The 71392-nt window shown below is 38.9% G+C and overlaps 5 protein-coding genes across 15 annotated transcripts; 4 read left to right on the top strand and 1 right to left on the bottom strand.

Moving 5' to 3' along the window:
* The first annotated feature begins 1302 nt into the window (after positions 1–1302).
* LOC145807324 (uncharacterized) lies at positions 1303–2703 on the top strand. Its single transcript, XM_082905305.1, has 3 exons — positions 1303–1757; positions 1922–2111; positions 2176–2703. Exons 1-3 carry the CDS (start codon positions 1303–1305, stop codon positions 2701–2703), a joined length of 1173 nt encoding a protein of 390 aa, XP_082761431.1.
* Positions 2704–24272: 21569 nt separating this feature from the next.
* LOC145807323 (uncharacterized) lies at positions 24273–26877 on the top strand. The gene is made up of 5 exons (XM_082905304.1): positions 24273–24889; positions 24972–25774; positions 25856–26173; positions 26276–26683; positions 26866–26877. Exons 1-5 carry the CDS (start codon positions 24355–24357, stop codon positions 26875–26877), a joined length of 2076 nt encoding a protein of 691 aa, XP_082761430.1. The 5' UTR covers positions 24273–24354.
* Positions 26878–36331: 9454 nt separating this feature from the next.
* Positions 36332–38503, top strand: LOC114315406 (scarecrow-like protein 18). Its single transcript, XM_082905303.1, has 2 exons — positions 36332–36462; positions 36554–38503. Exons 1-2 carry the CDS (start codon positions 36388–36390, stop codon positions 38246–38248), a joined length of 1770 nt encoding a protein of 589 aa, XP_082761429.1. The 5' UTR covers positions 36332–36387; the 3' UTR covers positions 38249–38503.
* Positions 38504–40026: 1523 nt separating this feature from the next.
* Positions 40027–54087, top strand: SWN (SET domain-containing protein). 11 transcript variants are annotated; one of them, XM_028262006.2, is made up of 18 exons: positions 40072–40318; positions 41311–41412; positions 42060–42337; positions 43892–44053; positions 47517–47601; positions 47760–47915; positions 48007–48054; positions 48136–48207; positions 49006–49123; positions 49267–49756; positions 50155–50308; positions 50957–51177; positions 51419–51550; positions 51843–51930; positions 52026–52073; positions 52160–52288; positions 53484–53561; positions 53633–54087. In XM_028262006.2, the coding sequence occupies exons 1-18, from the start codon at positions 40280–40282 to the stop codon at positions 53822–53824; spliced, it is 2592 nt and encodes an 863-aa protein (XP_028117807.2). In that variant the 5' UTR covers positions 40072–40279; the 3' UTR covers positions 53825–54087. The 11 variants fall into 11 exon arrangements, with proteins under 11 accessions (XP_028117808.2, XP_028117807.2, XP_082760429.1 ...); XM_082904303.1 differs by having other exon boundaries at positions 40077–40161; XM_028262009.2 differs by having other exon boundaries at positions 40168–40400.
* A 3744-nt stretch (positions 54088–57831) lies between these two features.
* On the bottom strand, positions 57832–63043 carry LOC114315405 (uncharacterized). Its single transcript, XM_082904308.1, has 2 exons — positions 62345–63043; positions 57832–58579 (listed from the first exon to the last, which is right to left on the bottom strand). Exons 1-2 carry the CDS (start codon positions 62772–62774, stop codon positions 58038–58040), a joined length of 972 nt encoding a protein of 323 aa, XP_082760434.1. The 5' UTR covers positions 62775–63043; the 3' UTR covers positions 57832–58037.
* Between the last annotated feature and the right edge of the window lie 8349 nt (positions 63044–71392).

Raw genomic sequence — 71392 nt, 5'->3', positions numbered from 1 at the left:
TGAGAACGAGCACTTACGTAAGGGATTGGCCTTGGAGTTAGCCAAATCCCAACAGGTCGCACATCATGACCAGGGTCGATCCCTAGAAAAAAGAAGGATAATCGATGACATCGACTTCGGAAACATGATAGTGGTAATGATTTCGACTCGCCATCTCATTAACCCAGAAAGAAGGGGCGAGTTGGTGTATCGAGCTCATCCAAAGGAAGTCCGTATGTATGGCACAGGCGAGGGAAAGGAAGTGATGGTTCAGATGAAGAAGATAGGCACAACCTTTTCGTACGACGTATTACAAGAGCTGTGTTACCTAAAAAGTTCAAAGCACCGACATTCACCCTATATGACGGAAAATCAGACCCCACAGATCACATTCGTCACTACAAACAAGCAATGACGTTGCATGCTAATGATGAAGCTCTCATGTGCCGAATGTTTCCAAGTAGCTTAGGATCGTTGGTAGTCAGATGGTACTATAAACTGAAGCCGACGTCCATAAGAAGCTTTCATCAGCTCTAAAATTCCCCAGGGCAAGATTCATCACTAACGAAGTTCAGTCAAAGCAAGCCGACTCTCTTTGGGCGATGCAGATTAAACCAGAAAAACCCTCCGTGAGTATTCGGCGCGCTATTAGGAGTGTTTCAACTTGGTGGACGATGCTTGCAATGATTCCATGGCCATACCGCCTTTAAGATGGGGTTACATCCCGATAGTCCTCTCAGCAGTTTGTTGACCAGACGACCTCTCAAAACAGTTTGGGCATTAATGAAAAAAGCTGAGGATTACTATAAGGTGGAAGACGATGCCCTGCGGGTCAAGATTGGACAAAAAGTCGCTAAATCAGTTTCGTCTGGCCTGGTTCAGCCGATAAGCCCCGTGCCACCAAGGAGCCCTGAACCTAGGACTTAGGCTAAACGAGACAACTGGTGTGACCTCGCCGATCAAAAGGGTAATGTTCGCACCATTTGAACGAACAGTATCAAATGGATAGCCGGCGCAGCAGACGTTCAGACAAGAAGTATATAGAATTGGCGGAGCCGATTAGTAAGATCCTACCCAAAGTTCAGCATCTTGCATTCTTTAAGTGGGCGTCCAAGATGATGGGGCCCCCCTAGTACTAGGAGAAGGGATAGGCCTTGCGAATATCACAAGGACTATGGTCACGACATTGACAGCTGTTATACACTGAAAGACCACCTGAAGGAATTAGTGCAAGACGGTTGGCTGGCACAACATATCTGAAAGAACAATCCACCGAAAACGGTAACTCTACGGCCGGATTCACCTCTACTCAGTGTAATTCACATGATATACAGCCTACCGTCGTCAGCCCAAGTACATACAATTCAGTTGCAACCTAGCCTATCCAAGCCGATTACCCCAGCCAAACGGCTCCATGAAACTGGCAAGATCAGCTTCGACGACACCGATCTAGATGGAGTAACTCTCCCTCATGTTGATCCCCTCGTCATCAAACTACGCGTGAACCGACTCACAGTCAAACGTGTTATCATCGATCAAGGAAGCACCTCAGAAATAATGTATTATAAGACATTCATTAAACTCGGCTTCATTGATTCAGATCTGTTACCAGCCAATTACCCATTGTTCGGCTTCAACGTCAATCCCGAGTATCCCTTGGATAGGATCATATTACCAGTATGGGCGGGTACCAAATCAGTCGACGTGGAATTTCTGGTTGTTAAACTCCCGTCGCCATACAATCTTATCATGGAAGGACCTGGTTGCACGCTATGCAAGTTGTGCTAAGCACCTACCATCATCTACTCCGCTTTCCAACTGAATATGGCATTGAGCAAATTCGGGGCTCTCAGAAATTGGCACAGGCATGCCATTTTATTGTTGTTGCAAAAAGGCCAAAGAAACTGGAAGTGAATTCGATTGAAGTACCAAATTGAGAAAGTCTCGAGGACATTAGGAAAATCCCCAGCGAGAAAGCAACTGAAGACTTTGATTGGATCGAAATCAATGGGAGCCCTGACAAATTCTTCATGATCGGCACTTCCCTGAATGAAGTTGACAGACGTGAGTTGGTTTCCTTCTTACTCGGCAATCTCGACGTGTTTGCAAGGACACCATATGAAATGCTGGGGGTAAATCCAGACGTGGCCCAGCATCGTTTAAACGTTGATCCAAAATTCAAACCAATCATTTCAGAAAAGTCGGCATTCAGTCGCGGAGCATGCATCGGTCGCTGTTGATGAAGTTGACAGGTTGCTTGATGCTGGGGCAATTCATGAAGTAACTTATCCCACGTGGTTGTCTAATACCGTGGTTATAAAAAATAAGAATGGATCTTGGCGCATCTGTGTGGATTTCACGGATTTGAACAAAGCTTGTCCTAAGGATTGTTTTTCTCTTTCCAGAATCGACCAACTTGTAGACGCAACGGCATATCATCAACGCATGAGCTTCTTGGATGCCTACAGGGGTTATCTCCAAATTTCCATACATCCGGAGGATCAGAAAAAGACCGCATTCCTTACCCCAAGGGGAACCTATTGCTACGAGGTCATGCCCTTCGGGCTGAAGAATGTGGGGGCAACCTACCAGAGGCTAGTTACCACTATGTTTACAGAACAACTCGGCCGCACCATGGAAGTATACATCGATGACATGGTGGTGAAATCCAAGGAAAAGCATGCCCATCTAGTAAATTTATCAGAGACCTTTGGCGTCATCTGAAAGTACAAGATGAAACTGAACGCCTCAAAATGTGCATTCGACATCGGATTTGGCAAGTTTCTAAGCTATATTGTCAACCATCACAGAATAGAGGCCAACCCGAGGCAGATCACAGAAATTCTAGAACTCGGCTCCCTCTAGTCGGTCAAAGAAGTTCAAAAGTTGATGGGAATGGCCGCTGCCCTCAATAGGTTTATCTACCGTTCCTCAGATCGCTGTTGACCATTTTTTCATACACTTCGGCTCGATAAAGCATTCCAATGAACCCTCGAGTGCAAGGCCGCGCTGGACAGCTTGAAAATTTATCTCCGTTCAGCGCCACTCTTGGCAACCCCATCGCCAGGCGATCCGCTCATCTTATATCCAGCAATATCCGACCGGGCGGTTAACGCCGTGTTACTAAAGGAAGAACTCGGAGAGCAGCAACCAATTTGCTATGTAAGCAAGGCAATGGTCGATGCCTAAACATGATACTTACCACTGGAAAAGCTCATCCTTGCTCTCGTAGTGGCTGCAAGAAAGTTGATGCATTATTTTCAGGCTCATACCATAGGGGTATTAACGGACTATCTTCTCTGATTAATGCTCTGTAGTGCGGAAGCATCAGGGCGAGTCTCTAAATGGGCTTTGGAACTCGGCTAGTATGATATCTAGTTCTTGCCCAAAACGGCCACTAAGGGGCAGGTGCTCGCCGACTTTGTAGCCGAGTTCACGAGATGCCATGCTGACTTCAAGTCCGATCAAGCCCACCTTTAACCTAAACCCGACTAGCAAATATATGTTGGAGACATTTGGAAAATGTGTATTGACAGATCATCCAACCAACCTGGCAGTGGGGTACGCATAGTAATCATGAGCCCCGAATGGGCAATAATCAAGCAGGCAATCAAACTGGGCTTCGATGCATCAAATAACGAGGCCGAATATGAAGCATTGCTAACTGGCCTTCGTAATGCACTTCATCTTGGCGCACGGCGGTTACATGTTTTCTGTGACTCAAAGTTAGTCATCAACTAGTTGAAAGGGGAATATGCGGCTAAAAATGATCGTATGGCAGCCTACATGAAAATGGAAAATTCCTTGCTCACAGAATTCGACCACCATGAATTGAATCAGATAACCCGGGATCAGAACACGGATGCGGATGCCCTTGCTTGCCTAGCTTCCGCTATTAAATCAGAAGTCAAACGAATAATCGAAGTAGGGTTTATTCCAGAGCCGAGCATCATCTCTTCTGAACCAGTTCGGATTAACATCATTGAGCCAAGACCGAGTTGGATGGACCCTATCGCCGTATTTCTTTCCTCAGAACAACTCCTAACTGATAAGAAAGAAGCCCACAAATTACGGAATAAATCCCTGTGTTATTATCTGGATCACCAGGGAAATCTTTACAAAAAATATCTCTCTGGGCTGTATCTTGAATGTGTTCATCCAGACAAGGTTAAGGAATTCTTGGCCGAAATACATGAAGGTACTTACGGTGCCTACTCTGGAGGACACTCATTGGCCCACCGAGCCATAACACAGGGGTATTATTGGCCGACCATGTGTACTAATGCTGAGAACTACGTGAAGAAATGCGAACAATGCCAAAAGTTTTCCCATTAACTCATCTGTCTGCAGAAGAATTAAATTCCATTACTAGTCCTTGGCCGTTTGCTTAATGGAGACTTGACATCGTCGGACCATTACTGCGGGCTCCGGGAAACAAACGATTCCTGATCTTTGTAACAGACTATTTTACACAGTGGGTCGAAGCAGAGGCATTAACACATATTCGAGATGTCGATGTTAAACGCTTTGTATGGAAAAACATTATAACTCAATTCGGCATACTGAGAGCACTTGTATCCGACAACGGTACCCAATTCGATTGTGGCGTCTATCGGGAGTTATGTAATACATAAGGTATCTGGCCTTACTTTTCTTCGTCGGCGTACCCGCAAAGCAACGGTCAGGCTGAGGCTTCCAAAAAAGTGATCCTAGACGGCATCAAGAAACGATTGGAGAAGGCCAAGGGCAAATGGGTTGAAGAGTTGCCCAGCGTACTGTGAGATCATCACACCACTCTGAGGCAGTCTACTAGAGAAACGCCATTCGCTTTGTGCTTTGGGACACAGGCTATTATCCCTCTTGAAATCGGCTTGCCCACACTAAAATCCAAGGTTTTTGACACGGTGCGTAATGACATGATGTTAGCCTTAGATCTGACTTTGATTGAAGAGCGCCGAGATCGTGCTCTTGCGTGCATGGCGCGATATCAGCAGCAGCTCGCCAAGTCGTATAACTAGCGTGTGCAATTGCGTCGTTATACACCTGGAGAACTGGTCCTCAAGAAAGTGCATCATACTACTAAGAATCCGGCAGACAGTAAACTGGACCCCAACTGGGATGGTCCTTACCAGATTGATTCGATTGCCGGAGTGGGGGCGTATCAACTTTTAGACATGGTTGGCAGAAGTTCACCACGCCCCTAGAATTCAACCCACTTGCGTAAATTTTATCATCAAGCCAACTTGTACGACATGCCAGTTCGTTTTTGATTTTTGCTGCTATGCTAACATGTACGCATCTACATATTTCGCAATGCAATATGCCTTTTTTATAGCCGTCTCGTCAAAAATGGTTAAATAATAAATAAGACTCCAGATTCGGAGCGCCTTTTGTGTATGTTCACGTTTGGACCGAATAAGCCTCCGAATTCGGAGCGCCTTTCATGGATATCACGATTGGCCGCAAGACTCCGAATTCAGAGCGCCCTTTGTGCATGTTTACGTTTGGGGCGAATAAGCCTCCGAATTCAGAGCGCCTTTTGTGGATATCACGATTGGGCATAAAACTCCAGATTCGGAGTGCCCTTCGTGCATGTTCACGTTTGGGCCAAATATCTGAATTCGAAGTGCCCTTCGTGGATATCACGGTTGACCACAAGACTTCGGATTTAGAGCGCCCTTCATGCATGTTCACATTTGGACCGAATAAGCCTCCGAATTCGGAGCGCCCTTCGTGGATATCACGATTGGCCACAAGACTCCAGATTCGGAGCACCCTTCGTGCATGTTCACGTTTGGGCTGAATAAGCCTCTGAATTCGGAGCGCCCTTCGTGGATATTACGATTGGCCGTAAATAAGACTCCGGATTCGGAGCGCCCTTCGTGCATGTTCACAGCTGAAAGGGTTTTTCAAATAAATACATTGCCTAAACAGAGCAGTCAATTTACGAGAGCTAATAAACACACGGTTTAAAAGATACAAGCTAAGGACAATAGAATAGCATTGGAACACAAAAATGCACTGATTGATAAGACACAAGAACAATGAATATTTATTTCAACTAATGTGACCTCCTCCTGCCAGTACATGAGTCCTACTAGAATGTAAAGTACAATATTTAGGCTTTCTTCGGTTCAGCGCCTTCCTCTTCGTCGTCTGTCTTCTCAGTATTAAAAGCCTCGAAGGGAAACTTGTACTCTTTGTATAACAGAGATGCCGAGTCGATGCCCGCTGCTCGTAAAGCCCTAACCTATCCGTGCTTGAAACTGCAGTTCTCGCATCGACAAACGTCTTCTGCCAATTTTTCCTTAGTCTTTTCAATGCCGATTTTCGGCTATCAAAAAAGCCTTCTTCATAGGACCAAATTTTGATAGCTTCTTTGGCGAACATGTTTGTCGTTTCCTTATGGCCATAGCATGATCCAACAAGCGCTGGTTGACTCTGTCCGTGACAACCAGATTTGTGGCACACGTCGACTGTGTCTCAACTGCCTTGGCCTTTTTTACCTCACTCTCTGCCTTCTCTGCGCGGCGTTCCAAATCCCGAATGCGCTCGTCCTTTTGCTTGAGCTCTCTTTACGCCGCGTGCAGGCGCATGTCGACTTCATACGCACTGTAAAGTCCTCGAATCACCCTATGTGTACCTTCCCCGAAAACCTTGTAATCACCTCGGCCGACAAGCGACTGCTACACCTCTGGCGGGAATATTTGCCGCATGAATTCCACCGCCACGTTAGGATCATGGGCTATTAAGTCCATTTCAGTCATTGGTTTGTTCCCAATAAAGACCGAAAAGCTCAGCGGGCACGGCGGTTTGCTCGGCTCACTTCGTGCAGTGGCATGCCCACTCGCGATCTTCGAGCCCCCTCGTTGCTACACCCCATTTCTGGAGGGACTTTGCTACTTCAACTCTTCTGGGAGACCTACTCTAACGTTGGGTGACCGACGCCTCTCTCTCCCCTCTACTATCACGTTTCCTATTCTCTAAGCTTTGCCCCTAGTAGCACGATGCATTCCAGCATTTAGCTCCACTAAGCTCCTTCTTTCTTTTTTATTGTTGAAAAATAATCTCTGAGACATCTATGGGCCCGCTCACGACCACCATCCACACTCAAGTTTCTGTTCGTTCTCAAATTATCAACTACTCCTTCATCATTTGTACCAGATCTGTTCCACGATGCGTGGGACCCTTAAATACTAGATACCTCATTCATTAATTACGGATGCACCATTTCCGATGTGCCCCATAGCTAACCCTGCGTTTGTAGTCAGCTTTGGAATGACATGTCCAAATGGGGTAAGGGTAGATATACGAATCTATTCGGCAACTTATGATATAGCCAAATCACGATACACTGCCCCACTTGGCCAGATGAGCTTGGCGTTGGGCAATATGTTTTATTCGGCTCTGGAACGACATGTCCAAATAGGGCAAAGGCAGATATACGAATCTATTCAGTAACTTATGATATAGCCGAATCACGATACGCTACCCCACTTGGCCAGATGAACTTGGCGTTGGGCATATGTTTTATTTAGCTCTAGAACGACATGTCCAAATGGGGCAAGGGCAGATGTATGAATCTATTCGACAACTTATGATATAGCCGAACCATGATATACTACCCTACTTGGCCTGACGAGCCTAGCGTTGGGCTATATGTTTTATTTGGCTTTGGAACGATATGTCCAAATGGGGCAAGGGTAGATTTAGTGTCGAATTACGCTACATTGTCCTATTTAGCCACTAATTTAAATTAGCAAATACAAAATAAAGACAAAAGGGCAATTTTCATTAATAAACTGAATACAAACAATCGTCACTTTATACATGAAAATTGCCTTACGAATGAATTGTAAACAAAATGAGCAAAAACCTACTAAAACTACATACAGAAGATACCTAACATAAAGCAAAATTACACTAACATTATTTATTCTTCAGAGTCAGACTCCAACGGCTCAACCTCCAGTTGCACAGATGCAATCAGTTGCTCCAATGTCACATTAGCGACCGCCAGGGCTTTAAGCCAACCGTGTTTGAAGCCTCGGTTCTCAAACTTCAATACCTCCTTCACGTACTTCTCCATGGCTGCATTCTCTCCGGCATCGAACGCCTTGGAAATCTCTGAGTCGGCGAGTTCTTTCGCCTTCTTTGATTCTTTCAAATCGGCCTCTAGCTTTGAGATCGCCTCTTTGGCCAACTTGAGCGCATCATCACTCATATTCACCCTCTTCTCGGCGGCCACCAAGAGTAAATCAACGCGTCTGGCCTTTTCTTCTTCAGCGTTGGCCCTTGCTCGCTCATCTTCCATATTTTTAGCCTCAGACTCGGCTCTAAAGATGCCACTGCCAACTCGGCTAGCGCCTCTTTAGTTTTCCCCTTTTCAATTTCAATCTCGGCTTTAAGTATGCCAATTTGCTCGACGACGTCATAGTGACGGCGGCCGATTTCTGCGATTCTACCCACCGCCTGAAACAAAACATGGGCAAGTTAGTCGGCATACAAAAGAAACGAAGTATGGAGTTTGCCAACTACGTACCAATATCGCCGACTGCGCAGCTAATGAAATTGAAACCATGTCCTGTTCTGTACGGAACGCAGCCTTGTCCATCGGCAAAGAAATCGACGAAGCCACGCTTATGGCCACGACGGGATCTTTCATAGCCGACGCATCGGCAGAAACCGACGCATTCTTCATTCTAGGTTGGTTGATAAACGGCGTTGCCAAGTCTTGAGACTCTTCTATTTGAGGCTATTTATCGGTTAACTCTTTGGAAAACTCGACCTCTATCTCAGTGGGGCGTTTCTCCCCCATTTGTTTGACGCCTAAATCACCCGATTGTTGTTCAATGACCGAGTCGACCACAACAGTTTCTCGCTTCACTTCCTCAACAGGAACAGATGGTGGGGTACTGATCTAGCAGTTTCGACCCTCTTTCGGGCTGCCATCTTTTCGGCATTTTTCCTTCTAGCCATCTGTGTGAGCAATTCTCTAGCCATGTTCTCAGTATTTGTGCCGGGTAGGTCTCCTCGATCGGTGAAAATGTTGTCTTCTAAAGAAGATGTTTCAATTCGGCCTGAGGTAGATGTGAGGTTGAAGCCAACTTCTTCAAATGCCAAATTAAAAGCTATGTCAACTTCCTCTCCTAAGTGACCCTCAAACCCGTCTGAGTTCGACTGGCTCAGCTGCTCAGCGACCTAATCGCCGACTTCACCGCCTGGGTATGTATAGCGACCCCGGTCTTTTCCCATTTGATTATTGTATCCGGACTTAGGTTCCGTAGATTCTGTCATTGTATAATTGTTGTTGTTGTCCTTTATTTTCTCTTTTGGAATTATAGGATGTGTTGGGCAGGTTTGTTTCAGGTTGGTTGGGTTTAGAAACCAAGTGTTGCTGTCCAGGTTTTTGGTGTTTCGCTCGAGCGAGGAGTTGGTCGCTCGAGCGAGATGTCGTTTTGGTTCTTCGCTCGAGCTGGAGTTTGGTCGCTCGAGCGAGAGTTGGCGTCCTGTATGGACCTGTAGCTTTGCATTCTTGGCTCGAGCGAGCTTTTCTTCGCTCGAGCGAGTTAGTTCATCTTTCGCTCGAGCTATAGTTTCTTCGCTCGAGCGTGTGTCTGGGTTCAGACCTGAGGGTTTGAGTTCTTCGCTCGATCGAGTTTTCTTTCGCTCGAGCGAGCTTTTGGGTTGCTGGCTCGAGCAAGGCTTCCTTGGCTCGAGCGTAGTTTCTTGTGTCTGGTCGCTCGAGCGACCAAGTCTTCGCTCGAGCGAGCCTGTCCAGTTTATATACACAGCAGCGGGTTTTGATCAGTCTTTTTCATCTTCTTTGGATTCCAAACCCTAGGTCCGACTTCTCCTTCTCCCTACTCACCTTCTTTCTTAGATTTGATCCACTTAGGGTGTGTTTCTACCCTAGATCCTTCATTAAATAGATAGAGGGAGTCGAGGGCTTTCATTTAATCTGAACATTTGGCGAATTGGAGCACTTTGGTAATTGGGCACTCATCTTTGTCTTCACCATTTGTGTTGTTTTCTTCGAGGTAGGGATTTCCTACTCCATTTTATAGGTTTTGTTCTAAGTTTTGGTATTTTAACATGTTGGGGATACTTTGGTAAATTTTGGGAAAAACCCTAGTTGTATTATTGAATTAATTTGTATAAGTAATTCATGGAATTGGGAAAATAAGGTTAAATTCATGGAATTGGGGAATTCATTGATTAAATGGCGTAATTGGGTAATTGGTATCATTTGTCTATTGAATTGTTGACATAGTTATTTTCAGTTTAGAAATAACTGTTTTGGGCTATCGGTGGAGGATAGTCGTGATTGTTGTAGACATTGCATGTGGATTAGGAATAACTGAAACTAATCACATTGGTTAAGTCATTAATTTTGACTATGGCATTGATACAGAAAATACGTGTATTGATTGAGCATTGCATTTGCATACATTGTTTTGTGTGTGGGAGGAGATAGGGGATGTACTCCACGGTTTAGGGGAAGATAGGGGATGGACTCCATTAGCATCACTTTTATGTGTGCTTATTTATATAGAAGTGTTTTATTGATACAGCACTAAAATGTGTATCAATCTGGAAGTATGAAGTGTTTGATTTGAGCTTGAGTCTCATTTGTTTGTTGATATTGGAAGGATGTGAATATTATATATGTGATTCACTGTTGTAAGTTTGGCCAGGTTCTGAGCCATGTTGATAAAATTGGAAAGTAAAACGTATCTTAGACAATAGTGTCATGAGACTGTGAAATGAAGTAATTGATTATCTTGGTTAACCATCTGTTGAATGCTATTGCTTTATGCATTGCTTATAAGTGGTTTAGTATATTTCTACTGGGCTGTGGCTCACCCTTTATGGGAACATCATTTTCAGGTTCAGGTGATAAACTACCTCCAAGGACTTAGCTTGGGAGGGTTTGGCTTCTGGATTGGAGAAGACTACCTTAGGTTAATTGTCTTTAATTATTAGTACATGTAAACGTTCAAGCCTAGGGCTTTTCTTGTATTGAGTTAGAACTCATATTTTTTTTTGTATCCAAGTGTTGGCTTGGAAAGATGTAAGCCTGTAGGGCGTTTTATTCGATGTTACATGTAATGCTTTATTTAGAAATACTCTGATGAATGAATTAATAAATTGTCTTCTTTAAATAATGCATGTCAATGATATATAATGGGTTAATTTTGAGGGCGTTACAGTATGAATTTGAATAAAGTCTAGAAACACACTAAGAACAAATGAAATAAGTTGTGTACAAACTGAGCGTGTGTTCCAATGTATGTATCTATCATGTTATGTAGGTCACGCGCCTCAAGTTAAGTGAATTGCCTACTCTACTCGTCTATCTGGAGCCATCGATTATCTGTGAGTAATGAATTAGTAAAGCTATGTTAAAGTTAAATTATTTTCTGTATATGAAATGCTATGTTCACTCTATGAATGATTATCCACCTTTGACAAACATTTATGACATTAATGTTAAGATTCAAGTATGCTATCTATACCCAGACCGGAGGTTCCTTAATGGAACTAGCAAGCTATCTGTACCCGGCTGGAGGTTCCTTTACGAAACTGACAAGTTATCCGTACCCAGTCTGGAGGTTCCTTAATGGAACTGGCAAGTTATCTGTACCCGGTTGGAGGTTCCTTTATGGAACTGACAAGTTATCCATACCCGACCAGAGGTTCCTCTATGGAACTGACAAGTATGATCTATGATGTTCTGTATATGATCAGTTAATGCTAACGGATGAATTATGAATGATCAAACATGAATTTTGAATTTTGTATACGCATTGAATAAGAACACGAATATGAATTGGTTCTATGTACGAATTTAATTATGGGACGTCATTCATTTAACCCTTTACTCTGTTATTATTCACTGGGCTTCCGCTCACCATTTATATTACGTATGTAGGTGATCAGGCATGTAACCAGGCTCAGAGTTGAGGACCTAGAGTTTCAGTTTTTGTCAGCTAGCCTTCGTGCCTCCCAAGAAGGTTCCGGTTTGAGTCAAGCCTCGTGGATGTGTATTGGGGATGTAAAAGTTTTTGTTCCTTTTTATTTGCGAACAAGTTTTCTGTTGTGTATACATAAAGTGACTTAATTGTTGTATTTTGTTTTGATCACACGTATGGTTATGAAAGCTCAAAATTATTAGTCCCATGTAGTCTTCACAACTCGTTGAACTATGTATATTTCATGTATTTACTTCTGCAACCCCTATTTATATGCTATTATGTTAAGAAGCCTTCGGTAATCCAAGGATTACTGACCGGTTACGGCACTAAACCTATAGGGGTGGGTTCGGGTCGTGACAACTTATGAATGTATATCGCATGTATTATCTTTTGTAATTTAACTCTAATGAATAAAAGCTTCTTATTTTATTTATATCACCTTGTACTAGTATTTGGTGATGGGTTATTGTAATTTTTTTGGGGGCGTGACAACCTTAGAATGGTAGATAGAGGGAGCAAAGCTAAGAGTTCAACCGTGGAGACATATCAAAGCAATCCAGGAGTGGCACTTCATAGCATTAACACCAGCATTGTCAATGAAGGACAACCAGAGTAAAGCTAAGGGTGTTCTGGGCACATCTAACTAGAACACTCTCCCTGCCCTTAATCAATCATCTATGAATTTACTAGTTTGGAATTGTAGAGGTGCAGGTAACAGGAAGTTTTGTAGGAATATAAGGGAGTTAGTCCAAATCAACAACCCTGATATGCTTATCTTTATGGAAACCAAGGTAGAGTTCAACTTTATGCGTATGTTTTTTAATAGGATGGGTTTTACTGCCTCTTCTCATGTGGATCCCATCGGTAGAAGTGAGGGTGTTTGATTAGTTTGGAACCCCACCCCAATCTAGTGAATGTAAGAGTCTGTGAGGCCAATTCCTAGTTGATCACTGCTATATAGGTAAGTCTTATTAGCCAGAAAATGGATGAGCTGTGGGATAACTTGGAAAGAACTTCCCAAACAGTCACTGATCCTTGGCTTTTAGCTGGGGACTTTAATGATTTTGCATCTCTAGATGAAAAATGAACCATGTTTGGAAGCCAAAACCAAAGTCAAGATCAACGGAGAGCAAGGAAATTTGCTGAGAGAGTGAACAACTGTAACCTGATGGATTTGGGATGCACTGGTCCTAGATTTACTTGGTCCAATAATAGAAATGAGTGGGCTAATACTATGGTGAGACTTGATAGAGCTATGTACAACACTGAGTGAAGGATCAGCTTCCCTGATGGTTTGGTCTAGAATCTCCCTCACACTTATTCTGACCACTCTCCTTTGATGATCTTCACCTAAGGTAAGCACTCTTTTAACCCTATTTGTAAACCCTTTAAATTTGAAGCTACTTGGATCTCTCATGAAGAGTTCTAAACAATGGTGGAAACTAACTGGAAGTACCCTTTCTTCCGCTTTGCTAGATAAGCTTGGTAATCTCACTAGCAAAATCACTATGTGGAACAAAGAGGTGTTTGGTAACATTTTCAGGAGAAAAAGATGGTTACTTGGTAGAATTGAGGGAATTCAAAAATCCCAACTGTGTAACTTTTCTCATAACCTCCATATCTTAGAGTTGGATTTGGTGGAACAATATAATAAAATCTTGTACCAAGAGGAGCTCCTTTGGTTCCAAAAATCTAGGTCTAAGTGGATTACCCAAGGGGAGAGAAACACTAAATTCTTCCATCTGTCTGCTTTATCTAAGAGGAGGAGGTGTAAGATTGTCATGCTCAGAAATGATGAGGGGACTTGGATTGATCAAACTGAGAGCTTAAAAACTCTGGTTGTTGATTATTTCAAGAACCTTTTTTGTTTTTCTTCTACTACTGATTTGTCTCATTGGACTAATCTTATTGCTTGTAAAGTTGATGTTATTGATAATAATTCACTCATTAAGTCTGTGACTAATGAGGAAATCTGGCAGATTGTTAAACATATCAAGGCTTTCAAGGCACCTGGGAGAGATGGTTTTCAAGTTATTTTTACCACACTTATTGGCCCATTGTTAGGCATGCTGTTTATGAGTTTGTTCAAAATTGTTTCTCCAACAAGTGTATCCCTCCTGAAATTAATAGAACTCTTGTGGCCCTGATTCCCAAAATTGAGAACCCTGAGATTAGTCTTGGCAATGTGACTTACAAAATTATCGCCAAATCATTGTTAGTAGAATTAGATCCCTCCTATAAAAAATTGTCAGCCCTTACCAAAGTAGTTTTGTCCTTAGGAGAACCACTAGTGATAATATTATCACTACTCAAGAAATTATCCATACCTTGAACCAAAGAAAAGGCATGAGTGGAGGGATGATTCTGTAAATTGATCTTGAAAAAGCTTATGATTTTGTCTCCTAGGAATTCTTAGAACAAACCCTGGTGGAGTTCAATTTTGAGCCCAATCTTATTAAGCTCATCATGAGTTGTGTGACCTCTATGCAAACTTCCATTCTTTGGAATGGTTAACCTCTTCAGGAATTCAAACCCCTTATCTTTTTGTTTTGTGCATGGAAAGACTCTCTAGTATGATCATTGCCTCTTCTAAAGGTAAACATTGGCAAGGTATTAAGACATCCAAGAATGGCCTTTGTCTCACTCATCTGTTCTTTGCTAATGATCAGATGTTGTTTGCTAAGGCTAACATGGCCCATTGCAATACTATGATGATGATCATGACTGAGTTTTATGACATATCTAGACTTAAGATTAATGCCCTTAAGTCTAAGATATTTGTTTCACCTAATGTTGATAGAAACAAGGCTAAAGATCTGAGTGCCAAATGTAGTATTCCTTTAACCTCTGAGTTAGGGAAATATTTGGGGGTTCCTCTCATTCATGACAGAGTGAGTTGGAAACACTACAATGGTATTCTGGATAAAATGAAAATGAAGCTTCCCGGGTGGAAAACTAGTGTTTTATCACTAGCTGGTAGAACTACTTTAATCCAATTTGTTAGCTCTGCTCTTCCTACTTATACTATATAAACTGTGGCTATTTCTAAAAGGGTCTGTAATGATATTGACAAAATGAATAGAAATTTTCTATGGGGTGATACCCCAGAGAAGAAGAAAATTCATTTGGTTAAGTGGGATAATGTTTGTCAGTAGAAAAGGAATGGTGGGTTTGGCATCAAGAAAGCCAAACATCAAAATCTTGCCTTGTTGTCTAAACTTGGCTGGAAATTGATTGGTAATAAGGATGGTCTTTGGAAAGGGGTCCCTAAAAGTAAGTATTTGAGGAACAATTGTTTTCAAGATTGCTCTAGAGATAGGAGAGCATCTCATACTTGGAAAGACATTCTTAACTCTAGAGCCATCTTGAGAAAATGGGTTAAATGGACAATTGGAAATGGTGCCACAGTCAATATTTGGAAGGATTGGTGGTGTGGAGGCAAGCCCATTGAGGAGCTAACCCTCAGTAGTTCACAATCTGCTCCCTTTTAGGGAGAGTGATGTCGTTAATGTGAATACCTTGTTGACTGAGCAAGGAACTTGGAATGAAGCTGTTATCTGTGATATGTTGCCTCCTGAAATTTTTGAAATTATTCTGGACAGCCCTTCCCCAAACTTTCTTAAGCCTGATAAGCCTAACTGGAAAGGCTCAACAAATGGGATTTTCTTAATTGTTAGTGCCTATGTTCTGGTGAGTGATAATCAGCCCCAAGTAGAGGATTGGCAATGGCTCTGGAAGTTAAGGATTCCCCATAAATTGAAAGGGTTCTTGTGGTGTTGTATCCATGGGAAACTCTTCACAAATAAGCTTCGTATGAAAAGGGGCTTGACTGTGGAGCCTACTTGCCCCAATTGCTATAAAGAGGAGGATATGAATCATCTCCTGAAAGACTGCTATAAAGCAAAAGAAGTGTGGTTTGTTATTTTTGGAAGGCAATGGTAATGAGTAGCAAGCCTTGGAGGGACTGGATTTTATGCAATTCTAAAAACAAAAATCATTTTAATGCAAATCTTACAGTCTATACTATGTTTATTGTTACTCTCTGGGCAATTCGAAAGAATAGGAACAACAAAGTTTTTTATAATATTGTGACTAATAATCTTGATAATGGCAAGTTCATTATGGATTACTCCAATGAAATTCACTAAGATTTTGTTATGTCAATTGTTAACCTTAAACCTGCTTTTAGACTCATAACATAGTCTTTCCCAATTGCAGGTAGGCTAAAGTTAAACACAGACGGCTGTAGAAGACTGGGAGGTGAAGGTGGTTTTGGAGGTCTAATTAGCGATGAAAGGGGAGCATGGGTGTGTGATTATTATGGGAAGCTTCACATTGGCACAAGCTTGGAGGCTGAACTATGGGCTATCTACAAAGGGCTAACAGTGATTCTTCAAAAGGAGATGAACAAAGTGACCATTGAGACAGACTGCGAATAAGCAATGAAGATGCTGGAAGAGAAACCAGATGCTAAATGCCCATTCAAAGGGTTGATGGAGGATGCTCGAATCATCATGAGAGGTTGTGAATGCACTGTGCAACATGTGTATAAAGAAGGAAATCTATGTGCTGATACCCTGGCCAAATTTGGTGCTGATCAACCTGAGGAGATCTTAGCAGTTAATGAACCACCTGTTGTTATTAGGGAATTTCTTATAGCTGACATGATTGGCATGTCTTGTGAAAGGGCCTAGGCCTGTGTTATCCTTTTTATTTCAGTTGTACCTATAAAAAAAAAAAAATAACGCGCAACCATCAAGAGAGAGAGAGAGAGAAGGTTGATATCGGGCCTGTTCGGTTTAGCCCGTTAAAACCAAGTTTAAATGTGTTTGCATATTTAGCCCAATTTTTTTTTTTTTATTCTGAGAAATTAGGTTCTAGTTGGGCCTTACAAAAAGGAAGTTCAAGTTCTGATTAATGGGCTTGGTCTAAATTGGTTGGACGGGTAGATAGCCAGCCAGGGACCAACGAGTCTACAATTTTATTCAGTGTGTTTGGTTTTAGTTTTTTGAATTTAGTTTTTTGAAAACTAAGTTTTCTGTTTTTTGTGTTTTTTTTATTTTTAGTGAATATTTTTAAAATTTTAAGTGATTTTTTAATTTTTCAGATGCACCTTACTTAGATGTATCTAAAATAGTAAAATATTTGTGAAAAAATATTTTAAAAAATTAATAAATACACAAAAATACGAAAATGTAATGAATTTTTGTATTTTTTGGTATTTAGTGTATTTTTTAAAGATTTTTTTCACAAATGTTATATTTTTTAAGTGTGTTTATGTTAGGTGTGTTTAAATTTTTTTTAAAAAATGCTTAAAATATTAAAAAAAATCATTGAAAACATTAAAATACGAAAAATAAAAAAGTAAAATTTTCTGAAAACTGTTTTTTGAAAACTGGAACCAACAAGCTAATTATTTTTTTGAACAAAGACTACAATTGTTTATGCTCTACAATTTTTCATCCTACTCGTTGATTTATGTGATTGAGTATGTGGGGATATATTTTCTGAGTACCAACACGTGGCCAAGGTGACGCCGATGTGTCAGCCGAGGTGCCACGTGTCCTGGTCATGACGCCGAGGTTATCTCGGCAAGGCCGAGGTTATCTCTGAAGATGTCGGAATCCGAGATAAGCGGATAGAGCACAAGAGTCCTAGAATAAGGAAGGACTATGGCATGGATAAGGATAAAGCTCTTAGGGAGTTTATCTTTATCTCTTGGAGAGTCCAGGATAAGCACTGAGCAAGAGTCCATTGAAGCTAGGCTTCTAGTGGGACAAGGATTGAGTTAATTATAAAAAAGAGGCACCCCCATGGGTCTAAGGTACGCAATTTACATTTTGAATAGTGAGTTTAGCACTATTGATTATCTTTGAGAGATATACTGACTTGATCGTCGGAGTGCCCTTGGGTGAACGAATCACCGCCGGAATCTTCTCTTTCTGTTGCAGGTCAGCCAGGTGTCATCTATTCTACCAGTGCTCCCCAGCTGAATACTAAGTTAGGCAGTGTGATCGGAAAATCACTCACACAGAGTAAATTGCAATTTGATTCTCCTCCTATTTTTTTTCTTTATATATATAATTAGATTTAATTGACTTACTTTCAAATTTGATGACCTAATAGGAGAGCTTGTTAGGTGACCTTTAACAAGTTAATTAACAAATTTGGCTCAACTCATCTGTAAGTGCTAATTTTAAAGGGTTGATTAAGCAATAAAGATTTGAAAATGCGATTTAAGATTTTAAGTTCGAGTCACTCTAATGAGTCATTGAAAGTTTGCTTAGTCATTAATTTTAAAATTTTAGAATTAATTAAGATGCGCACAAGTTAGTCAGGATACTCAATTATCAAAAAATGATATACAATAATATTTTCAATAATAAAATATCATAATAACAAATTTGTTTTGCACCATCAAACTATTACACTTGTGTGATTTTATTCCTAAACTATCAATTTAAACAATTATAATTTATTTTTAATTAGAGTGCTGCTATTAGCACTTATCAAAATTTTTTGGACCCTCCATTTCTTTGGACCCCAACCCTAAATCTTAAATTTTAATAATATTTTTTTGGACGCCCCACTTATTACCAAATCTACCCATATTCATAATATTTTCACAATGAAATTGTCACGACCCAAACCCGCCCCTATGGATTTAGCACCGTAACCGGCCAGTAATCCGAGATTACCGAAGGCCTGCTTAACAGTAATACAGTAATACAGAGTACAGGGGCTGGCGGAAGCCAATACAGTAAATAAACAAAGTCCAATGAGCTGTGACAGTCTGAATGCAAAAAGACTTTTCATTCAAATATACATAATCAGACAAAACAGCATGTACACATATACAATCATTCAGTCAGGGACCTAATCCCTATTAAACAGTACAGTACAGTGTAGTCTATACAGTTATGCAAAACAGATACAGAGACAGACGGGGAAATTAAAAACACCCCTAAGCCGTAGATTGACAGGCTCGGAACCTCGCAGTGAGGCACATAGGTTGGCTCGACAAAACGGGAGTTTACCCCGGCGCTTCTAGTTGCGGTCTGGTGCCTGTACACCTACATATATATATGAACAGTGAGCTAAAGCCCAGTGAATAACACAATGCGTAAAGGAGTTAAGAATGAATGTCCTTACAGTAATGAAAACAGTTCATTAAATCAGTGTTTCAGTCGTTCAGTCGATACAGTCATATGTGGTACATCCATTAGCATAACAGTACAGTAAACAGTAGGTCTTAAAAGACCGAGCAGTAAATGATGGCCATCAATCAGTAAACAGTGGTGGTTCCAACAAGGGAGCCGACAGAGATCTCTGTAACAGTAACAGTAAACAGTAGGTGCTAAGGATGCCACAATACAATTCAGAATATAGGACATACATTCATTCAATTAACAGTATCAGTTCAGAAAGCAGTACAGTTCAATTGTTCAGAAGATAATCATTTTGAACATATCTTTACACAGTTGTTACTCACAGAGTTCTGGGCTACGGTAAGGCTAGAACGCGTCCTCAGTCGCCAACCCTACACAATTTACAGATTGAACACACACTAAGCTACACAGTTGGGAAAGATAATAACTTAATCCCTAATTTGCCTCGGTGTGGTTCTACATCTATATCCTCAATAAGATGTCTTAAACTAGGCCTAAGAATGCCTAGAATGGGATGAGGATACAAAGATGCACTTGAAAAAGCATTTTCAGACTTTTCAGAAAACAGGGGTCACGCTCGAGCGTAGGTTACTCCGCTCGAGCGGACATGCAGACAAAGGTTTCGCTCGAGCGTATACTTACCCGCTCGAGCGTTATGCAAAACAGTCAAAAGTACTGGATAGGCGAAAATCATGAGACACGATGTCCCGCTCGAGCATCAACTATTCCGCTCGAGCGGACTGCAAAACAGAACAAAATGCTGGGAGCACGATTTCCACGCTCGAGCGCCAGTCACCCTGCTCGAGCGTGAGTCCAAATTCTGGAAATTCCAAATTTGAACCTCAAGCTCAAAACCAAGTTTTAAACCATAAATTTCGATCATCTTGGGCCAATTTTTCAGAAAACACATCAAAACTCATACTTTAACATGATTCAAAGCTCAATTTGTAAAATAAAAGCCCAAGGGTGTTTCAAACAAACTCAATTTGAAACCAATTTTCATGAATATGAAGAACATGCGAACATGCATGAATCTAACCAATTCAAAGCTTTAAATACAAGCTCAAATTAGCTAATTCTTACAAAAACATGATGGAAACATGGACTTAACATAACCATGAGCATGCATGTGACAATTCTCCATGAAAACAACTTAAAATTCAACAATTCAAACATGCATGCATGGAATGAGCTCCAATTCAACACTATTGAACCAATTCAAGACTTAACTCTTTATTCTACCATGATCCATGCTAGAAGGAACTTAAATACACAATAAGGAGGATGAAATTCATACCTAGGTTCCTCAATTACAAGTCTAGAGGCTCAATTATGCACTTAAGCTTTCAATTCTTCAAGATTCAAGCCAAAACTCTCAAGAACAACTCAACTCTCTCTCACTCTCTATCTTGGTCGGTTGGCTTCTCAATGTGGCTGAACAATGTGTGTCTAAGTGTAATAAGGCTCACCATGTTGAGGTAGTGGCCACTAAGGATGGCAAAATAGAAATAAGGCCAACTATGCAATGTAGCTCATTTTAATCTAATTTAATCATACCTAATCAGTTTTCAGGTAATTACACCATAAAATCACATAAATTACGATGATCATAAAACACTAATTGGTTTCCGGTTCGGCAGCCGATAATGCCTTCAATTAGCAGTTTAAACACAAAGACACGAACAGATAATCAAATAACCAAACAGATAGAATTACAATTAAACAGATATACTCAGTCATTTCAATTTCAAATTTTAGTCAGTCAATTCAGTATTTTATTCAGTTCACTTATCAGTCACAATCAGTTTCAATTTAACGGTAATCAGTGGTTATTCGGTAAACAGTGACGAGGGTTGTTACAGAAATGCACACCCACCTGAATCTATTCCAACATTAACCTTAGCCTAAATCCACAAGTAAATGCATGCAATTCACATCCCCAACTACACCCACTCTCTGCCTCCCTCTCTTCTCTCTCTCTCTCTCTCTCTCTCTCTCTCTCTCTCCTAATCAGTGATGTCTCTTCTCTCTCTCTTTCAGAACCCCTTTTGCTCAGATGAGAAAGTGAAGATTTTTCTCTCTTTTCTCTCTCTCTCTCTCTCTCTCTCTCTCAAAACCCCTTCAAAACCCTAACTTTTTCTCTCTCTTCTCTCTTCAACATTAACCACATCTAAAAAGTGGTTCCTGAAAACACAATGCATTTACTTGTGGGGTTGGTGTTCTTCGTTGATTGGGATTTCGACGACGTGGGTCTCTTTGGAATTTGTCATTGATTGGGAAATTCAGATGAGAAAGTGAAGATTGATGCGAATTGTAGGAATAGAAAACAATGTATATATATGGAAAACTAATCTCCATAATATTTCCATAATATTTTCATAATAGAAAACTAATCTCCATATTTTCACAATGAAATGCACACCCACCCAATTTGTTCACCACTGTGTAGCCGAAAAAATGTATTTTGTTCAGAATTATTTTTTCGAACAATAATGATCCTGTCAGCACTGTATGTCCGAACAAAATTTGTTTATCACTGTGTAATTTGAATCCATTCCAATTCACAACTTAAAATAACATGAATTAAATCCATTCAAAATACATAACTTAAATCCATTCCAATTCACTATTTTCCATTCTAAGTTAGTTTAACAAAGAAATTTACATAACTGACTATCTGCATTAATGTTCGGAACCTATGTATTGAACGAAAGGATTATGTTCAGTACTGTATTACCGAACATAATTCTAATAGTCAGCAAACCAGTACCGAACAGCTCGAACGAAACAGGAACGACCGAAAACGATCGACAATGTTAATACAAGACAGATAAATGACCAAGAATGTTGTCCTCGTCCTCCATTGCTCTATACAGTGAAATAAGTGATGAAGTATACGTTATACTTGAAGCAAAACTTTCAAGTTCAATAGCGTTGATGGTGGTGATGAAGATGACACATTAAGGATTTAAGATGATTATGAAAAATAATAGATTTAGGATTTATGTTAATTGGTTATGAAAAATAATAGGTTTAGGGTTTACAAATATGGAATACGTATAGTTAGAGTTGGAGGTGGGGGTGGGTGTCCAATATTATAGAATATTAGTTCTTATTGATAAGTGGGTGTTCTATTTAATAATATCTTTTAATGTAATTTTACTTTAGGGCATTTTGTAATATAAAAAAAATTATAAAATGAAGAGTCCAAAAAATTTTGACAGGAACTAATAGCAGCACTCTTTAATTATTGACATTACTTTATCACCGGCCTAAATTATGTGGTCCTAACTTGCGCGGTAACGGATGTGGTGGAATTAACGTATGCCATCGCGTTAGAGAAGCACAACACAAAGAACATGGTGAAGGGACTAAACTTCCGGTGATTTTCATGAGGCTCCCTCTCGAGGTACTAACCTCTTCTAATCAAATTTTTCGACGCAATTAAAACCCTATTCTTTATTTTTACTCAATCAGTTTGTTGATTTTTCTAAGGTTTTAATCGTATTTCTGTCGTTTGTATATTCATTCTATTTGATAATTATTATCTAGTAATTGTTACCACGTTACAGAGAATTTGAAATGTCACCATTTGATGCGAAATGATTCGATTCCATAATAGTTAGAATTTGTCACCACACGCAAATTTATTTATCGCCATTTGATCTCACCTGTCTCTGAGTCATGATCTTTCCTTTCCAATTAAGACTTTCCATTGTCTCCTTCATTGGTGGTTGTGTGGGTAAAAATCTGACCACACTGCCCGTTTAGTGATCAGCAGCTAAGCACCGGCAGAATAGATGGCTCCAGCAACCTGTAACAGAAAAGAAAAGCTCCGGCGGTGGTTCTTCCACCCGGGGGCACTCCGACGATCAAGTCAGTATGATTCTCAAGGATAATCAAGTATTAAACTGAATACTCAAAGTATGAATTACATACCTTAGACCCACGGGGGTGCCTTTCTTTTATAATGTACTCAATCCAAGTCCAACTAGAAGTATGACTTCTATGAACTCCAATCTTAGTGCTTACTCTGGACTCTTTAAGAGATAGAGATAAACTCCCTAAGAGCTTTATCCTTATCTTAACTAAGTCCCCTCTTTGCCTTAGGACTCTTGTCCCTTATCTTCGGACTCCGACATCTTCGGAGATGACCTCGGCTTCTCCGAGATTACCTCGGCTTCTCCGAGATTACCTCGGCTTAACTACCAGGGCACGTGGCACCTCGGCTGACACGTCGGCGTCACCATGCCACGTGTTGGTATTCAAAAAATATGTCCCCACAACTGCCCCCTAGGTTCTATTACCTCGGCATTCTGAGGTGATGGAACCTATTCCGAATTTTTTGTCACTTCCTTTCTGAATAATAGCTCAAGAAGACTGCCTTTGCCAAGATTATCTTCTTTCAGCCGACGTGTTCTCTTCGGAGAACGTGGCATCGGTTGTACTCCCCTATGCACATGAGCTGTCATTCATGTCTAACTGTTCCTTCCACGTGTTTCGTCTTTGTTTGAGCGTGTTAGTGACGCGCCTGGAAGCTGTCTGTTCGTTCGTCTGCGCCGTCTGACGCATGCGTTACCCTAGGCGCAATAATTGCCCTATTTTTGCCGCCGTTTCAAATTTTTGACAAAACTTCTTTTGCCTCTATCTTTTCTTCACTTTTTCTTTTCATCTTCTTTACTCTTTCTCTTCCGAAAGCTCGTTCTTCCTCTTCAAATCTGCCATTGCTTCAATTTCTTCTCTGGAACTGTTCTTAGTCCCGTATTTCTTGCAAAGCCTTTTTTGCTGTCGCAACTGGTTTCTGGATTCAACGAGTATTGCCTTGGCTTCACTTCTCCTGGTAAGTCCCCTTCCTCTAATTTCTTTCATTCTCTTTATGCGCTATTGCCAGTCTGTTGCCATTGCTGATCTTACTCGAGGTCTGGGATCTATTTGTATCTTGAATTTTGTGGCTATATTTTGAACCTCTACGCTTTTCCATCATTCTTTTCGCCGCTGTTCTTGATTTTTTCCTGTACCTCTATTGTTTCTGAAAATTATACCTCTGTTCTTGAATCTGAAACCTCGTTTTTGTTTTCTCTTTTTTGTATTTGCCCCAGATCTGTGCCCTCGATCTTTATCTTAATAGTTCGTAGGTTTGGGATTTGTCTGTAAAACCCTTAATCTTTAGGGAAACTTGAAAAACGCCCGTCTTCTGAAACATATTCCTCTTAATTTAGGCCGACACAATGGGTATGTGGAGGCACAGGGTAAATACCCCAACAAGTCTTGAATACTTTAGGCAAGAATTCTCTATCCCAGCCGACGTTCATCTTAAGCTGGCTGGGGATAATGACACTATCGTGCCTACAGACCATACAATGCCTTTTCCAGTAGTTGCTTTTATCGAATGTGGACTTCGGCTTCCACTCGATCCCCTTTTTCGTCAAGTTCTCTATTTCTATAAGCTAAACCCCATGCAACTTACTATCAATTCCTATAGGATAATTAATGGTATTATAGCCTTAGCTAGGCAAGAAAACCTCAGAATCACCCTCGCCGACCTTCAATATTGTTATACCATGTGCCCTCTTGATCTGAAGGATAGGGGTTTTGTATATTACCTTAAGCCGAGATCCACTCAGTACAAGATTATAGCCGACCTTCCAGACTCCAACAAGGGGGCTGGAGATGACTATCTTATTGCCTCTGGAAATTGGGAATTTGGCCCAGATGAAGATGTCCACCTTTACCCTCTTCCTCGAACACTTACAGAGGGCAAGAGTAAGAGCCCTGAGTCAACACTTAGTTGTTTTCATTCAACACTTAAATACTTTTGTTGTTTCTGACGTCTGATTCTTTGCAGATCTTCATCAACCACCGAAAAATTTTCGTCAATCCTTCTTCCCAGGACCAGATCTGAGAACACTTCTTGGTCTTCCAATCCTTAAACGAAAAGCCCCAGTATTATTAAACTTTGTCCCCACACACAGATCCATTTTACCCGACGTCCCTCGAAAAAGGAAGAAGAGTCTCTCTCCACCAACAGCCACAACCTTAACTGCTTCTACATCTCGGACAGATCAAGAGTCCACATCTGACCCAGCCGATCTTCCATCAACTTCGGCCCCCTTCTTAATACCAATTCCTGAACGTAAACGCCGACGAAGGCTAGTAAAGACTGCCGAGATGGTTCGTCCGAGGCCTGTCGTCCAAGATCTTCTTGCCGATATTCCTGCTGACGCCGAAGCCGCAGCAACGCAATCAATGCTTCCACCCAAACCGAAGAGGGTAAAAAAGGCTCAGCCTAAGGCCAAGGTTACAGATGCCGATGCTGAGGATGCTTTGCCGATTTTGAAGCTAGCTGAAAGCAAAAAATCGACCTCTTCTTCAACCAAAAGGTCTGCTGAGGGCCAACCCTCAGGATCTACACAAACAAAGAGGCCAAGGTCATCGTCTGCGACGACCTCGGCTTCAAAGAAGCCCGACGTCCCATGGGCCCCTGATCTCTCTCTAGAGGACAGGCCTATCATGGCTAGTGAAAGTACTGATGATATCAACGTTGCTGTCGCCCTTAGTACCGCTCTTCTTCTACCGAATGATTTGGAGCGAAATGCCAAGTTCAGTGAGTATGAAAATTACGCTCTGATGCTCCAACACTCTGCCCAAGTAAGTATTTCTGTTTGTTTTTGTGTTTTTTCCTTCTGTTTCTTTCTGGGAACACTCTCTGATACTCTTGTTTTCATTCAGGCTATCCAACATGCCCATTCATTTTCAATGCAATCCTTTGAGAATCGTCAAAGATTGGTTGATATGAAGAGGGAAGCAACTTCAATGAAGAGAGAATTAAGGGCCCTTGAAGTAAAAATGAAAAAACTGGAAGATCAAGCCGAGGCTGCAACGAAGAACGAAACCTTAGCTCTTGAAAAGGCCGAAGCTGCTGAGGCCGTTAAAAAAGTAGCTGAAGCCGAGAAAAGGGAGGCCGAGGCTCAGAAGGTCCAAGCGCAAAAAGAACTTCAACAAGCTCTGGTCACCAAGGAGGCCGAAGTCAAGGAGGCCGATGAAAAGGCCTATGCTCAAGGCATGGCCGACGTTGCAGAAGAATACAAACTTCAAGTCAGGCAGGCATGCAACAGGGGATTTTCCCTTGGTTGGATGTCTCTGATAAAGAAGCTTGATCTCCCTGCTGACTCGCCTTTGCGCCAAGTTGATGCTAATCTTCTACCATTTCTTCCTCCAAGTCAAGCTGAGGATGAATCAGAGACCGAGGTAGAAGCTGAGGGTGAAGACGAAGAGAAAGATGAAGGTGAAGCCTTGGTGAGAAAACCCAGGGGCGCTACTGAGGCCAAGTCCTTTCCAGCTGAGCAAATTTTAGACTTAACTCAAGATGAAGTGGGTGATGAGGCTGAAGAAGTGCACATGGAACCTGTTCAGGGGTGTCCATCATCTGACCTTCTTCTGACTGACAGAAGTCTTGACACAACTTTAGCAGAGATAGATGCCGAAATACGAGCGGAGAAGGTGGCCGAGGATATTCCAGCTGAATCATCCGAGGTTCCAGTTTCTGCTGCTGCTGATGTTCAAGAGTCTTGATTTTCCCTTCTTTCTTTTCTGGATTTTGGGCTTTGTTTTTTCTTTTAATTCCTGAACAATGTACATTCCTTCTTATGGCCAATGTGCCTTTTTCAGTATGTAATTGCAACTGTTCTTGCAATGGATATTTTTGATCTTGTGATGTTCTGTTGCTTGCTTTTGTATAGTTCTATACTTAGAAATTTTTGCATGCTTTCTTTGTGCAATCTTCTCGGGGCTACATACCCTGGGTATAACTGCAAGGCTTTTACTTCGGTGAGATACTGACCTGCAAACCTTGTATAAATTCTATCAAGAACTAAACATATACTACTCAATGTATACTTTTGCCATCTTTTAAGTTTTCAATAAGTATTTAAACAATGATTTCGTTCTACCCTACTTGTAAATTGCTACAAATTTCAACAAGTGTTTAAATAATATACTTAACCTTTGCATCGACCTGTTAATTTCCTGTATACCTCAGCGGGTGATCATACGTCGGCTTAACATAGCCTTGTAAATGGCTACAACTTTCAACAAGTGTTAAGCATCTTCTCTAGGGTTCAGACAACCCATATATTGCTATGAGAACTTACGCAATAACCTCGGCCTATCTTCGACTTGTAAATTGCTACAAATTTCAACAAGTGAAGGTAGGGAATCAGCTTGATTCCAACTTGTAAATTGCTACAAATTTCAACAAGTGGATCAAGGAATAACATCGGCTTAGCTTCAACTTGTAAATTGCTACAAATTTCAACAAGTGAAGATAAGGAATCAGCTTGATTCCAACTTGTAAATTGCTACAAATTTTAACAAGTGGATCAAGGAATAACATCGGCTTAACTTCAACTTGTAAATTGCTACAAATTTCAACAAGTGAAGATAAGGAATCAGCTTGATTCCAACTTGTAAATTGCTACAAATTTTAACAAGTGGATCAAGGAATAACATCGGCTTAACTTCAACTTGTAAATTGCTACAAATTTCAACAAGTGAAGATAAGGAATCAGCTTGATTCCAACTTGTAAATTGCTACAAATTTCAACAAGTGGATCAAGGAATTATATCGGCTTAGTTTGCCTGAGTTTGATATGTCTTCAATAACCATTAATCATACGTGTTGAGAGAATTCTGAAAAGACTTTATTGATAATATCGGCCAAACAATGATGTTTATCTAATGATAGAAGAATTTCAAGTTACAAGTATTCCAAGGTCTGGGTAGTGCTTTGCCCTCATTGTCTTCAAGCCGATATGCTCCATTGCCCAATACTGAAGTAACTCTGTAGGGTCCTTCCCAGTTCGGGCCAAGCTTGCCTTCCCTGGGATCCTTCTTGTTTCCGACGACTTTTCTTAGGACTAAGTCGCCAACTTGAAAATCCCTTGGATTAACCTTCTTGTTGTAAGCTCTGGCAAGCTGTTGCTGGTATACTGCAAGCTGAATTGCAGCCTTCTCTCTTCGTTCTTCCAGTAGATCCAGGTCTCGGGCTAAGAGTATGTCATTGGTGCCATTCTCTACTCCCTGGGTTCTGATCCCTGGGATGCCGATCTCCAATGGGATGACTGCTTCTGTGCCATAGGCCATGGCAAAAGGGGATTCTCCCGTTGATCTTCTCGGCGTGGTCCGATATGCCCAAAGTACGTTGGGCAGCTCGTCCACCCACTTTCCCTTTGCTGCTTGGAGCCTCTTCTTTATCCCATCCAGGATTACTTTGTTGGACGCCTCTGCTTGCCCATTACTTTGAGGAAAACTTGGAGTTGAGAAATAGTTTTTGATCTTGAATTTTGCACAGAAGTTTTTGATAAGTTTGCTGTCGAACTGTGTTCCGTTGTCGGCAACTATTGCTCTTGGAATCCCAAATCTGGTGATTATGTTTCGCCAAATAAAATTCTTGACATCCACATCTCGGATTTTGGCAAGAGGTTCTGCCTCTATCCATTTTGTGAAGTAGTCCGTTGCTACCAGTAAATATTTTCTTTGCCCAGTTGCCTGGGGAAGTTGTCCCACCAGATCCATGCCCCATTGGGCAAACGGCCAGGGGCTGGATACTGGGTTTAGGTCGGCAGCTGGCTGATGTATCAAAGGTGCAAACCTTTGACATTGCTCACATCTCTTTACATAGGCTTCGGCATCCTTTTGCATATAGGGCCACCAATACCCCTGGGTAATGGCCCTATGGGCTAACGATCTGCCCCCGGCATGGCTTCCACAAATTCCTTCATGGATCTCATAAAGAAAATCTTCAACCTGCAAAGGGTGTACGCACCTTAAAAGTGGTCCAGTGAAGGACCTCCTGTAAAGATGGCCTTCCGCTGTTAGGCTGAATCTGGCGGATTTCAGCCTGATTTTATGTGCTTCTTTGTGGTTTTCTGGCAGCTTCCCTTCTTTTAGGAACGCAATGATTGCATCCATCCAGCTTGGTCCGAGGCCCACGCACATTGTTTCTTGTTCGGTGCTCTGTTTATCTATACTCGGGGCCGACATGTAGTCGATCATAATTGTCCTTGTTTTTCCAGTTTGAATTGAACTGGCCAGGTTGGCTAATGCGTCGGCATGGGTGTTGTCATCTCGGCTGACTTGGAGTAATCTGCAGTTCTGAAATAGGGCCGCCAGTCGGATGACTTCCTTTGCATATGCCGACATTCTTTCGTCTCTGGCTGTAAATTCTCCTGTTGACTGGTTAACAATTAATTGCGAATCACAAAAAACAATTACCTCGTCTGCCTCTGCTGCTGCTGCTAGCTTTAGTCCTGCAATTAATGCCTCGTATTCTGCTTCGTTATTGGAGGCTTTGAACCCCAGTCGGATGGATTGTTCTACAATCTCTCCATCTGGAGATATCAGCAGTACTCCTGCTCCTGCTCCCTGGCGGTTTGAACTTCCATCGACATATAGTCTGAACGAATCGCCGATGTAGATGCTGCATGGTCTGAGCCTTTCTTTCTCTTGCTGTTTTGTCTTTGACTGGGTTTCTTTTTGTTTGTCGGGGTGATGCTCATCTCGGCTCGACGGAGCCTGAGGTGCGATGGCTTCAGGTGTGAGTTCTGCGACGAAGTCAGCCAAAACTTGGCCCTTTATTGCTGTTCTTGGCCTGAATTCTAGGTCAAACTGTCCCAGTGTTACTGCCCATTTTGCTATCCTTCCTGTTAAGTCTCCTTGATGTAATAAGGACTTCAATGGGTGCTCTGTTAGAACCACAATCTTGTGTGCCTGGAAGTAATGGCTTAGTTTCTTTGAGGCCATTACCAAGGCTAGCATTAATTTTTCCAGTGGTAGGTACCTTGTTTCTGCGTTAGCCAAAGTCTTGCTTACATAATAGACAGCTTTCTGCTCCCCTTTTTCCTCGCGGATTAGCACTGCACTGACTGCGTGTTCAGAGACTGCTAAGTACAAAAATAATTCTTCTCCTGGAACAGGGTTAGAAAGGACCGGGGTTCTGGTCAGGTACTTTTTCAGATCGGCTAAGGCTGCTTCACATTCTTCGGTCCACAGGAAGTCTGTGGCTTTTTTTACCAGGTTAAAGAAGGGTCTGCACTTGTCCGAGCTTCTGCTGATGAATCGGTTCAGGGCTGCGGCCCTTCCAGTGAGCATTTGGACTTGCTTTGCCGATGTTGGGCTCTGTAGCTCCAGGATGGCTTTGATTTGGTCTGGGCTGGCCTCTATGCCCTTTCTTGTTACCAGATAGCCTAGAAATTTACCTGACCCAACTCCGAAGGCACACTTTGCGGCGTTGAGTCGGAGCCGATATCTTTTGAGTATGTCAAAGACCTTTTTTAGGTCGGCAAGATGACCTTTTGACTCCTTTGTCTTTACGACCATGTCATCAATGTAAACTTCTACTGTTTTGCCGATCAGATGTTTAAACATCTTTGTTACTAACCTCTGATAGGTTGCTCCTGCGTTTTTCAGCCCAAAAGGCATTACCTTATAACAGTACAGGCCTTTCGGGGTGATGAACGCGGTCTTCTCCTCATCTGGAGGGTACATAGCAATCTGGTGGTACCCTCTGTATGCGTCTAAAAAACTCATCCTTTCGTGTCCCGAAGTGGCGTCAACCAGTTGGTCGATTTTGGGCAGAGGGAAACTGTCCTTGGGGCAAGCTTTGTTGAGGCTGGTAAAATCCACACAAACCCTCCACTTGCCATTTTTCTTTTTTACTACTACTGTGTTGGACAGCCACGTTGGGTACTGGACTTCTCGGATTGCCCTGGCTTCAAGGAGTTTGTCTACCTCTTCCTCCACTGCTTCGACGTGTAATAACGTCGGCCTTCTGGCTCGTTGAATCACTGGTTTTGCCGATCTGTCGACATTCAAACTGTGGCAAGTGACCTCGGGGTCAATGCCAGGCATTTCATAGGGTGTCCAGGCAAATGCCTCTATGTTTGCCCTTAAAAAATCTTCTAGTTCTTTTTCTTCTTCTTTGGCTAGGCCGGAGCCGAGAAGAAAAAATCGTTCTTCGTCGCCCTCCTGGACGAAGATTTTCTTTAGTGCTTCTTCGCTTTTCTCGGTCGGTTCTTTCCCGACGTCTTCCAGGACTTCCATGTCTCCATCTTCAACTTCTGCTTTCTTTGGCTCCTGTATACTACAGGTGGACTTTATTGCTGCCATGGAGCAATTTTTGGCTTGTAGTTGATCCCCTCTGACTTCTTCAATCCCATGCTCCGTTGGGAACCGGAGTAGTTGATGCAACGTCGAGGGAACTGCCCCCATTGTATGCAACCACGGTCTTCCAAGGATGATGTTGTATGGTGAGGGTGTGTCAATGACCAGGAATTCTGTCCTGATCTTCTTAGTGCCGGCTTGTACCTCTAAGCTTGTTGCACCCAGTGGCCATGTTGGCGTTCCATTAAAGCCGACCATCGGGCCGCTGGATTGCTCTAGGTCATCGGGGTGAAGGCCTAGCTCTCTGTAACATCTGACGTACATGATGTCACAGGAGCTGCCTTGGTCTATTAGGATGCGTTTTACTTGGCATTCCCCAACCTGGAGGGATACTACCAAGGCATTATTATGCGGATGTTGGACCAGTTCTAGGTCGGCTTCGGTAAAGGCTATCATTGGCCCTTGGCATTCTTCTGGCCGATGTCTCTTGTCCCCAATTTGGTGGATATGCTGTAAATGTCTTACCCTCTGGGTTTCTCCTCTGACCTCGTTTTCGTTGACCCTTGAGTGGATCACATTGACCACCCTTGGTTCTCCTGCCTGTGGTCGCTGTGCTGGGGGAGGGGGTGCTGCTGGTGCTTGAGGCAACCTTGCCTGTTCTTCCCTTGTTCTGGCCTCATCGACCAGGTCCCTCAAAAGGCCTTGCCTTACTAGGTCCTCCAAGTGTGCTTTTAAGGCCCTGCAACCTTGAGTTGGATGCCCTCCTTCATTATGGTAGGCACAACGTCTGCCGACGTTTTTTCCCATGAATTCCCCTGGTGCTCTTTCTGGAGCCCTGAAATATGGTTGATTCCGAATCCGATCCAAGATTTTATGGATGGGGATCCGGAATACCGTGGTTACCGCCTGTTTATTTCTTAATTCTATTTCTTGCCTGGTGAGTCCGTTGTTGACTCGGCCTTGCTTTGGCGAGCCGTTTCCCTTTTCTTGCTTCACCTCTTTGTTTCCCGACGTATCTTCCTCGGCCCTTGCGTATTTCTCAATTCGTGCCATGAGTTCTTCCATGCTCTTTGGCAGTGTTTTTGCCAAAGACTTCCGTAGTGGGCAGTCATCTTTCAGGCCGTTCTTGAAAGACACGACTGCTACTTCCTGGTTGCATTCAGGTATTCGGTTGAACACCTCGTAGTATCTCTTCGCATAGGCCCTAAGGCCTTCTTCCTTGGTTATTCTTAGAGCCATCAAAGCATCAACCCTTAGGGGTTGCAGCTTGTTGGTCACGAACCTGGCCACAAACATCTCGGCCAGGCCTTCCCATGTCTTTATACTTCCTTTCGGTAACTTGTGGAACCAATCAGATGCAATTTCCCCAAAGGATGAGGGGAATACCTTGCAGAGCAATGGTTCGTTCCCGCTATATAGTGCCATTGAATTTAGGTATAGCCCAACATGAAAGTTTGGATCTGATTTACCGTCATAGATTTGGAACCTCGGCATACTGAACCTCTTGGGTGGTTCGAATTTGTCCAGTTCTACCGAGAAGGCTGTCTTCGGTTTTACTGGGGAGTTTACCTCGGCCTCTGCATTTTGCTGCCTCCTCTTGAGGTAGTCCCTTAAGTCTTCTTTGCTCCTCCCTGGAGCTCGGCTGTCTTTCGATTTTAGTCTTTTTGGTATACTGCTCTCGGCCTCGAGGTGGGTCCGTTTGGGTCTCTCTTCATGGGTTGTGTCAAAGTGGAGTACTTGCCCCTGAACATGTCGATGTTCTTTGGGGTCTGGATTCTTCATGTGTTGCGTCCTTCGGGACTCTTCTTGCCTCGTCCTTTCTCGTCCGACTTCCCTGGAAGGCCGGTGAGAATGCCTTCCGCTCCTGGTATGTTGAGGGGCCTCGGGGATTGTTTTTCCTCCACCCTTCTGGGTGTTGGTTGCTGGCATTGGCGTATCTTGCAGCGGGTATGGTGGTTGCATAACATTGTTCTGCATCATGAAGTTGACGACCGACTGGAGATCCGCCAACTTGTTTGCTAATTCCCTTACTTCCTCGTCTCTGCGTAGGCACCTGTCCCTCCATACCTGGAGGTTGTCTTCATTGTAGTATTTTCCTTGGTTTGATCTTTTTGTTGTGTCACCTTCCTGGATATCGTTGTTCTCCCTGTGACCCTGGTCACGGGCTTCTGTATTGTGATTGTCTCCTTCGGCGTCAAGGTTAATCGGTCTGCTGCTTCCAGAAGGAGCATCGTCCCCAGCGTTTCCTTGCTGTCCGTTACTGGCCATCTATTCTTCCTTCGTTCCCACAGACGGCGCCAAATTGTGTGGGTAAAAATCTGACCACACTGCCCGTTTAGTGATCAGCAGCTAAGCACCGGCAGAATAGATGGCTCCAGCAACCTGTAACAGAAAAGAAAAGCTCCGGCGGTGGTTCTTCCACCCGGGGGCACTCCGACGATCAAGTCAGTATGATTCTCAAGGATAATCAAGTATTAAACTGAATACTCAAAGTATGAATTACATACCTTAGACCCACGGGGGTGCCTTTCTTTTATAATGTACTCAATCCAAGTCCAACTAGAAGTATGACTTCTATGAACTCCAATCTTAGTGCTTACTCTGGACTCTTTAAGAGATAGAGATAAACTCCCTAAGAGCTTTATCCTTATCTTAACTAAGTCCCCTCTTTGCCTTAGGACTCTTGTCCCTTATCTTCGGACTCCGACATCTTCGGAGATGACCTCGGCTTCTCCGAGATTACCTCGGCTTCTCCGAGATTACCTCGGCTTAACTACCAGGGCACGTGGCACCTCGGCTGACACGTCGGCGTCACCATGCCACGTGTTGGTATTCAAAAAATATGTCCCCACAGTGGTTATTGAGTACTCTCGGAGCATGTTTGTTTTGAGGGATAAGGATGTGGGATTGAACTATTAGTCCCACCGGACTAATAGTCCATTGTTTGTTTGCAAAATTTTGCTCCGAACTAATAGTCCCCCGGACTATTAATCCCACCAATATGGAACTATTCTATCTCATGGGGGGTGTGGGATAGAAACCATGGGATTGGTATCCCATGGGATTATTTGGTGAAATGTCCATTTTACCCTCCATACTGTTACTTAGTAAACAATTAGAAAGGGTAAAATAGTCTTTTGAATATTTATAAATTATTTTTTTAGTGTTGTTAATTTAAAATTATATATTAAATAAAAAATTAAATTATAAATTATAAATTAAATTTAATTAAAAATAATAAATTAAAAATTATGGCCTTATAAATTAACTTTTTTTAGTGTTGTTAAAAAATTAAATTTACATATTTCTCTAAAATTATTTTTTTAGTGTTGTTAATTTAAAATTATATATTAAATAAAAATTATAAATTATAAATTAAATTTATTTAAAAATAATAAATTATAAATTATGGCCTTATAAGTTAAATTTTTTTAGTGTTGTTGAAATTTAAATTATTTTTTTATTGTCGTTAATTTAAAATTATATATTAAATAAAAAATATAAATTATAAATTATAAATTAAATTTAATTGAAAATAATAAATTAAAAATTATGGCCTTATAAATTAAATTTTTTTAGTGTTGTTAAATTATAAATTATAGATTACAAATTTAAAATTAAATATTAAATAAAAATTATAAATTACAAGGACAAAATAATCTTTCGAACATTTATCCTTATCCAGTCCGTCTAACCAAACATTGAATTCATTAAAAATAGTCCAATCCAGACATTTAATACCATAACTAAACAAACATAGGATACAAATCCAGTCCAACCAAATAGTCTGGGGACAATGTATCCCGGGACTAACAGTCCGATGGATTACAATCCCCCCCTTATCCAGTCCGTCCAAACAAACGCACCCTCGACGTACGATCACGTGATATTGCATGATATTATGTTTAGTGAAAAATATGGAGTATTATAATTTTGTATTGAGTGATTGAAGAACCTGAGAAGTATGATGAATGATGATTAGTGAAGGAGTTTAAACACGTGGTACTTCGAAAGTACCTAATAGTTTTTCCCTATTTCATATGTTTCATCTGGGCAAATTTTCCTATACACAAAGGATTATATCATATACACTCCTAATTATGTCATTTTCTTTTTTAGTTATGATTAATTTTTTTTGTTTAATTATGACAATATTTTAGTTATAACTCATGTGTGTTTGGTTTTCATTTTTTATTATAATTATAACTAAAAAGATATAAAATTATGTTATTTTCTTATTTATTATAAGGTGCATGTGGGTGTGTATCATAAGCTTTCCCTTCATCTTATATAAATTCTTCGATTTGTGCCCTCTGCTTTGTCCATTTTGTTTTGGCTGAACTTCTTATGAATTTAAAATCGAATACCTTTGAAATTATGACTCGGTCATGTCGAGCATCTATCTTTGGATCATTGTCCTTGTTCTAGGAATGTTAACATCACCAATTTATATTTTAATCATCATCCTTGTAATGCATGTTCATGATCAACTGTTTAACAGCCTTGTCATTAGGGGTATGATAGGAATTGGGCGAAAATTTAGTAGTAAATTGAATTTTTCAATTTTGTTAGTTAATGTTAGGATCCTACATTAGTTTACATAGGTTTGACCATGTACATATAAGTCTCTTAGACACCCTCTTCTTACAAGTTGATTTTCAAGAGTAAATTTTACCCAAAGGGCTCGCATCCTATGGTATTAGAGCTAGCACTTTAGGAGCCTAATATAGCATAGAATTGAGATTAATCCATTGTGGTTTGGTATTGGTGTAAATTTTTCTAAAATCAAAACAGATCTTACCTTATGAAAAACTGACGGAAAGCCCGATTAGGTTGCCCTTTTTATTCTTACAGCGCTGATTTTCATTTATGATGGCCGGGTGAGTCATTTACCTGTGAAATTTCAACATCAACATTGATAGGATTGCTGTTATTCATTTGTTTGTTTCTTGCAAGAGCTTTCAGCGACTATTTCTTTGAATTATTCTAATGAAACGATGACATAGAAACCTGACCTCCATATAATCAATTTTAGATTTAAAATGGACCAGGTCGATTGTTTGATTGGAGACGAGGTTGTTGCTGGTTACGTCTGTGTTGAAATGACAAACGCCTTCTACTCATCAACTTTAACCAATTTCAATGAAATTGAGGGTGGTTATGGTCCTTTTAAAGGAGTAAGGATCCTCTAGAGTGATTTTTCTCTAAAGTTTTCACTCTACCACACAATGTAGTGCTCTAGGAAACTTCAGAGAAATTTCACTCTAGAGGATCCTTGGTGCTTTTAAAGGGCTTGTAAAAGAGCAAGTAGTCAAACAAGATCATTCATTCGACATGGGAGATTGGACACAGATTGGTTCTTTTCCTCCTGAACAATACCACTTTCATCAAGAGAAAATCTCCGAGAAAAGAGCCCAATTGTTCGAAGATTATCAGCAACCCATCTCGAATTATGGGGTGCCAAACACCTTCCACCTCAGTGGCACTCCCATGCCACTTCAGCCAATTCCAGCAGCCACAGAGCAAGAGATGACCGACGTCCAGTGCTCAGAAATTGGTGAGGCAAAGAAGGAACAACCATATCCATTTTTTGTGACACCTTTTGAGCTGTTCAGCAACTATGGAAGCAGATCCAACAAGGCAAGAGAGGTAAGTGTGGGCAATCTAAGCAACCAGGCTCAAATGTATGGCTGGAAATTGTCAACGGAGGAGATCATGAGGGTGGCTGGAGAAAGGTATGTCCGGTTTTCGACACAAAGAGTCTGCAATTTCTCCACTTCTATGCACCCTTATGGTTGTGCTATGATGGGTCTATCGATGGCCGAAACAAAAGACGTAGAGCTTGTCCAACTTCTTCTTTCTGCGGCAGATAAGCTGGGTTATCAGCAATATGACCGAGCAAGCAGATTACTTTCCCAGTGTGAATGGATGTCATCTGAGACGGGCAATCCTGTGCAGAGAATCGTGTACTATTTTTCTGAAGCTCTTCGTGAGAGGATTGACAGAGAAACAGGAAGGGTCACGTTGAAAAGGGCGGAAGGAGGAGGAATTTATGGGAAGAGTCTGGTATTGGGTTCTAGCTTTGCATTCTTAGCACACCACCAAGCAATAGCGTTCTTGCAAGCGATTCAATGTGCAGGAATGCAAGCAATATTAGAGAACATCTCATCGGCAACCAATGTCCATTTGATTGATCTCCAAATCAGGAGTGGAATTCATTGGATAATCTTGATGCAAGCTCTTTCAGAGCGAGACAAATGCCCAATTAGGCTTCTCAAGATTACAGCTTTTGAAACAATAAACGTGCAGGACATAGTGGGAACCTGCAAGAGGTTGGAAAGCTTCGCGCAATCCTTAAACTTGCCCTTTTCGATCACCCCTATTTTTTTGTCAGACATGAAAGATTTTAGGGCAGAACTAGTCAACATAGAAGCCGATGAAACCGTGGCTGTTTATTCCCCAACAGTACTGAGGTCAATGCTCTCAAGGCCTGATTGTTTAGATGGACTAATGAGAGCAATCAAAAAGCTCAAACCAGCCATAATGGTGGTCAATGAAGTAGAATTAAGTACTAATTCTCCTTCGTTTGTGAAGCGCTTCATAGAGGCACTGTTCTCTTACAGTGCGTATTTCGATTGCTTCGAAGCCTGCATGCAGCAAGACAACAAGAACAGAATGGTGCTGGAAGGGATTTATTTTCGCGATGGGATTCGAAGTTTGGTTGCAGTGGATGGCGGGGAAAGGATCGACAGAAGTGTGAAAATTGATGTGTGGAGAGCATTCTTTGCAAGGTTTGGAATGGTGGAAGTTGAACTCAGTGAGTCATCACTGTATCAAGCTAGAGTGGTGGTTAACCAGTTTGTTTGCAAGAGTGCTTGCCATCTTGATAAGAATGGGAAGTGCTTGATTATGGGGTGGAAGGGAACTCCACTTCATTCTCTTTCCTCTTGGAAGTTCACATAGGGGTTAATGCCTCGAAATATTTCATTGCCCCATGTTGCATTGACATAGTCATGTCATAAAACAATCTATCTGTGTGTTCTAAGTGAAATTCACACAAATGGATATCCATGGAGATTGTTTTGTTGCATTGCAACATGGGTCAATGAATCAATTTTGTAGAATGGATTACACATGGTTTGAAAGTTTGAACACATTGATAAATGTTAATACACTTGTATGTGAATAATTTCAGATAACAGTTGGATAAATTTTTTTGTTTAGTTATTTTGATTTCTATAACCGTGATACTGATTATACTCTAAAACATATACTTGTAGGTTTAAATCAAGAAGTAAAGGATTCAAAATTTAGTTAAATTTTTAATGAATTTCAAAATAAATTTAAATCTGACACGTTTATATCTCAATTCAATTTTAAACTACCATATATATTTGTTCTCAGATGCAATAATCATATCTTGTTATATAGCTTATCATGATTGAACTTAGAAAAATGATTAACAGTGACATGAAATTATTATTTTATCCTAGATAGGAAAAAATAACAATAATTTAGTGGGAGAGATTCTATGGATAAGGGTCTTGATTTATGTTGAGTTAGGTCCAAAAGAAAGTTAATTTAATTTAATTTTTATTTATTTTTTTCCTTTTAAAGACATCTCGAATCTTTCGTTTATTTTTTTATTAAATTTAAATTTACTAAAAAAAATTAATTTAATATTTCATCAAATCAAAGGAGAACTAAATTCAGAATCAAACTAAGCAAATCTTTTAAAGTTTATATTTTTATTAAAATCTTTTTTTTTTTTAAGAGAATAAGGATTAAAAAAGTTTTCTTTTATAAAAAATAATTAAAAAATGTTTGAGTTGAGAACTTTTGAAAAAATATTATATAAAAAAAGATGAAGAAGAAGAAGAAAGGATTAAAATACTCTATATCAAATTAAGTTTGTGACAAAAAAATAAAAAAAGAAAATGTTGTGAGTTTCAAATAATCTATTAAATATTTTATTAAATTTCTCATATAGGTGTGGGGTCTATACAAATTTACATATGTATGGGTCTCATACCATGATAGAGTATTTAAGGTACAAAAATGTTAGAGGTCCCAAAAATTCTATTAAAAGTTTTACTAAATGTGTGTTGGATCCATGGGTGTGGGACCTACATGGGACTCACATTGTGTGGATTCCATACTTATATAAGATATTTAGTAAAATTTTTGATAAAATTTTTAAGATCTCTAATATTATGTATCTAGCATTATTCAATAAAAAAATAAAAAACTGAAATGGAAGAGAGAGGGAGGGAGGCACAATCTCGCCGTTAATTTATTAGATTAGATATAAGAGCAATGATTCATACCCTCTTAAAAGTCCCACTCCCACCACCCCCACCCCCACACACACGTAGGGGTTGGTAGGGCTGGGCAACAAACCCACCCGCCCGCACAAACCGCCCGACCCTACCCTACCCGCAGTGTTTTGGGCGGTTTCGATGTAGGTAGGCGGGCGGGTGCGGGTCAAGAAATTGGCAAAAGATCGGGTTCGGGTCGAATTTTGAAAGTAGTTTTGGAGTTTGAAAATTTGAAATGATTTGATATTTTATTATAATTAAATATATGTGTGCGAGAGAAAAAATAATTAAAAAAGAAAAAAAAATTAATTGATAAATAAGAAAAACAAGGTGATTTTAAAAATTATTTTAAAAAATTTATAAACCAAATAAATTTTTAAAATTTTTTTTTTTCATATATAAATCCAAACCAAACATACCCGATCTTTCCCTTTCCTTTTCCAACGCAACCCCAAAATCAAAGAAAGTAATGCGGTCTAATCATTCGTGGACTCAATAGCACCAGATTACACTCCCAGTTCCACTCTCTGCCTTCAAGACACGTAAGCGCCAGCCCACGTACGTCTGCCTGACTTGGCTCTCCTCTTCTCTTGTCTTCTCTTCATTTAAGTCTTCCCCATCTTTCTATCTCTCTGTTATTTCTCGCGATTGAATTGAATTTAGGGGCAGAGCGATCATGGTTTCTAAATCAACCGACTGTTCATCTAAACTCAGAGTCAGTTTCTCACTTTCTCTATCTTTCGATCTTCAATTCTTTACGCTACTATTGAATCGGTTGTTTACTCTCACTGATCAATGTGAGAAATACTCTCTCTTTTTTTTTTTTAATTCGTAATTCTCATTCGATTTAGGTCTTTATCGTAATCCAGTTATGGTTGTCGACTGATTGTTTCGCAAGATTTTATCCTTTAATTCGTTGGATTAGATCAACGATTGCAACTCGAGACTGAAATTCGCGAATTCTTGAATTATTTCCAGAATTAGCCAATTCACTGGTGGCTAGGGTTTTGTTGCAAGAACCTTTTTGTTCTGGTTTTTACCTCTGTTTGGTTGTTGAGAAACATTGAGTAAAGAAAAATAATAATGAAGATTATGTCAATTTAATGTTTAATTGAAACCTCACACATTGTGTATCCAACAGTCCATCATGATGAGGTTGCAACTTGAATCAATGATAACCTACCTCTCATACCTTGCCTAGAACCGATTGGTATTATAGAGGACTTCACTTGTATCATTGTGAGATTTGACATTGCGTTGGAAAGATTTAATTTTAGAAACTGTAGTAGGGAATGGCATTGTGTACTAAATATATATTGTTTGACCATAAGCCACTACTGTTTTTCTTTAATCCGTGGATTCTTTGAAATGTGTTTGTTTCTGGTTCTTGGTTGAGTCAAGTGAAACTCAGCAGTTAGTAGCAGAATTGCTTCCATTTGATGAGTCATCTAAAAAAATAATAGGATATGTTCTCAGGAATAAAATATGTTTTCATTTTTTTTTTTTTTCTGTCTCTGTGCTTTTCTTTTATTTCACTTGTCAAATGGAGATTGAAAGATCACTTGATTGGCCCTCGAACTATAAGTTTTTTTCTTTTATGTGACGAATATTTTCTACTGAATGCATTTCCACTTTCTTTATTGGAAAACGCTCTGGAATACAGCAGCTATGGATGTTATCATTATCTGTACTTTATTACGTTGACAGAAATTGCAAGCAGAACAGGCAAGTGATGTTTTTGGGACTTTAACGCATAAAATACAACTACTAAAAAAGCAGATTCAAGCAGACAGAGTTGTTTCAGTTAGAGTAAGTTGCTTATGTCTGTTAATATGGTTTAACAATTCTTTGTTGTATTCAAAAGTTGAAAATTAAGATACCTTCATTCCTTCTTCCTTTTTTTCTTTCTTTCTTCTTTTTATAGATTTAAGGTTTAGCATTTTACAGTTAAAAGAGTTTGGTTCAATGCATCAATTGCCTACCTGATAATGTTTTTCAAAGAGTTTGAAAGAAAAAAAGAAAAGAAAAGAAAAGGAAAAGAAAATAAAGTTTTTGCTGTGGAAAATTTTAATGTGGCTGTGAAAGAGTTTGAAAGAAAAAAGAAAATAAAGTTTTGGTTGATATTTTAATGTGCCTGTGATGCCTTATATGACATTTGAGTTATCATATAAAAGTAGTTTAGGAGGAACTGTAGACTTGGATTTGGTTTCTTACATAACTTGATCTGCTTATTAATTTATATTTTTTTGGGGGGTGGAGGATGGGAGGGGAAACTGGGATGAAGGTGGGATTTGATCCCAAGCATTCTGGCATGGCTGACAAGTGCCTTTTCACGCTAATCTAGCTGGTGCCTTCGGTTTCATTTGTAAATCAATGCCTATCGAATGAGAGGAGAAGCATTATTCATTCCTAATGGTAGTGACTGAGCAAATAACTCATTCTTATTTCTTCCACAGGAAAAACTCGAAGAGAACAGAAAGAATCTAGAAGGTCATGTATCTCTGTTTTTGTCAGTGGCAACATCAAGAAATGATGTTTCAGTTATGGAGGCCAATGGTCAAGGCAAAATGCTTTCTTCAAGAATTAAAACTCCTCCCTGCAAGTTTAGTGGATTTGCTCAAGGATCAGGGGACAAAGACTACACTATCATTCATGAAGTAGTATTCTCAACAAGTGTGAAGCTTCCACATATTGATAAGATACCACCATATACTACTTGGATTTTTTTGGACAGGTTTGACAGTGTTTAATTTTCTACTTCTGTGTTTCTAGTTTAATTACATCAGCAATCTATCAAATATACCAACTTTCTAATGATGCATGGACATGGGTTTGAAAAAAACCTAATATTTTGTGACCAAATGTTGGACCCTTAATGGGGTATGACTTTGCTGGAAACACTTGGTATGCCTCTTTCAAATTATAATACCAAACACTGGGTGCAATGTGCAACATTCTCATGCAATGCTGACACTTGGAGCAAGGTTGGCTTGATTTGATTTTGATGGCCATGGTCATGCCTTGGCAGCAAGCTTAGGAATAGGCAGCAACACTGATTTAATTTAACATGCTGAAAGATGTAGCATTGGCCCATATAAGGTGGAGTTTCAAAATTTTAGTTTTATAGACCGTTTAAAGAAATGAATTAATCTAATTGACTTGAACATACTGGATGTTTTCTGCCAGTTTATCAAAGGCTTTGAACTAAACAAAATTGCATTTTATCAATGAACACAAAATCTTTTTTCGGGAGGATGCAGCTTCTTGATGGGGGCATAGCCAGCATGCCACTACCAAGAAATGATTTGGCAAGTTCAAAAGACACTTGGTGCATGGCTTCTAAAGGAAAGAATGGATAGATCTAGCACTGTTGGAAAGGCACGTCAATCAAGTAAGGCATGCCATGTTATGGTGGAGCATGATGGCAATGCAAATCAAAAATGAGCCCTACCGTACTTAGTATGGGGTCCCACACTATTTTGTTGGTATGAGTCAGGCTCATTGTGTATGAGTATGTGCTGCAATACACTACTTGTCCAAACAGTTCACAAGACATGGCAATAACACCGAGTTACTTATCTAAAAATGTAATGTATAAAATAAACACTACGGATTGACTGTGCTATGAATTTATGTCAGCATATATGCTGTGTGTGTATCTGTCAAGCATGGCTAAGAATTCATGACCTAGTTGTCGCAAATAACCTAGGACTTGCATGGGTTGCAAGGTCTGGTTACTTGTTATGGTGCATAACCGCTTGAGGGATGATTGGCCAGCCTACAACTGCAATGGTGGCTGTGATAGCATCATTGTGGGGAAGTGACTGTTTGTAAGGATATCAGCAAGTGGAAATTCCTGGCAGTATTTTGGTAACTGTACTCTGGGATGTAATTGGATAGTGCCAAGGCACTATAGCACAAGGAGCCTTAACTTGGATTTTTTGATTCCTTTTTTCTCCAAGTGAAATAGTGAAAAGTTTGAAGCATGGTTGTGTGTGTGCGAGTGCACTCTTGCAAATACATCCTGATTCTCTTTTATTTAGTGTGATAATTACCGTTTGAAACCAACTTCCAATACCTAGATGAACATGCTATCAGCATGATTTGACACATGCAAAGTGGTAGGTCAGCTTTCAAGTTTTATCTGTTGGAATGGGTTTGGATGTTTCTGTAAACATGCACTGTGTAGTGATGATGGTAAGAGCTTAGAATAAATTCCAGAGGTGTTAAAATTATCGTCATGTTCAAAATGAAGCTTTTATTTTCTCATTTTTTTTACACAGCACAGGAATCAGAGAATGGCTGAAGATCAGTCGGTGGTTGGAAGGAGACGTATTTATTATGATCCACATGGCAGTGAAGCATTAATCTGCAGTGATAGTGAGGAAGAGATTGCAGAACCAGAGGAAGAGAAACGTGAATTTTCCGAGGGGGAAGATCGTATCCTATGGTAAGTTTAAATATGATTCTTTTTTTGTCAAACAGAATTTTTTTTCCACTTTATATCAGAATGCTTGAAATTTGAAAATTCCAGTTGTGTTTAAAACATGGTTATTGCTATAAATCTCCAGTTGCCATATCGTTCCTTTCCCTGGTGCTTTTGTGCTGGTCTCTAGCTTGTTGGGAGAAGTTAAAATGGTACAAGCCAAATTTTTGGTGATAAATGGTAGGGTTGTGAATACCATTCTACATTAAAACAAAAACCTTCAAATGTATGTTTTGATGCAGTATGCTACCTATGTGAATGATCTTTTCCTTCTTTTATGTGACTAGAATTGAGTAACTTGTGTTCGTTGAATAAACTATAATTACTTTTGTTCATGGGAGCTCTGTTCTAATAACTTTTCCTAGCCTAGACAGTACAAATATAAGAATTAAAAGAAAAGTTGACAATCTTTGCAAGGCTAAAAAGGTTATTGTCTCTTTCCTTACATGCTGTGTTTTCCTGACTTTAGTTGTAATATCAATCTATGGAGCTGAAACTTATCTTGACCTTGGTGCATGAGGTGCTTTACTGGCAGAGGCTTGATTGTGCCAGTATTCTTTTATTAGTAACTAACCATAATACAGTGTATTATTATTGATGTATTGATGTGTTATGTATTACAACTCCTATATATAGAAGAGAAGGTGGTAGTAGGTGTAGTGTAGTGGAGGTGGTAGGTGAAGTGGGTGCTAGTGGAGATGGTAGGTGGAGGAGTAAATTGGTAAATTCTAACAGCCCCCCGCAAACTCAAGGAGGATAGAAACTAACCAACTTGAGTTTGGAGAGAGGAACAAAACAAGAAAATACATAAAAATAAAATAAAAACAAAGATAGGAGACACTGTATGGTCGTGTCAGACCGTTGGTGAAGACACTGAAAGGTGGTGTCATAACGTGGTAGAGGACACTGGATGGTGGTGTCATAACGTTGTAGAGGACACTGTATGGTGGTGTCATAACGGGGTAGAGGACACTGTATGGTGGTGTCATAACGTTGTAGAGGACACTGTATGGGGGTGTCATAACGTTGTAGAGGACACTGTATGGTGGTGTCATAACGGTGTAGAGGACACTGGATGGCGGTGTCATAACGGTGTAGAGGACACTGGATGGCGGTGTCAGACCGATATAGAAGACAGTTTATGGGGTCATGTCGGACCGTTGAAAATGCTAACCGGAATCGAATGTCGGGACAGTTTACAGAGTCTTGTCGGACCCTTATAAAGTCGCACCCTCAAAAGGTGTGCCCAATCTTTCAAAAGGCGTGCCATCAAAAGGCGTGCCCAATTCATCAAAAGGTGTGCCGGACATGATGGCGAGGCACGTGGGCGCCTTGGCTTGCGTGCCCGTTTGTCGGCTGGTGGCAAGAGGCGCGCGATGCGCGTGGCTGCCTCGGCTATAAGATGGAGGCTGAGGCTGAGGCAGAGAAAAACTGCGAAAAAAAACTCTGAAAAAAAAACTCTTCTTCGTTTTGCTGAGAGAGAGAGTCTGAAAAACTCTTCGTTGTGCTGAGAGAGAGAGTTTGTAACACTCAGTTGCCCAGAAAATGGCCTCGGCCTCGTCCTCGTCTTCCCGTGGACTGCTCACCCTCTTTCCCGACCTCAACGAGTCAACAAGAGAGAGAACTGGTGCGGTGGCACTGGAACCTCAACCAAGCGCCCCGGAGTTTGCCCCGTTGAACTTTCCGATGCGGTCGGTGGAGCAAAGAATGGCAGTGCAAACGGATGTGGAGGCGAATCAGTATACTTTGAAGGCATGTGTGGAGAGCATGACGGCGGTCACAAACTTGTCGAACCGGCTGCAGAGTAGGACAAATGAGGTGCAGCATTTAAACTCCCAGCTGGCTCTGCTCCAACGCATGTATAAGGATGCGCGAGCAGAGATAAGCGTGCTAAGGGCAGAAAACAAGGAGCTGAAGCGGAAGGCCACCGTGATGTTCCGATTTGGAGGTCCTCCATATGCTGCAGTGGAGGAGTATGGGGGAGTGATCATGCCCAGTGGAGTGGGAAACACGGAGGCAACACCGGCAAGGGCCGCCCAGGACGGAGGCAAGAAGAAAAGACCGGCGGCAGAGTAGAAAAGGGATGTCGGTGTGTGGCCGTCTGCAGAAAAGAAAACAAAGCCGTTGTTGTGTTTTTTTTTTTTTTTTTTTTTTTTTTTTTTTTTGTTTAAAATGGTGGTCGGGAAGGATCCCGGAAGTGAATAAAATGAGTGTGGTTTTTTTTTTTTTTTGTGTGATATATATATATTTTTTTATTTTGTTTTTATGTTTTGGTTATTAAAAATAAAATAAAATAAAATAAAATAAATAAAGATAAAGTGGGTAAAGGAAGGGTAGCGTGAATCAGCATGTGGTTTAAAAGGTGAGTAGGTATGGGTTTGATATATATAAATATATATAGAGAGAGAGTGGGGAACAAGGGGTGGTGGTGCTGTGCAAAAGATGGAGTAAAAGAAAATAAAAAAAAAGAAAGGGGAGTGGGAAACAGGAGTGCATGGAGTAGTTTATATAATAATAAGAGTAATAAAAAAAAGGAAAAAAGTAGACCACTTGAGATTTGTCTGGGTTTTGGAGCAGTTCATGCCGAGAAAAGGGAAGTAGAGGAGAGAAAGTGTGTGTGGTGTCTATGTGTGGGTGCTGGATGCATAGCGGGAGTCGACAGCGGAGGCGGAGAAGCGACTGGCGCTACGGGTGGTGGAGGCGAAGATGCCGGCAGCGGAGAGATTCAGGACTACAGCAACAACAAGGACTCCATCAAAACCCTAAAATCAGGCGAGCGATTGACGCCTCTGGCCGAGAATCTCGGCATGGTTCAGAGGTGCATCGATTCCATTGCTTCCGGGGCTTCTTCAACCGATCCATCATTGTGCGGATGGCCGGTGAATGAAAAGGCCGGAACTGGCAGGACTGAAACTGGCGGTCACCGGAAAACGGCCGGCGCGGAGGTGTTTAGTCGGATTATTGAGGGCGGCGAACCTTGATGGAGTGGTGTTGGCAGCGAACAGTGAGGAAGTGAGAGAGAGTGCGAAAGGTATGGGTAGAAAATTCCAGCGGGCAGCAAAGGCAGAGGTGCCGGCCGGCTGCCCGCCGGTGAGAAAAAAAATACAGGTTTAAATCTTATTGCTCTGATACCATTTAAAATAACTGATGTATTATTATTGATGTATTGATGTGTTATGTATTACAACTCCTATATATAGAAGAGAAGGTGGTAGTAGGTGTAGTGTAGTGGAGGTGGTAGGTGAAGTGGGTGCTAGTGGAGATGGTAGGTGGAGGAGTAAATTGGTAAATTCTAACAAATTTCAACCCGTGAGATTGTTTATTTCAAAATCTGTGTCAGACACATAAAATTCACTTTCTTGTTTAGCCTCATAATTTATTCTGATAAGAGTGTATGTGTTTATTATTCATAGCTTGAATTATGTAGGATGGCCTTCGAGGAGCATGGGCTGAATGAGGAAGTACTCAACATTGTCAGTCAACATATTGGAGGTACCACTTCAGAGATCCAGGTAATTTATTTTGGTTAACATGGTCATTATGTTTCAGCGAATGTTTGGTTTAATCATTCTTGCATTTGATGTGTCATCATGTATGTTTCACTAGTCAGCAGTTTCTGTATTATCAATAAGTTCATTGCTGTGAGACTAATTTTTTTGGAGATATGCAGGAGCGCTGTAACATGCTCAAGGAAAAAAATCAGGTGAAACATGAGCAAAACTTCAAAGGTTGCAAAGCAACTGGATCAGAAAAGAACAATCTTCTGGAAAAAAGCCTAAGTGCTGCTTTAGATTCTTTTGACAATCTGTTTTGTCGTCGGTGTTTGGTACTTGATCTGAAACTGACATTTGTGCTACATTAGGATTTTTTTTTTTCCACATGGATTGCTTCAAGATTCTTGCTTTTCTGCTTTGCAGGTATTTGACTGCCGTCTGCATGGTTGTTCTCAAAGTCTAATTAACCCTGTAAGAAGTGGTGTCGTTTCAGACCTATCCTAGTCCTGACATTTTTCATTTGTTGATTCTAAAAGATGCTTTTCTTGGCAGATCGAAAGGCAGTCGTATTCTTCTGAATCTGATGATGATGGGAACCCCTGCAGTGATCAGTGTTACCTAAGGGTATGGATTTTTCTTTAGGATCTCGAAATACATGTCACACTATATTTTTCCACTTGGTTTCAATTTTTCTGGAGTTGCTTTAGTTTTGTCACATGAACTCTTGTCCGATTCTTTGTTACTGAATCATCACTGGCTCTTGCCATGCAAGGGTGGGGGGTTCCATGGTGCCCTCCTTCCCTTTCAAGTCCTATCCCTTTGTCAATTGCCCAAGCTAGCAATTTGTGTTCTGAATGATGTGTTGACTTGCAGTGACACTGATTTTAACCCATCATAAAAGCTTATAGCTACCTTTATTCAACTATATTGGTTTTTCAAAATCATATTGCTTCCATAATCTTGGAAGGTCTGTATACAACCTAACCACTAGCTGTAACTGTAACTAAAACCATGATGATAGACAGTTTGTTTCAACTCTTTTTCCCACTATTTTGGGCCGGGCCAGCTATCAAGTCCTTGCTTTAGAGTTTTATCTAAGGCAACCCATTCTTAATACTTTTAGCAAAAGATCACAAAATTCCAAAATTTGTGTTCACATTAATAAATAAATGTTATGTGTTTGTTGCACATTAACACCTCTCTTTGCTTTGGGCAATGTCATACACTTTCACCATGAGGCAAGGAACTAGTAATGAATTGCTTTTATATTTCGATATAGACTTATAGTGAAAGCCGTATCTTTTTATTAATTATCATAATTATCTTCTACCACCACAACCATCCTCCATTCATTCTTTTGCTGACTTATGTTTCTGCCATTTCTGCATGGGAACTTCTATTACTGTGGTCTTTACTATTCAGTTAAAAGTTGTCAAAGACTTGCCAGAAAGTTCATCTGTCAATGCTTTGCGTAGAATTGAAAATAAAAGTTCAGATGAGGAAGGCACGACTCCAGCATCCCCTGGTACTGAACAGACAGGTGATGATTGTATTTTGTATTTTGTATTTTTCTTTTTTTTCAATGAATGCATTGCTTAAATAATTTGGTTATTACATCATCACCTCTGCATAGCTCATAAGCTGCTGCCCAATCTCTAAATTTGGATTTGTATCTCATGGCAGTAATGCATAATGAAATGGGGAAGCGCAAGATCCCAAAGCCCACAAATACAGTGCCAGAAAACTTAACATTGGTTTCAGATGATATCCAGGGTTCTAGTAAAAAACAGAAAAGATTATCAGCTCAGAATGCAGTTCCTGTGGCCTGTGATGGAATTCTGACTGCAGGTTCCAGTTCAAGTGGAGAAGGCAGAGACATCGAATTCGGTGCACCTGATAAAAATGTCCTTGTGCCCACCAAAGATGAAGTGGGTATATTGACTGATCCTGCTTCAGACAAATTCAGCCGTCCGCTGGGTGTTTCTGGGCATGGGATTGAGGACAGTGCCCAATATGAAGGGAAAGGTATTAGCCACAGTGCAGAAGTTTGTGTCTTGAAGGAGTCATCCAATTCCATGAAAGGACAAGTTAAAGGGGTTCTAAGAAACAGTGAGTGGAAACCTCTTGAGAAAGATCTATACTTGAAGGGAATAGAGATATTTGGGAGAAACAGGTAGGGGGCCTTCTCTGTAACCCTTTCCTCACAATAATTGTTATCCTCTGGACATCTTTATATGAGCATGAATAGGGATGCAACGGGGCCACATATGGGATGGCCTATGTAGAAGTTTTAGAATTAGTAGGAGACGACTCTGGTAAAATTTCACTGGAAGAATCCAAATGATACATGTAAATGTATCTAATATGCATAACCATTGCAACCATATTTTGTGGAGTATTTTTATGTGTAAGCAATACACAGTTTGTTCCTTCATATGCATACTCTAATTGCATGAATTCAGATTTAGGTTTGTTTCCAGTTTTTATATATTTTCTGAATGTTTGGATCTCCTAAAATACTATAGCTTACTTATCATTTTTTAACCTTAGTATAAACTTCTTGCTTTGCAGTTGCCTCATAGCCAGGAACTTGCTTTCTGGCTTGAAGACTTGCATAGAGGTGTCCAGTTACATGTATGATGATGGAGCTGCAATGCCTCACGGAGCTATTGATATGCCAAGTTCATTTTCAGAAGACAACAAGAAAGTTGATGCAGATTTTATGGTTGGTGTTCTTTTACTTTCTTCTCTTTTCACCCTTTCTGAAAAGCATGTAGGTGATACCTGTGTTCTATTCTAGCTGAGTTGGGAACCTGAAAGCACTTTCTTGCTGCCACCCACAATAGAGTTTACCAGCTAAGCTAGTAGGAATCTCCTCTTATCATTTTCAATTAAGCTGCTTGTGTCTTCTTGTTGACTGACAGAAAATATGGCATAAATTAATATTTAAGTCATTAGATAACACAAAATCTGTATTTTCTAAATCTATTTGAACATAAGATATGCATAATGTGTTCATGATTTTCTCTCTCTTGTTTGAAGGACAAAGGATTTGCAAGTACATATCACTAAACCGTGTGTGTACTTTTGAGACAAGACGACATGTTACTGACTTGAATTAACCTGGTTTTTATTTGCGCCATCTTTCTCATAGACAGATTGGACTATCTAGATCACACTTTAAAGAAGCCTTGTGTGCTCCGCTTGAATTTAAATGCCAGAGTTTCTCTTCTGTAGTTCTATTGGTTGGAGGCCAATCATAGGCGACTAGTCTTTATACTTCAATAGTCAGTGAATCTTTATCACACTCTCTATGAGCTGTGGTGCTAATATTGAGCATGTATATTTAGTTGCAATTATTTGGTTGTGTTAGGAACGAGAGATGCCAACAAGGTCACGGTTACTTCGTAGAAGGGGCAGAACACGGAAGCTTAAATATTCTTGGAAGTCTGCTGGGCATCCATCAATGTGGAAAAGAATTGCAGATGGGAAAAACCAGTCTTGTAAGCAATTTCAACCATGTGGATGCCAGTCTATGTGTGGAAAGCAATGCCCTTGTCTACATAATGGAACTTGCTGTGAAAAGTATTGTGGGTAAGTGCTTAAAACAGATCTTCTGCAGCCACTCTCAAGTAATTCTAAATTTGTTTAATTGAGCTGATTTTGTGAATCAATTGTATGAGGGAAAACTTTACAAGTATCATTAGATTTGGAAATGAGTTAACCAAGCAAATTGTTTTCTTGGATCCTGTACACTAGCTGGGAATTTCATTAGTTACAATCAATGAACCCTGAACAAAAAATGATCTTCATTCCAAATAATTTTTAATTATAGGTGTTCCAAAAGCTGCAAAAACCGGTTCAGGGGATGTCACTGTGCAAAGAGTCAGTGCCGAAGCCGGCAATGCCCATGCTTTGCTGCTGGACGTGAATGTGATCCTGATGTTTGTCGAAATTGTTGGGTTAGGTAATGATCATGTACACCTTTGTGTGCACAACCTTTTTTTATTACTGAGTTATTATGTGTTTGTGTGTGCACTATAATATTAATACCAAGTAGAATAAGTTTCTTCTGCTTTGTTGAATGTTCTTCTTTAAGGGCACTAACCTGCACAGTATATATGACTTTTTCCCCCCCTAGAAAAATGTCTGTCAAGATGATACTCTTTCATATGGTTTTTTTTCTTTTATAATTTTCTTCTCATTCTGGAATCCTTTCACATAAGGCAGTATTTATACAATTTCATAATTTTCTGCAGTTGTGGGGATGGTTCATTAGGTGAGCCACCCAGGCGAGGAGATGGCCAATGTGGAAATATGAGGCTCCTTCTAAGGCAACAACAAAGGGTGACCAATTCTCGAAGTTTTACTTTTCAAAGAAGCACCATGCATTTGATTTTTAAGAAATACATTTTTTTAATACCATTTTTCCTTCTTTTCAGATCCTCTTGGCTAAATCTGAGGTTGCTGGATGGGGTGCATTCTTAAAGGTAGGAAGATCAAGTATCTTTGTTTGTGTATTTATTTCTACTGTTCCTTGCTAGTTTTTCTTTGTAATTGGATTATTTCATTTCAGAACCCTGTCAACAAAAATGACTATCTTGGAGAATACACCGGTGAATTGATTTCACACCGAGAAGCAGATAAGCGTGGGAAAATTTATGATCGTGCAAACTCATCTTTTCTTTTTGACTTGAATGATCAGGCAAGTGAAATTTATTGTTTAAAGATTTCATGTTGCAATTATGCCTTGTGTGACTTGAAACAAATGTCTGCTGTGCTTGTTTCACTTCACCTTTAGCAACATGTTTGGACACGTAAAATAAATCAAATCAAATTTGCTATTTCTCAAAATAATATAAAAATATATTTTGAAATGACGATATTAAGATATCTTATATCAGAACATTAGTGTTCTATGAGTTATATTTCCTTAATTTTTCTGAATATGTCCCCAACATAGCAAAACAATTTCCATTCCATTCCATTCCATTCAAGGAGGGTTACACCTTTGGATGAGTAGGCCAAACTCTGTAACTATTTACCAATTAAAAAGGGGGTGAATAGGTCTCTTGTAACTAATTACCAATTAAAAGCTTATAAAGGGATTAGTTAAATCAATTCAGTTTTTCAAAGCCTCTCTCTCTAAACTCTAGAGTTTTCTCTGGCTGCCATGGCAGGGGAGTGAGGGGCGGTGACATCCGATCCCCCTCCCCCTTACTTTTCTTTTCGGTCCACGTGGGTAATTTTTTTTTTTCTCGCATCTGGTTTTTTGCCCTTCAATCTAAGGTACCATTCAGGCTTCCACAGCCTCCGTGGGCTACAAATCTGAGGCCGATGCCAGAGTTGCTTGCCGGCCCTACGCTACGCGTTGTGCGACTGTGGTTTTTTGATGATTTTTTTAGTATTTTTGTATTTTGTATTATTATTTTTTTTCTCCTTTGTGGAGGCTTTTCTTCCTCTTCCATGGAGGTTTGGGTATGTCTCAGTTGTTGGTTGGTGGCTGCAGTATGTTGTGGTTATAGTTATGATTGTTGGTTGATGGTCACAGTATGTTGCAGGTTATGGTTGTTGGAACCTTGGCTGTAATTCCTTCTAGAGTTGGGGAGATACTCACTCTTGATGTATTTGTTTCTATCTATCAATGAAATCTAACTTTGGCCAAAAAATTAAAAAAAAAAAAAAGTAAATAACATGAACACAACGATATATGTGGAGAACAGGTAGTCATAGCAATCCCCTCGGATGAATAAACAAGAAGAAAAAGAAAATAGGCCAAAGGTTGAGGTGCTGTTGTTGAGTCGTTCATCCAGAGGGAATAATAGGAAAAAGAATTGTAGTTTTAAACTGTGGCATTATAACATGAGAAATCTTAAAGCAGCTCTTTCTTTCTTTCACAGTATGTCCTTGATGCATACCGCAAAGGAGACAAGCTGAAATTTGCGAACCATTCATCAAACCCCAACTGTTATGCCAAGGTGTGTGTAATTCCATTATTCTCTTTGTGGAATTAGATATATCGACTGACCCAATATGATGGTTTTTACAGGTAATGCTCGTGGCTGGTGATCATCGAGTTGGAATTTTTGCCAAGGACCATATTGATGCTAGTGAGGAGCTCTTCTATGATTATCGTTATGGACCTGATCAAGCACCAGCATGGGCTCGAAAACCAGAGGGATTGAAAGGAGATGATTCCTCAATTTCTCAAGGTCGAGCAAAGAAACACCAATCTCATTGATGAACCATCTCAACATTGCGTATAGCTGTAGGTGTGTTTTCCTTACTATTTTCAAATTTTTCTATCCAAGCTACACTGATTTGATAGATACGGTTGTCAATGTTGTGAGCCAACCCTTATGAAATGCGGTGGAGAAGTATGTATACATGTATGTGTGCCTTAAAATATTTGTAGAGGTCAAAACAAACACATTGCTTGGCAATAAGCTAGAAAGTTCTCTAGCTATTTACTGAAAATATACATAAAGAATAAGAGATTGAAAATGCTGTTGCAGGATACTAGTGCTGTAATCTTACGGTAATGATGTTATTTACATTCAGTAATTATGTTGTTTCTGTAGAAATTTAATGTATAAAGAGAAATAGAGAATTGTATTATTGATTGATTTATATTGATATCTATTACAATGATTCATGATTCCTATATATAGAAGAGGGTGAGTGTGTAGTAGGTAAGGAGTAGGTGAAGTGGAGGTGGTAGTGGTGTAGTGGGTTAGGTTTAGTGGAGTGGGTGAGGTGGTAGTGGTGTAGTGGGTTAGGTTTAGTGGAGTAGGTTTAAGTGGGTGAACTAGGTGGAGAGTAGGTGGATTTTAACAGCCCCCGCAAACTCAAGGGGGATAGGAACTAACCAACTTGAGTTTGGAGAGAGTAACAAAACAAGAAAATACATAAAAATAAAAGAGGATAAGAGACACTGTATGGTCGTGTCAGACCATTGGTGAAGACACTGGATGGTGGTGTCATAACGTTGTAGAGGACACTGTATGGGGGTGTCATAACCATGTAGAGGACACTGTATGGTGGTGTCATAACGGTGTAGAGGACACTTGATGGCGGTATCAGACCGATGTAGAAGACAGTTTATGGGGTCATGTCGGACCGTTGTAGCAGACAATGTTGTGACAGTTGTGGTGACAGTTTACGGAGTCTTGCTGGACCCTTGTAGAAACTAACCGGAATCAATGTCGGGACAGTTTACAGAGTCTTGTCGGACCCATAAAGGAGCTAACCGGAATCAATGTCGGGACAGTTTACAGAGTCTTGTCGGACCCATGAAGGAGCTAACCGGAATCAATGTCGGGACAGTTTACAGAGTCTTGTCGGACCCTTAAAAAGTCGCACCCTCAAAAGGTGTGCCCAATCTTTCAAAAGGCGTGCCATCAAAAGGCGCGCCCACTTCATCAAAAGACGTGCCCGACAGAAAGCGTCGAGCCATCAAAAAGGGCGCCTGACACGCGGCGATGCACGTGATTGACAGAGCGCGTGTCGGCCTCGTCGTCTCTGTCTTTATAAACCAAAGCGAAGTCTGAGACTTGGAAGCATAACAAACCAGTTGAAACCTCTTCGTTCTCTGTAACATTCTGTAACCAACCTTTCTCTGAAACACTCAGCAACCCAAAAACATGGCTTCTTCTTCTCGTTCAGCTACCCAGAACATAGCCTCTTCTTCCCGTGGTCTGCTCACTCTCTTTCCCGACCTCAACGAGTCAACAAGAGAGATAACTGGGGCGGTGGCCCCTGAACCTCAACCAAGCGCTTCCGGTTTTGCTCCGTTGAACTTTCCGATGCGGTCTGTGGAGCAAAAAATGGCGGTGCAGTCGGATGTGGAGGCCAATCAGTATACGTTGAAGTCATGTGTGGAGACCATGACTGCGGTCACAAACTTGTCGCACCGGCTTCAGAGTAGAACAAATGAGGTGCAACAGTTAAACGCCCAACTGGCTCTGCTCCAACGCATGTATAAGGATGCGCGAGCAGAGATAAGTGTGCTAAAGGCGGAAAACAAGGAACTGAAGCGGAAGGCCACCGTGATGTTCCGATTTGGAGGGCCGCCATATGCTGTAGTGGAGGAGCAGGGTGGAGTGATCATGCCCAGTGGAGTGGGAAACACGGAGGCAACACCGTCAAGGGCCGCCCAGGACGGAGGCAAGAAGAAAAGACCGGCGGAATAGGCGAAAAAGTGAGGTCGGTGGGTGGCCGTCTGCAGAAAAGAAAACAAATCTTGTGGTGTTGTGGTTGTTTTTTTTTTTTTTTTTTTTTTTTTTTGTTTTTTTTTTTGTTAAAATTGTGATCGGGGTTGATCCCTGAGATGAATAAAAGATGGTTTGGTGTGCAAAGCTATATGGTATGAATGGAATTTGAAAAAGATTAAAAAATAATGTGAAAGAAAAATAAAGAAAGAAATAATAAAAATATATTTGAAATCAAAATGAAAGATGGGGGAAATAAGGAAAGTGGTTTGGAGAAAATAAATAAAAATAATGGATTTTGAAATCAAACGGAGGAGAGAGAGGGGACAAGCCCATGTGAGAGAAAGAGGGGAAAAATGATAGCCGATGCACCCAAAAATAATCTAGCTGCTATCCACAGGCGCTTAGGGGAAGGAAATGGTAGCAAGAGACGGCCAACACCATATATGGCTATAGCAAAGAAATGGAGTATCAAGCTCAATGGGCTAGGATTTAGACCAGAGAGTAAAACCACTGGTCCTGTTGAACACACACCTCCAAGGCTCAAATAATCAAAACATGCTTCACGCATTTCCTTCCTTGCTTGATCAGGAGATGCACAAAACACCTTATACAGGGCTTCAGTCATTCCTCCACCAGTTAAAGGATGACGCATGTTGAAAGCATCACCTATTAATAGTGCTCCAGGAGTAGGGTAAGGAGCAGCTGGCATACTTCTATTGGGCATTGTTCTAATACTTCCCTTATCAATTGCAGCTATAAATGAATCATGCAGCTCAGGTGGAACCTGGGGAGCCACCAGAGGGAAGCAAAGCCGAAGGCTGCTGCAAAGCCGAAGGCTGTAAAAGCGAAAAAGGAAAAGAAGGCTCCGGCTAAGACAAAAGCTGCTGCGCCAAAAGCTAAAGCCGCTGTGAAGATGAAAGTTGCAGTGAAGCTCAAGGCTGTGGCGAAGCCCAAACCAAAGCCGAAGGCGAAGGACCCTAACAAGAGGCAAATGAGCATGGAGGAGAAGCATAGATTGAGTGTTGGGTTGCAGAGTTTGCCCCAGGAAAAGATGCCACAGTTAGTGCAGATTATGAAGAAGAGGAATTCACATTGGCCTCAAGAGAGAGGATTTAGGCAGTGATGGGAAGATATGTGTAGAAAATAAGCGGAATAGGTTGAGGTCCGGCGGGCGGCCAAGGCGAGGTTGCCGCCCGCCGGTGAAACGAAAAATACTAAGTGCTTAACCTTGCTCTGATACCATGTAGAAATTTAATGTATAAAGAGAAATAGAGAATTGTATTATCGATTGATTTATATTGATATCTATTACAATGATTCATGATTCCTATATATAGAAGAGGGTGAGTGTGTAGTAGGTAAGGAGTAGGTGAAGTGGAGGTGGTAGTAGTGTAGTGGGTTAGGTTTAGTGGAGTAGGTGAAGTGGTAGTGGTGTAGTGGGTTAGGTTTAGTGGAGTAGGTTTAAGTGGGTGAAGTAGGTGGAGAGTAGGTGGATTTTAACAGTTTCTTTGGATGGTATGCAAATCTTATGTTGAGAAAAGTTGCAAAGGAGCAATGGGTAGAATAAAAATCAAAGAACCTCTCTCTCTTCCCAAAAAAATGAATTCAAATGAGAACATTTACATGCTACCTCGCTAAACTAACATGCGAGGAAGAAATGAAAGGATATCCAAGTTGAGAAATACATCACTCTACAAAATCTCTTCTTTCACAAATGAAAATACAACAATTCATTCGAGATACCAGGAATGCCAGGAAGACACCAATGACTACAATCTTGAACACTTAAAAGAGTAGCTCTTCCCAAATTTTCTTCCATATACAGATGGATCCATCTATTCTGTATTCTGACAGACTTGTTACATTCAAGAATGTCACAGGAGTTTTCATCTGCTTTATCGCCTCCTCCACGATACAGTTCTTTTCGGGTAGTTGACGGTAGTTGAAGTTTCATGAAGTACAAATTTAAAATTATTTAGCCGGTGTAAAGATGAGGAAGAGAGGGATATAAATAATAAAAAGTTGCACCACACAATTTTGCAATTTTACCAAACCTACCATTTTGGATCACCTGTGCAGATCACCCAAGAAGTGGTGGCAGAAACAAACTTCATTCAAATACCAACAATGTTCTTCACTAATACATTCAAAAGCCAATTCAACATAAATTTCGTTCAAAAACCAACAATGGTTATGGAAAATTGAACTTACACAAGTTTTCATAATCTTACCCCTATTTCTCTAACTAGAAAAAACTGCCTCAACCAGGGCATGCTTCCTCCTAGGGTATCCCAACCCCAATATATGGTTCAAATACACTTTCCCATCCTTCACCGTCGCTGCAGTCGTTATCCGATGCATAGGTCCCTTGAACTTGCTCACAACCGAGGCCGTCTCCCAGTCATCAGAGCTCTCCACCATCCTCGAAGGGTTCCCAGCTACCACGAGCTTAGTGGGAGAGAATAGCTCTAACCCATCTCCAAATGACAATGGCCCTCCAGCCACCTCAATTATTTTAACTTCATTTAGTTTCCCGATCTCGACTTTGAACAGATTGCCAGAGAAAGTGTGGACGACTAATAAGTAGCCGTTTGGATGGTAAACAATCCCATTAAGGCCAACCAAGTTTTTGTACCACTCTTTTGCAATGAAGAGTGGGCTTGTTATGGTTGATAGGAATTCTCCCTTAACCCCAACCTTCCAAATCTTGTTTCCTTTGGCGTCGGTGACATATGCGTTACCTTCTTCGTCAACTGCTACATCATCTGCGAAGGATTTCACGTCTGTGCAATTGAAGAAACCAGACATTCAAATTCAAATACTATATTTTTTTATCATATATGATATTATAATAAATTACAATCATAATAATCAAGATCAAATTCAACACATAATTAATATTAAAAAAAAAATCAAAATATATTCTCATGGCACGGACTTAGACGTCTACTCCATAATATGCACTTCACTCAGAGAGAGAGAGAGAGAGAGAGAGAGAGTGTGTTTGACATTTAACCTTTCAATTACATATATATTTTTTAATTTTATATTTTTATCACCAACTGATTGTTGACTATAGATTAATATATTTTTGTCTAACAGATATCTAAGGTCCAAGAAAACAACCGTAAATAAATAAAAGAAGAACATGAGACGTCATTCACTAATTTCAAAATAATTTTTTATTAATTTTAAAACTCATTTTAATTTTAACTAATTTTCAAAACTCTTATTACATTAATTCAAATATTAAACAATGCTCAATAGCATTGTTAACTTTTTTTCATATCATTTTAAATGTCACAATGGTATTCATTTAGTGAGTTTTATGACTTATATTTATTGTGAATACAGTAATAATACATTGTATAGTAAATAAAATATAATAAAGAATATAAATTTTTTTTTTAGGAAGGGGGTTTCGTGTTTACAAAATAATTCAATGGGTGGAACATGCATTTGGTAAGCTCCAACACCACTAAAAGGTCAAGTATAAGTAATTTACATCTTGCACGAAACCACAATTTAAAGCTCCCCATTTTGGTTGAGAAACAGATGGAGTGCCAACTACCATTTATACCTAATTGAAAATTTCCGACCCAAAAATTTAAGATATGATATTTAGTAGTTGTTTTATTATGAGTCAAAATGTGAATTGTAATTATAAAAAGAAACATTTGTTAACGTGTGCATCATTCCAAATAAATTTTACATATAAAAATTACAAATAAGATCAAAAATAATATAAACACACGAGGAATACAATTTTTTTTTTTTTTGTGTGTAAAAAAATCACAACAAAATTACACCCCTAAGTTTGACCAATTTTTGCCAAATGAATGATTTTTTCTTTTTTTTACACTAAAAAAATTTCTTTAGTTTTTTTCCCCCTGTATTATGAGGATCTTTCTTGTGTTATGTGGTGTTTGTTTGGTATTGAGCTTGTAAATATATATTACTAATTTTTTTAATAATTAATTATTTATTTTAATATAATTATTATAATATATATATATATTAAAAAGCTCAAAAAGTGATTCAACTCCATCTTGCTACTTGGGTCACAAAATATTAAACCAAAATTCGACCAAAAGAGATTATCATTGTTTTCGAGTAATCATTCATTAGCCTTTTGACTACTATACTATGTAATATTATTATTTATAGATGTGTACTTAAGACATTTAAAAAATACAAAAAAAATTATTATGGGATGTTTTGAGAAAATGATTAAAATTTAATTTTTTTGACTTTTTTTTAAAAAAAATGTAAAAAATATGAGAGATGATGTAATTCAAAATAGATTAAGGCCAAGTTTGACATCCTCAAAAAAATTCAAAAGTCACTATCTTATTTAAGTCACATCATCTTATTTAAGTCACATCACCTCTCTATCACATCATTTCAAACCCAAACTATACCCAACTCATATTTCATAAAAAATAAAAAAATATACTTATTTAAGGCACTCCAAACAACTCCTAAAAATTGAGAAGAGGCTTTAACCCACTTCCCAAAAAGTTAAAAATAATTCACTTATCATTTATAATTTTTCATTCATCAAATGCATGTGTAATGCTTAGTACCCAATAATTTTAGAAAAAAATATCAATAAATCCTAATAATTAGATTTAATTCTCATCAAGTAATATTAAAAATAAGTCTTACTAAATCGTCGTTAAAAATAATTTGTTGTCATGATTTTTTGTATATGTCGTTAAAAATTAACAATTAGTGATTTTTTTGTCATGATTTTTATAAATTATAGCTAAAACTTACAATTAATGACTTTTATGACGTTTTTTAAACTGTCACTAAAAATTTAAAACTAATACTTTTTTTACTATAATTAGTGATAATTAGTGATATTTTTTTAAACAATAAATTTATAATTAATGATATTTTTCATATTTATTTTTAAATTATCACTAAAAATTAATAATTATTAATATTTTAATAATATTTAATAAAAAATATTGTTGATTATTATAAAACCTATAGAATAATATATTCACCAGTAGGAAGTTTTTCATAATTTTATATCGTTTATCACAATTCTAAAGTATCTGAAACCTGATTGGTGGATCTAGAGCTATATCAGCAACAAAGAGGAGCAGAATAGCCCTGGGACACAGATATATTTGCAACAATGATTCATCCCACTAAAAAATCACCATTAATAGTACTAATGCATTAAAAAAAAAAAAATACAATTCCAAGATCAAAACATCACATCATTAATTAGTGCTCTCACTAATTAGGTGGCAGTGGGTCCCGCCATTAATGATGTGATGTTTTGATCTTGGAGTTGTATTTTTTTTTTTTTTTACTTTTTTAATATATTAGTGCTATTAGTAGTGATGTTATTAGTGAGATGAATCATTGTTGTTGAATATATTTACAATTTATATGACAATGCCACCTACCACTAAAGGCACTAATTACGAGGTCTCATTAAATAAATCCTTGCATACGGCAGACTGAGAGGGTTCGACTAATTATTGGAGTGTTTTCCTCAATTTTAATTAATTTATGAGTTATGTGCTAGGGATTCCAAATAAATTATTAATTTTTTACTAAATTTTTCACATGGGTGTGGGATCCATACACATTTGATTTGTGTGGATCCTAGACCCATGTGAGAGGTTTGGTAAAAAATTTGATAAATTATTTGGGGTGTATAACATTTTCCTTAATTTATATGGTAAAAACCATCCTTTTATATTAATTCCTCATTTATGCTGATAAATACCTAAATTTTCAAATTTTATTTAACTTTGTCTCTTATTAGTTCTAACATTTTTCTATTACATGCCAAGGGGTTATTGGAAGGGTACTTTTACATGTCTAAGTTCAGGAAGATTTTTTATTTAAATTTAGGTAGTTATGTGGAGATCTTAATAAGCGGACTTAATATTTAATAAGTCTTATAAAAAAAATATTTATAAAAAAAATCACCAATTATAATTTTTAGCGACATATATAAAAAATAATTACAAAAAAATTTATTTTTAGTGACAATTTTATCAAAACTTATTTTTAATAGAATTTGATAAGAATTAAGTCCAACAATTATGACTTATTGATAATTTACCCTTATAGAGTATTTACAGAGAAAAATGAATTTGCATTGTAATTTAATTAATAATATATTAAATGTTATTTTGTAAAAAAAAATGAACAATATTATATGTACTAATTAATATATTAATTAGTATTTAATAGATGATGTGATAATTTTAAAAATTTTAAATTTTTATAATTTGTATAATAGATGAGGTTAATAATAATAGTATAATATTAATTAATACATGTAATATCACCGGAAAAAAATTAAACAAACAAAACTTGAATATAATCCCACTTAATTCCTATTACTTGCCTTAAAATATTTTTATTTTATTTTTAATAATACTTGTTCGAGTGAATTCTTATTTTTATAAAGCTCTTGTGCTTTGTCAATATTCTATGAGGTTGGGTTGGGTTCGGTTGGAAATATCGAAGAGGAGAGAGGTGATTGGGCTGATAGTCATAGTTCATAGTCATACCTGAGGCAGTGAGTTGAGTGAGAAACAAACGGTCCCAGGTGGTCAAATCATAGGCCGCGAGTGCACCGTACCGGTTTCCGAAGGCGTCGGCGAACACCACCATCAGACGATTCCTGGGCCGGTCTATTACAATACCCAGGGACGCGTTTCCGGCCAACTCAGCTTCTCTTATCACCGGAACTTCCTCCAAGGGTTTCGGATCCTCGTCCGGCACCCGGATCTCAGCCACACCGCCCTCAAATAAAGCCACCAGGAATCGCCGATTAAGATCGTCCCACTTGGCGCACTCCCTCAGCCACCCTGAACTGTGGTAGTGATACACGTGGCTCGCTGGCTTCGCTGTTTCCAGTGATATCAGGACGCCGATTGGGACCGCCGATATGACGAAGAGGACCACCAAAAATTTCATGGAACAGAACAAGGACGCCATAAGAGAGAGAGAGAGAGAGAGAGAGAATAGGTGTGTCTATCAGTGTGTGTGTGTGTATGTATGTATCTATATTTCTATATATAACGAGAAGGTGGAGGGGAGAACTTTAAGACTGTAATTCGGTCGATAGATTAGGTAGGAATTGGTGAGAAATGAGGGTGGGATTGGGATAACATCAATTCCACGAGGCTATTTGGACATTTTTATTTTTTATTATTGGTTAAATTACAATGACATCCTGGGACGTTTTGTCCAATTACATTCCACCTGACATTCTAAAAATTATTTTCATCCATATAATTAACAGTCTCATTTTATAAATTTTTATCTATATAAAAAATAATAATTTTTAATAAAAAAAATATCAGAAGTTACGTTGAAAAAAAAAAAATAAAGTAAAGCAAAGCAAAGAGGAAAAAAACATAAGCAAAGCAAAGTAAAAAAAGAAAGAGTACATGAGTTTAATGTTTTCATTCTGTCTAAATAATTACAATAATAATAAGTTAGTGTAATTTTCAAATGTCATGAGATGATATGTATTAAACTCAAATCTCAAGGGTTTAAGTGTAATTTACTCTTTATTATTTTAAGAAAAAACTGGGAACTTCTATTTGCACACATCTATTTCACTCAGTGCACACACTTAATGATACTTATTTTTATTACACTTTTATCTCTAAGTGAAATTACTATCATGGACTTCCACACACAATTCAAATAAACACAAGTTTTCAATATACATCCACACTCACCTTGAACCTCCATATCTACATCTCAGACTCATTTTGAGCTTTCATATCCAATTTGTTAAACCTCCACATTCCATCATCATTCTTTCAAACCCTTTTTTAGTGTTTGGCAAAGACTTTTTTTTTTTTTTGACTAAAATTTACAAAATGACAAAATAGGCTAAAATAGTCAATCAGACAAAATATTACATCAAATCCATAATCATTTCACTTTTTTCCTCATAAACATCACATCCAACTACAAAAAAAATTAAACTATCTTCCCAAACACAAAAATTTTAGCCTACTAAAATAACAATTTACTAAACACCCACATTGTTAGCTTCCATTCATTAGTTTTTACACACTAAACACCATCATTCTTGATTCTTAGCTTTTCATTAGTTTACACACTAAACCTCAAAATTTAGATTTTCAAAAGTAGATAAATGTTTATGAAAAAGATAGCCAAAGAAATGTGAGTTTTGCTATGTAAAAATCGTTTTTTTTTTTTTCAGCCTCTTTCGGAAAATCAGGGTCGAAATATATTAATTTATTCGATAGTCTACTACCGAAATAATTAGTTCATTTCGGAAGGTGTCTTCCGATATAATTTAAAGTTTTCGACATTCAACTTCCAAACCTTTAAAAATAATTCGGACAACTACATTCGAACAGTGGCATTTTTTTAGACATTATACTTCCGAATGAAGTAATTTTTTTTTTTTCATTTTATATTCCAAATTCATAAATTTCATACTAAATTTTACAATTTCAAATTGCAAATTTGTCTTTATAATGCCATTTCAAATTTGTAATGTTATATAAAACTTGCAGGAATATGTCTCAACTAAAGGAAGTCAGGTTTTGCTTGGATAGTGTGTTAGATTACACTACTCAATTCACAACTGAACAGATTCGCTTTACGAAATTATAATGATTGTGTTTTGAATTGCTCAACAAATGTAAATGTTTGATAATATTTATTTGACTTTGTAAGAAGTCAAAAGTAATGATGAATTGCTCAACTGGGTACGTGAAGTTAGAAAAAGAAATGGTTTGGTCATTATAATCAAAACATCAGGCTATGGTGGAAAGAAAAAAAAGACCCAGGATGTATCTTGCTTGTGAGAGGAGTGACCAATATAGAGCAATAAAGAAGTTAAAACATGATGGCAACGGTACATCAAGAATAACCGGATGTTGTTCATGATACTATAGCTATTCAAGAGACATTTGATGTTGTTGATGTCGAATGACACATGTATGCATTTGACAATGTTAGAACTATGAAAGAAATTAATAGATGTGTTTTTTGATGTTGATGTATTCTGTGGCATGGATTGAATGTTATCGATCATTGTTACCACTACATTCTAATAAGAAAATATCATTTACAATGTCATTGACCATTATTACCATTCCATTCTAATAACAAAATATCTTTTATAATGTCATTAAAAGATGTGTACAGCAATGTCAGCTTACAAAAACACCACAAAAAATTCATCAATTGTCAAATAACATGTCACGAATCATCTGTATGCTTACAACTAGGCCTACGACTGTATGTCAATGTCGGAGATGAAAAGCAACCTCTAGCAGAACTAGTTCCAGCTTCGTCAATGTGCTGACCTTCAAGGACATGCGTCATAGCCTCGATAACCTGGTAAAGTCGATGAGGAAGTCGAATCCCGTCCTCATAACTAGCCTAAATTATAGGATGTGCAATCCTCAGTGCATGTGCAATACGCTGCATTTGAAAAGAAAATCACATTTTAGGGAATATATCATAAAAGTAAAAGTAAGTTACAAATGTATAAAAGAGGATAATATATTACATTGGCATGTTGGCTGAAATCCTGATGTTCATGCATACGTGGCCCATCAGTGCGCTCAACATATAGGTTCGTGATATTCTTATACCAATCCATGTAACCCGGTATGCTTCACAAGGCTAACGAACTGGTGTGCTCCTCCGCTGCTCAGATAACACGTGGTTATCCCAAACCTCCCAGATCCTATCCAAGTATTTATACATGATTGTATATTGTGTAGATATGTTGCCTCGGATACCATGAGTGGGGCAAGAGGTGCATCTGGGATGGTTTGAACCCTGCCAAACTGTCTCAGAACTCTATTTGGATAATAGGGTTTGACCACGTCTAAGCACTTCAAGCATCCATGGTAGAACATAACCGGGTTACATGAATGCCGGTCTCTAAAATTCTGGTATGGATCCCAAATAACTTGTAAACATAAAGTGTTTTTGAATTAAAGTATATAAAGGGTAAGATAAATGGAAAGTGTTAAAATTATCTCAGGACGAGTAAACTTACATCAGTTATTACCAAACTGTCAAGCTTCGCTCGAAAATATTTCAAATGATCAATAGAGGAACCCGCCTCTCTCCTAGATGTCTAATGGTACACGTGTGGCATGTTTTCATTGTAGCACATGTTCTAGAGAGGTCGAAATGCTCGGAAGTGCTCATAAATCCACGCCTCCAGAAGAGTCATATAACCACAGATCTGCTTAACACCGGACCGACTAGCATACCCCAATTGTTTGTATAAAAATTCTAATGCAGCAGCACCCCAGCGCATAAATATGAATGGATCCTAAATCCATCAATAAACCAAGGTAAACAACAGGAATCCTGGTACCACTCTTGTCACTGAAGAGCGTACATCCCAACAGAAACAACAAATAAGCTCTAGCAACGCACTCTATGGCCTCCTCTAGGTCTGAATTTATGACACCAGCAAACTGATTTTGTAACCACTCAAGCTTGACTAAATTCACATCAGTAATAGAAACCTCGTCATTATGACACCCTAAATTTTCTTTTGGAACATCATAAAATTTAAATAACAAATAACTTGCTAAATAAAAACTTAACAATTAATTAGAGAAATTTAGATTTTTACATAGTCAAGCTTAACAACTAAATTACGAGTCCACATATAGTATTACAACAACTTTATAACATTCGTAATTACTAATACCAAAGATAATAAAATTTTATTTCGATAGAGTCTTGACTTTAAGTTAGCCAAGATTCAATATTAGCAGCAACTCCAAATTCAGCCTCAGTCCCTTCTTCGACATAATTTGGCATGAAACGCCAGGGCAACAAAATATATGTCATGAGTTTTGCAACACAGTAAGAAAACGTAACCAACCTACCATTCTTTTTAAGAGAAAATAATCAAATCATGACAATTAAAATAATAGTAAAATTCAATAGGATGATAAATGTAACAACCATTATAAAAATTTCGACAATTTTAATAGTTTAGGTGACACTTAAAATCTCACCAAAGAGATTTTCTTACTAACCGCTAAGTCATGGCCACGGTTAATTTGAAAGCATCCCTCCCCTTGGTCAAATATTCAAGAACTACCAAAGATGCCTACGCCCGGAGTTATATACCCAAGTCGTGGCATCCGTGGTCTGTCCCAAGGGAACGGTCTGCCAGGGGTACATAATTTCCCTGCGTGCCACCCGCACATCTACATTTATTCCAAAACCAAATACCGATAAGGGTTCAAATAAGCCCTGTGTCATCTTAGGGTTTCGCGACGTAATTTACGTAAAAATTATTAAAAACCAGGACTCACCCTGAACAATCGATATTAACCCTCAATTGTTAACCTTGTATAAACTGTTAATCGTTTCAATTAGTTTTTATATTGATAAAAAATAATTCCAATTTTATTCACCAATAATGTTGTACCAACTCATTAAAATTCCCAACATAAATGTTACACATGTCACACCAAAATTAAATCAATATACAAAATTTATATAAACAATTAATTTAAACCATGGTATGAAATAATAATGTAGATATCAAAAAGAAATAAATCATAATCACACACATGCATGGATTTTTAATCTACAAGATTAGACTAGCACAATATTAAATTTTAGTCCAAATAAACAATTGAAGAGTTAATTGTTTATTCCTCCTTAATCTGTCAAAATTTTCAGAATGTCTAACTTGCAATTAAAATTATAAATAAATTACTTATACAACTCTAAAATTCATATAAATCTACAGAATACTCAATAAACATGTTGTGGTCATTTTTTAGAAAGCATTTTCTAAAAATAAATTATTAATAATTCTGAAAAATTCTAAGAAAGTTTATGACAAAGATTTATCACATTTCCTTAATTAATTAAATACTTAAATTTATAAATCAATTCCATAATCTAAAAATTTATTATGAAACTGGACTCTTCAAATTTCATTTTTTGTTTAGAAATTACCAGATTTGGTTTAATATAGAATTTTTAATGAATTTTCAAACATATAGTAAATCTGTCTTACAGCTCCAGATTTAATTAAAAATTTGTATAAATTCGTAAAAAACTCAATAATTGTTGAAAAAATTTGTAGATGAACTAGACATCATTCGCAACAATTTTGCAGAAGAAATCATCTTCAAATGTTGAGTGTAAAATTGTCTAAAAATTCGTACAAATTTTCTGGCAGATTTAAGGGCTAAATAAAATCTTCAATCCTGTCTTTAATGGTATAAACTGTTGGAATAATCTTCTGTGTAAATAAAATAAATTGAAATAATGCCAAACAAATAAATAAATAACGTACCATATTTATTTATCGAACTGAATTAAAAATTCAAAGACCAAGTCGAGTGTGTGACACTCTATCCTTAAGACAGATTCGCCCCGCTACGGTGCTTACGGTTAAGTGGCGTCTATCTCTCAGGATACAATGATCTTCACAAACTTGTAGTAGCACACCAAACAAATTTTTACGGCAAACCAAACCTTGTGTTCTATACTTTCTTAATATTTATTCCTAAAACTAGAATGAAGAATAAATGTACTAGAGTAAAATCTGGACAGCAAAACCAAAAATGCAGACTTCAAATTTTTTCCTACTCTGAACTGCTGGAAAATTGATCTATATATAGGCACGAAAGGTGACCAAAAATTTGTCCGAACAGGTGCAAAGACAGTCGAACAGATGTGACAAAATTATGAACAGGTTTAGTTCAAATTTTGAACAAAACTGCAACCTGTTATAATACAAACAATTCCGAATCGTTGCACAACCAACACCAATTATTCAAACTTTGAAAAGTGAACCGCAGTGGACCAAGTCAACTTGATAGAACTTAATTTTTTTTTAAATTATTGAAATATATATATATATTAAACTATTTGAATATATATATATATATATATATAACTATTTGAATAGTTGAGTCATTTTTAGGAAACCACTTAAGGAAATCAAAAAATAAATTTAGAATTAAATTAAATTCTCACAATAATTTTTATTGAAAAAATTCATATGAATTTTATCTAAAAAATTAATGTTAGACTCGAAAACGACGTCAACTTCCCATTCACTCATAAATGGTTTTGACGTTCCGTCTTCACCGTGTGACTTGCCACGCGGTAAGGAACATTTCACCTCTTTGGACCCGTCCCAAAACACATTCGGGGCCCACTCAATTTTGGGCTAAAAAATATGCCTATATTAAACCATTTTTTCCAACAATCCCCCACACGAATGGAATTTGACGGAGAGAAAATGCAACAACATGATCTAATGACAGAGAGTACAGAAATTGGAAATATTCTGCAAAGGATAGGTAGCTTATGACTTTGAACCTTCCCTTGTGAGACACTATCGGATTTACTAGCTAACCGGTGAAAATGATGTCTTGAACTGTTCAGCCATTTGTGTAAACCAAGACAATAGAACTCACACAGTATATCCCCAGACACAGTTTAGTTCTCACTATTGTGTTCATTTTGGCCCTGAACCACCTGGTCTTTCATAAGTGCTCTAAAGACTTGTAGCCCTTCACAAATCTTATAGAACCGGCCTAGTTCACACTCACATAGGTGATTCTTATGAAGAGTATCCTGCCATACCCCACTAGGTTTAGCTAGATATAAGAATCATTAAAATTTTACTTAACCTCAACCGCTGCAGACATCACTATTTCATCAAAGAAATGGGTAGGAGTTAGACTCCCCAGTGATCATTCTGAGTCATTCACAACTCGGTTGTCCCTTTGAACTTAGATCTTGGGATCTCCAGTCAACTAGGTTGGGTTGCCGTTGTTGTAACTCTTATTTAATAGGCTTAAGTCCCATTCCCCTCGATGAATTCTCAACTAACTCTCTTGCTAACCATTTGGTTAGTGGATCCGCTATGTTGTCTTTAGACTTAACATATTCTATGGAAATAATTCCATTAGAGAGTAGTTGTCTTACGGTGTTATGTCGACAACGAATGTGTCGTAACTTACCGTTATACATATGACTCTGTGCTCTACCTATAGCTGATTGACTAGCACAATGTATGCATATAGCAGGCACCGGTTTTGGCCAAATTGGAATATCTTCAAGGAAATGGCGAAGCCATTCTGTCTCTTCCCCTACTTTGTCTAAAGCTATAAATTCAGATTCCATAGTAGACCTAGCAATACAAGTCTGTTTGGAAGATTTTCAAGATACAGCCGCCCCACCAAGAGTAAAGACATACCCACTGGTGGACTTTGAGTCTCTAGTATCCAATATCCAATTTGTATCACAGTATCCTTCAAGTACTGCTGGATATCTAGTATAATTCAGCCCAATATTACGAGTAAATCGGAGATATCTTAGAACCCTTATAATTGCTTTCCAGTGTTCTACTCCCGGATTACTCGTATATCTACTAATTTACTTATTACATAAGCTATATCTGGGCGAGTGTAGTTCATCAAGTACATTAAGCTTCCAATAATTTGGGCATACTCTAATTGAGAAATACTTTCTTGTATATTCTTAGAAAGATACAAATTAACATATATAGGAGTTCTAGCAAGATGATCATCATCTTTGCTGAATTTGTCAAGTATTTTCTCAATGTAATGAGATTGTGACAAAGCATATCCTTCTAATGTTTTGGTAATTTTCATACAAAGAATTATATCAGCAATGTCCATGTCTTTCATGTCAAAATGTTTATTCAACATTTTCTTAGTAGTTTTAATCATATCATTGTTACTACATATGATGAGCATATCATCCACATAAAGACATACAATGACATAACATTTGTCTGTGTTTTTAATACAAACACATTTGTCATACTCATTAATTTTAAATCCATTTGACATCATTGCTTTGTCAAATTTCTCATGCCATTGCTTTGGCGCTTGTTTTAAATCATATATTGATTTAACCAATTTACACACTTTCTTTTCTTTCCCTTCAATAGAAAACCCTTCTGGTTGTTCTATATAAATTTCTTCATTTAACTCACCATTTAAGAAAGCGGTTTTCACACCCATTTGATGAATTTCTAGATTGTATAGAGATGTAATGGAAATTAGCATTCTAATGGATGTTATTCTAGTAACCTGTGAGTATGTGTCAAAGTAATCAAGACCTTCTTTTTGTCTAAAACCTTTGACCACAAGTCTTGCCTTGTATTTGTCAAGTGAACCATCCGCTTTCAATTTTCTTTTGAAAATCTACTTGTACCCAAGAGGTTTACAACGTGGTGGCAAATCCACCAATTCCCAAGCGTGATTTTGCAAGATGGATTCAACTTCACTGTTGACAGCTTCTTTCCATAAAGGAGCTTCAGGACTGGACATAGCCTCTTTAAAAGTTAAAGGCTCATTTTCTAACAAAAAAGTTAAGAAATCTGGACCAAAAGATTTTGAGGTTCTAGCACGTTTACTACGCCTAGGTTTATCTTCCTCATTTTGATCTAACTCTTGTTCTTGATCATTTTCTTGATCCTGACTAGTAATAGCATCATGAGATCTTTTATTGTTATTAGTTTCCTGCCCAGTCTTATTGGGAAATACATGTTCAAAGAATGATGCATTTCTTGACTCAAT

Source organism: Camellia sinensis, chromosome 14 (genome assembly GCF_055761805.1).
Source record: "Camellia sinensis isolate YWXY chromosome 14, ASM5576180v1, whole genome shotgun sequence".
NCBI classification, from domain to species: domain Eukaryota; kingdom Viridiplantae; phylum Streptophyta; class Magnoliopsida; order Ericales; family Theaceae; genus Camellia; species Camellia sinensis.
This window is presented reverse-complemented; position numbering and strand designations above follow the sequence as displayed.

Bases quoted from the DNA above. Each gene is read 5' to 3' on its own strand.
- LOC145807323 (XM_082905304.1), top strand. From the start codon at position 24,355: ATGGGTATGTGGAGGCACAGGGTAAATACCCCAACAAGTCTTGAATAC. The intron at 24,890-24,971 runs GTAAGAGCCCTG...GATTCTTTGCAG, and splicing joins AACACTTACAGAGGGCAAGA to ATCTTCATCAACCACCGAAA. The intron at 26,174-26,275 runs GCCTATGCTCAA...TCTCTGATAAAG, and splicing joins TCAAGGAGGCCGATGAAAAG to AAGCTTGATCTCCCTGCTGA.
- LOC145807324 (XM_082905305.1), top strand. From the start codon at position 1,303: ATGATATACAGCCTACCGTCGTCAGCCCAAGTACATACAATTCAGTTG. The intron at 1,758-1,921 runs GTTGTGCTAAGC...AAATTGAGAAAG, and splicing joins CCTGGTTGCACGCTATGCAA to TCTCGAGGACATTAGGAAAA. The intron at 2,112-2,175 runs GTAAATCCAGAC...CAATCATTTCAG, and splicing joins CACCATATGAAATGCTGGGG to AAAAGTCGGCATTCAGTCGC.
- LOC114315406 (XM_082905303.1), top strand. From the start codon at position 36,388: ATGACAAACGCCTTCTACTCATCAACTTTAACCAATTTCAATGAAATT. The intron at 36,463-36,553 runs GTAAGGATCCTC...ATTTCACTCTAG, and splicing joins GTTATGGTCCTTTTAAAGGA to AGGATCCTTGGTGCTTTTAA.
- SWN (XM_028262006.2), top strand. From the start codon at position 40,280: ATGGTTTCTAAATCAACCGACTGTTCATCTAAACTCAGA. The intron at 51,551-51,842 runs GTAATGATCATG...AATTTTCTGCAG, and splicing joins TGTCGAAATTGTTGGGTTAG to TTGTGGGGATGGTTCATTAG. The intron at 51,931-52,025 runs GTGACCAATTCT...CCTTCTTTTCAG, and splicing joins TTCTAAGGCAACAACAAAGG to ATCCTCTTGGCTAAATCTGA.
- LOC114315405 (XM_082904308.1), bottom strand. From the start codon at position 62,774: ATGGCGTCCTTGTTCTGTTCCATGAAATTTTTGGTGGTCCTCTTCGTC. The intron at 58,580-62,344 runs GTATGACTATGA...TCAATTGCACAG, and splicing joins CACTCAACTCACTGCCTCAG to ACGTGAAATCCTTCGCAGAT.